Source organism: Chelmon rostratus, chromosome 18 (genome assembly GCF_017976325.1).
Source record: "Chelmon rostratus isolate fCheRos1 chromosome 18, fCheRos1.pri, whole genome shotgun sequence".
NCBI classification, from domain to species: Eukaryota; Metazoa; Chordata; class Actinopteri; order Chaetodontiformes; family Chaetodontidae; genus Chelmon; species Chelmon rostratus.
Window position 1 is genome coordinate 5,212,313 of NC_055675.1, and position 51,096 is coordinate 5,263,408.

The following is a 51,096-nucleotide window of genomic DNA, read 5'->3' on the forward strand; positions in this document are numbered from 1 at the left end:
ATCCATTTCTAATTTGGTTCATTACACTTTTGTAATATTGTTTCAGAGCAGAGTGAATGAACGAGGAACCTGTGGATTCATTCTCCACACACACACACACACACACACACACATCCTAGTACACATAATAACATACGCGTTTCCCCCTCGCAGACATGCATCGAGTCGATACACACACTCACACACTCCCTCCTCTCTTTTCTTCTCCTCTGGCTCTCCTTTCCAAATGGATTTTTCATGCAGAGTTATCATTATCATTAATTTAGGAGACAGGTTCGCTTCAGAGCAATTGAAGACACATTTGTTACAGTGCCAAGCAGCTGCTGGAGGAGAAGAGTCGGGGGACATTCCCATGCTGCGTAGTCCGTAGATGAGTCAGTGTGGACGTGCTGAGAAAACACTGATCGATCTCATTCTGTAAGTTAGTCTCTTTAATTGATCAGAATATACAAACCTGCAGTCGTAACCCGTGTGGTTAGGCTTTAACATCGTTCATTATGGAAAATTATGAAAAAGTGATTCATTGAGAGAAAGCAAACAACACTCAAATACATAGACCTTACCCAAATGAATTATGGAATATGTGATTTGCTATTTTATATATACATTCCTGCATACATGCAAGGTCACATGGTTGCTGCCATGCAGAAGATGCTTGAAGCCATATTTTCAGCTGGGGGACAAACACAGCCGATGGCTTCTGTGCAAGGTCAGGCTGTACTTTTCTTCTGAATAGCAGAGAAAATGTGATGAATGTGCCGGAGCTGATATGCAGGCCTGTACATCCCATCGAAACAGCCCAAACAACAAGCAAAGCATTTAAGGATAAGGCTGGTGATTTTCTTTGTTTTTGTTATTATCAGAAACCCTGTTGAAAAGCCTAACAGCAACAGTGTTTCAGTCTAAAATTAATTTTAAATTCTTCCCTACCCGATAGCTGTCAGCCTCAAACACATTGGTTCCTTCTGAAGATGTAAAAAGCCACATTTGTGAAACCAGTTAATAGTGCACCTGTTGGGGACTATTTCCAGTGGCGGATTAATCCACATGTGGTGTTACAATGAGTATTTACTGCAGCAGGACAATGGTTGTGGGACTGACTCAAAATAAACTACATTGCCCATGTTCATTGTAACAGAGGAACATGACACCCAGTACAACAGGGTCTTATTGATGTGTTGTATTATTGCAAGTTTTTGGACAACAATGGAGCTCTGTGGCTCACAGGAATGTGACCCACACAGTACTTAGTTAGTGGTCTTTTCATGGGGGTTGTTAATAATGAGAAAATCAATAGCATCAAGGTTATATTTTAAAAACCTTGGTAGTGAATCATTTACCCATGGAAGGATCTGCTGTTCACAACAGGCCTTGAAATATTTTTAATATATTTTATCTCACTATAAACCTGAGAATGACAAAACTGTCCTCGAGGTCATGAGGACCTATACAACCACCTCCAATATGCACACTGTCTACATTTCTTTACGTTTTGTGCTTTCTTGAGAAAGCATGAAATCACTAACCAGCTCCATGGTTACCACCGCAGACAGATGGGGGGCCCAGGGCATAAATGAGCTGCTGGACCTCTATTCCTCCCACTCTCTCTGAAGTATGTAGTTTTCTGTGCTGGGCTACTACATGCCTCCAGGTTAGCTGAGTGGTCATTTGATTAAACACATGTTTTATGAATAGGCACCATGTAAGCACTATCAACCGAAACAACAGAGGTCTGAAAACATAGAGACCAGAATCAGGTTTTAAAACAGGACCCGCCACATATACACAGTACATGTTATGTTTTAGTGGTCCATATCCCCATACTCCTAATGAGCACAAATCAGTCGCCACGCAGGAGCTTTACCACAGACGGTGTCATGCCAACCAGTGAAGTCCTGGTCGGATGACCGGTCAGATTGCTTTGCTTTGAAGAAGTTCCCATAACAATCCACAGGAGACCAACTTTGTGAACAGTGACAGCGCAAGGGTAGCTTAACATGGCCGCATTTTATTCTGCTGCCACAATCAATTAACACCTGCTAGGATTCAGAGGCTCAAACAAATACCCTGTGAAAATGTGGGGCGTGAAGTGGTGAGAGTGAGATGTCTCAAACCAGGATGATCCTGCATAAACTAGTGGATCTGTGTATAATCAGTATCTGACATGCCCGTGGTGAGATATAACACATCCAACAGTAGCATTTCAAAACATCTCAAATATTCAGCGGCCATCCGTGCAGCTGCCCGCTATAACAAAGACTTTTTGAAGTCTCTCTCTCTCTCTCCCTCTCTGACAGATATCTATTAAAAGCTGCTGCTGACGTCAAAAGCGTCCGCCATCTTTGAGGAGAGCTGCGCTGCCTTCCCCCCCATTGAAGAAGCAGTGAGGAGGGCTCAGCCGACGCGCAGTGCCTTTGCAGCATCCCAGTCATATACAGAGAGAGGCTGCTATCGGTTAGCTGTTGATATACGCAGACATTTCCTCCCATTCTGACTGCGGGGCACCGACAACAGGCACAGGTAAGACTCGACACATTTCCTGCTTCTTTTTTATATCACGTTCTGGTTCTGAAGCGGACTGCTTTTGGTGCATTGAAGCGGCTGATGTTTGTTATTCGTGAAACGTGAGCGTTGGACCTCTGTTTTCTGAGCGATGTTGATGCAAGCGCGCATTTAGGTTACATAGGTTGCACCTATCGTTTGGGGACGCAGCGGATGGTTTGCAGCATTGTTAGGGGGAAGAGAGGGGTGAAAGATGGGAAGGATGGAGGGAAGAAGGCAGCGCGTGACCTCCCGGGTGATAAATCTCGAGCGCGCAGTGGATTGCTGAGAGGATGGCTGCGGTGCGCTATAATGCGTATAGTCAATGTGGGCGTTTTTTCAGCGTTTCAGCACCTTGGACAGCGGCGGAGAGGGTAAAACACACCGAGGAGGTGACACGAACCTCTCAGCAGGGCGATTTTATGTCCAAACGCCGCGCTGTAAACGAGGTGCGGGGTCGTTCCTGAGCGTTTTGGAGAGGGATTGTTTTCGTCACAAATCAGTGTGATTGAATCAGCCACCGCGAGCCTCGTCTCCCACCTCAAAGCTGATGGAGGCAGCAGGTAGACTGCCGATGTCGCAGCAAGATTGTGAATCATGAATCAGTCTGTCGCACTCATGTCAGCTAAAAGCAAAAACAAAAACAGCACCCCCGCCGGTTTGAGCAGAGCAGTCAGGGTGATTGCGGTGGGTGATGGAGAGAATATGTTGTGTAGTAAACTGCGCCATGGTGAGGGCGATGGGAGGAGGGTAGCAGATATAAACAGGAGGGAGGGGGGAACGATCGAGCTCCATGAATGCGTCGCTTCCTTTTGTTTATTTTATTTTTTTTTTACGCAGTGTCTTTGCCTCACAAGCGACCAGATCTGTACGTGACCGAGGCATAAAGGGAGCTCGGAAATATCCTGGTGGTATAACAGTGGGCGGAGGTGGGGGGGTGGGGGGGTCAGGCGAGAAATCGGGGAGAAGAGCGCCGGGGAGGACCGCGGTGAAACCCGCACTATGACACCCCGCCCCCCTCCCTCCACCCGCCCCCCTCAATCCATCCATCCTTTCAGCCCGCCGTCTCCGAGGCGACGCACACCACTGTCAATGAGCCCCGCACGCGCTGGCGCATGGCGCACAGCGGCCGGGTGCTGACTTGGTGTCCGAGCGCCCCACATGCGCAAGCGTGTGCCCCTCTGGAGTGCTGCACGAATGCTTTCAAAAGCACGCAGGAGCAGGCGAGACCGGTCTCGTCCCCGCGTGCGCGTGTGTGACGATTTTCCAAATTCCAGTTCATAATGCACATTGAAATAACCCGTCTGCTGGGGAGCGTGCTCGCCTTCTGCCGGCGTGGACGTTTTGGTGAGAAGCGGTTGTCTGGGGTTCGTGTGATGAATTGACGCCCCTGTGCCGCCTGTCACGCACAGCGCACAATAGCGTGGCTGCTGCGAGAGGAAGCCTAGCCTCGTGATGCGGGAATAGAGACGTGATTGTTGGTCATCCTGAGGTTTGACGATGCGGCAGATTAGATATTGAAGTCATATTGATCTCTGGCGCACCTGGAATCATTTTGTATCACCACATGGGGCCAGGCGCTGCCTGGCTGATTGCCACTGACAGATGCTGTCACCTGAGGGTTGACTGAATGCTTTTCACATCACTGGAAATGTGAGCACTATGACACGAGGATTACATTTACCAACAGATGCCCTCAAATCACATTCCTTTAAATTCCTCGTAATGACGCTTAAAATAACGGGATTTATTGTGAAGTCAGAATCAAAGGAAGAGCCTGCAGGCTTTGGACACTGACAGCTATGTATTCATGACAATGGCAGATTATAGCCTACAGTATATCGAGAGCACAATAAAGCCCCCAAGGATGCTCCAGTTGCCATGACCGCTATACCATATCGCGTTATGCGGCTTGCACTGTTTGGACTGCAGAGAGGGAGAGAGATTGAAACAGGGAGGGGGTGGTGGTGGTGGTGGGAGGGGGTGTCAGGCCTATACTGCATACACTGCGAACGGGCTGCTCTGTGGACAAATGGTGACTCACAACACCATCACCATCCGCTGATTGTTTCTCAGAAAGACCCTGGCTGTTCATTTCACATGGGTGCTTTGGTAATGTGGCGTTCTGAAAATGCAGCGAAAGCCTCCGTGATTGACGCTGGCGAATACTGAGCTGGCCGGCTGGCTGCGCAATGCGTGTTTTGGTGCAGGTACAGGTCTTAGTTGTTTCCTATGGCTAGCTGCTCCTTTTTGGGGCTGCGTAGCCTCAAGCTGATAGAGGTGAAAAGCAAGCCATAATTATTCAAAAAAAAAAAAAAAGGAAGAGAAATGCAGACCATTTCTCATTTTTTCTAGTTTTTGTGGTTTTAAAGGTCCTTAACAGGCCCAAACCAACAACTCACCTCAAGTCTACCACATCGAAACAACTACATATTAACCTCATACTACAGTCACATTCTGTAAACCCTCTCACATTAGTCTTAAATAAAATAGGACAGTCACATTTGACATTCGTAGTTAAACTCTCTACAAGCAGCCCGAGGGATCATTTCTCTTGGTCTTTCTCTAAAATGGAAAAGGCTTTTTACTAGATAATTATCTATAATCTTTGTAGGTCCTCACATATCAGTCAGCTTCAGCATTGTTTCATCTTTCACGCTAGCAGTGATTTGCAAGAAAAGGTGTTTTATCTCATTTTTGGAGTAAAAGCCATGTTTCACTTTACATGATGGCCGACAACCCAGCAATGCCAGGAGCAGAATCACAAAAAGCAGTTTACATTTAGGTCTCAATCTCACTGGAGATAGAGAAGGACCGTACCTCTTCGAAGTAGAGGAGAGAAGCACCCATAATTCTTTGCTCTAGGGCATTATTGAAGTGCCCTTGAGCAAACAGTTAGACCACTGCCTCACCCCCTCTTTTCTGAAGTGCTCTAGATTGGGAGCGTGAACTAAATGCCTACTGTGGTACTTTCTCGCTGTCACTGTGCAGTTCAGGTTTTAGCTGCATGACAAACAAAATCATCCTCACGGATTCAGCAGAGCTTGTTCTGCTGCCGTCGCATTAGCAGCTCTGTCCCAGATAATACCCCGTGGTGGTCGAGTACGCTGCTCCTTCTCTCTGTTTTCATGAATAGAGATGCCCGTTCTCGGTTCATAGTCCAGAGCCAGAGGAGACGTGAGTGTTCTGTCTGAGCAGGGACTGTGTCTAATTTTTGCACACGTCATTTATTTTTCAGGATATTTTATTGTCTCTGTGCAAAGTCACTATGCCCCAGGAAAAAAAAATAGAATAAAGAACTTGAGAGTCTTTTGCTTTGTTTTTGAATTTTGCCAGGTGGTGAGCACATCACAAGTCTCCCACATGGCTTTAGCCTTGAAAAAAAACATGGCTGTCAGCCTCTGATATTTATAAGCTATAAAGTATTTTACAGAGATCAAGACTTTGAAAGCTTATTTTAAATAGAGTAAAAAACTGTAAAAGAGATAACAGAAACATACACTGATCATATAAATCTACTGACAAAGGTCAGCGTTTCTTAAAGGAATACTTTGACATTTTAGAGAATAAGCTTATTGACTGTCTTGCCTCGAGTTAGATGAGAACGTCGATACCACTCTCATATCTATCTCTTAAATATGAAACTACCACCAGCAGCCGTTAGCTTAGCTTAACATAAAGACTGGAAACAGAGGGAAACTGCTAGCCTGGTTCTGACTGAAGGTCAACAACATCCAAAGTACAAATACTGAAGGCTGCTGGTGATAACTTCATGTTTACAGTACACATGAGAGTGGTGATGATTTCACATCTAACTCTAAGTGAAAGGCATGTTTCCCAAAATGTCAAACTGTTCCTGTCTGTAAAGCAGAAAAGAAGAGCACTGATTTAGAAGAAGATCCAGTCTGAAGTTATCTAAAGGGAAAGGAAAAGAGTGGTTATTTCTTCCACCTGAGTGGGAGATATATAGCAGCGGCTAAGTAGCAGCAAAAATGGCAAGTCAGGATTGAGCTTTTTTGTGCCCGGTCAGCCCTCACGGGACAACTTCTCACTTTCTCAGAGACACAGAACAAAACACAGAAACAAAATGGCTGCTACCGAGGCCTCGAAGCTGTGGCGAAGCACAGAGACTGCTCTCCAAACCACACCATGCAAATGCAAATGTTTGGGATGGTGTTGTCTTTCAAAAGCTGGCGGGCTGATAGGATTGTCTCCTTTCATTATGTAGGGTAGTTAAATGGTTATTAATGGGGACAGGTCACAGACATGAGCTGCATAGTTGTCAAGACTCCTCTCGACGCTCGCACACAAGCATGACTTCTCTAAATTTAGTTGTATTTATCTTACCTCAGTTGTACCCACTCACTGGGGTGATATGACAACTATTATCTCCCAAGTGATGCTCTTGCGTTTGAAGCTTCCTCGGAAGTGAAAATCAAAAACCTCCTCCATCTTTTTACCTTTTAAAGACACATTTATGAGGCGGTTATCTGTGAGGCCGATCCACTGCGCTGTCAGGCACTGTCATCGTTCTGCCATCTGTCCTCTGTCCCGCTCTCACAGGGTGAGATTATTATTCTTTTGATTAATGAGAGGAATTTCGGGAGAGAAATGGAAGCATGCAGAGTATAAATTTGAGCCAGACTAACTAAACTGCAGCGATTGCCAGGTTAAATCATTTAAACAAATACTATGAATGCTTTCTGACTAAATACAGATTGGTGCTCCTGTTATAACGATCCAGAATACTGGAGATAAATTCCAGATGATTGCCAGAAATCAGAGATACCTTTACTAATGTGTGCCCCATCATAAGCCTCAGGTCTCAGATCTTACTACTGCAAGCTGATATTTTGGAGTGCAGCCACTTGTATGTGTGAGTGTGTTGGATATGACGCAGACTGCTTTAGTTTCACATTGATCTGTAGCTTCAAACATATCACTTTCACTGTAGCATTAGCCATGGCTCTCGCAGTATTCTATTGTAAACCATCCATACACAACGTCTATCTCCAGAATAAAAGCATGTATAGACGTCGTGTCCCAGCGTCACCGAGGCATAAAATCACCAATTAATCTGCTCGGGTCAACATGAATACGTCCTCTGCCCTCTACATTACATGGCATTGTGTGCTCAGGTGCAGGGACAATACGACTGTATCAGTCTTCTGCAAACACGGCACTGTGTGGAGTGTGGAGACGGTTTTCGTTTAAGAGTCAGCGGAGTGTCATGTGGTGTTTTTTTGGTGATACTGTTGCTGTAGGTCTGTGCGTTGGGTTGGGTGATTTATGATGCTGCAGTGCAGCTGACCGAGGTTGTTGGTGCAGGTTAGCCTCTGCAATGCTTTTGTATGAACCTTAAACAGCAGGACATGTGTAGGATACACACTGAGGATACACACTGCACATTTGGCTGATTCTTTCATTTGATGTGAGCGTGTTACGTTTAAACTGCTTTATACAGCACACATGCACTATTACTGCGTTACAGTGTGAAGGCTGCATGCATTATAGGGCATAATGCCATGCGTAGTGTCATGTATTATGTATTTTGCATCTGATTTGATCTTGCTACAAATTTGTTTTTAGCTTCATAGTCACCACATAGATATCAAACCAGTCAGTTTTCTCACATTTTGTGTTTTACTGTACAGTTTTTTTGTTCAGCTGCTCAGAATTTATCCCTAATTCATCACATTATGAATTAGCAATAATGCAGATAATGTATTGAAATGGGTAACACAGAGTATGAGTATTATTGATTGCTTTAGACTGAGTTGCCACACTGGAGGTCATCATTGCCCTCTGCATCATTTACTGTGGCCATTCAAATTTCATAGTGTGCTTTTAATTTCTCTTTTCTATCACTGAAGTAATTTTTTAAGCAAAAAATGACAAAAATTCACTGGTTCCAAGTCATCTATGATAGTAAACTGAATATCTTTAAATATGCCTTATTATCATGATTATTATTATTATTATTATCTTTGTTTTTTGGACTAAATTCCAGAGAAGACATCATACTGGACTCAAAGTGTGATGGGCCAAACAACTGATCGATAAGTAAAATGAGCTGTAGTAGATAGTCAACTACATTCCAGGACAACCCTTTGTTCATTTCAGCATTGCTAAATTTTCACATGCAGTGCTGCACACAACATGTTAAGTGAACATATTAGATATTCACATTCTCTTTATTGTACAGTTCTTCAGTGGCTCAGACAGATTTAAGAAATTTGCTATTTTCTGATGAGTGCAATTTGTCAGAAGGTATTTCTCACCCTCTGGATGCACTTAATTGCTTTTTAATGTCTTTGTTTTTATGACTTCTCAAATATTTATCAGGCACTTTCGTGACTCTGGAGTGGCCATCATCATGGATGAAATAGAGACTCGTTCAGCATTGAATGCGTCCTGCTGTTGGACTGAGAATTAAACCTCTGGGGATCACTGATTGGAATTCTTTCATCTTGTTTGATAATCCCCTTCTGTACAAATATGCTCCATTCCAACAAGCTGTGACCAAAGGGCTAATGAAACACATCAATATTGATTAGGACATAACAGTTTGATGGTCTCTTACTGTGGTGTCGCTAAAACATCAGGAATTCTGCCTTTCCACTCTGTGCTGGCCTGATCGTTTCCTGCCTGGGTTTCCATCAAACGTGCAGATATAAAAAGGACATTGCTGTATTTTTCACTCAGAGAGCCTTCGCCTCTCTCCGCCCTGACGTTTATTGCATCGTAAAACACGAGCGCTTGTGCTTCTAATTTAAAACAGGCTGCAGAGGCCTGTACAGAAATTGTTTGTTTGATTGTTGGTCATATGTTCACCACCATCCCCTCAAACCCTCCACCCCGTCTGATCCCAATCCTACTTTTTATCCTTTCAGCTTTACTGCCAACAGCCCATGAGCACCCCTTCCTGTCATGTTTTGCTTGTCAGTGTCAAATCTCCTCGGCCCCCCCAGCCACCAAAACGTCATCTGTAATAAATGTGACTGCGGGTGCTCCAATGGGTGGGCAGATGATGCAGGCAGAACCCCTTTAACCCATGGAGACCACAGAGGTGACTGTTAGCATGGGGCTAAAGGGCATTAGGTGACAGGTGGTCTGCTGTGCATACTGAATTACGGCCTCATTTTATTCTTTTCCATCCTTGTGCATTTGTACTTTCTGTTCTTCTAATCTTCCTACGCTAGCTTAAAATAAACATCTCAGTCTGCACCGCTGAGATGTTCTTGGTTCTTGTCTTGTCTCCTCATATATTGTCCCTTCTGCTGTGCTCTGCACTTGTTTCCGAGGGGCAGGATGCTGGCTGATAAGGAGCCATGCAGCTCAGGACCAGTAAGGAAAGGGCTGAGGGGGCGGTCAGCCTTAAATCACCAGGCCTTGTCTTCACCCTCAGTGTATCTGGTCTCTATTAGCAAAAGCAGCGGCAACGCCGCCCTCAAGAGATAATAAATAGGATGATGACATTGCTTTTACTTCGGTGCTGCATGATAATGGATGAACTGTAAAGCAGTTTTTACATTAGCATACACACGGGTCATCATGTGGCTATCCCTCAGGCTGTTTAGAGTGAGCGGTCACTCTGGAAGAATAGAGTTCATGAGGAAGGTGTGTGACTGGAATACTGAGTGAGTAACTTCCCGTCATTGACGAGTCCTGTAATTTGGCCCTGACACTTCCAGAAAGCAGTAAATTGTAACTTCTGGCATCCGAGAACCACATTCACTTTCCATAATGATGAGAAACTAATCAAGCTATGGACCAATCAGACCTGCAATAGCTTCTTAAACCACAGTGCACAGCACCAACAGTCACTGACTTCCTTCTTCTGCTTTACCCTGTAAATAGCTTAGTAAACTGCCAGGGGCGTGGACAGGATCGGCCTTGTATGATTTACTTACGTGTTGTATAACATGCCTTGCAGGATATTATGAACAGATTATGTTTGAGTGTTTGTATCTCTGCACATAGAGAGCACAGTATGTGGGGTCCTTGCCTAGCCAGTGGTTATAGCGGTCATTACACAGTCGGGAATTTGTCCGTACATGCATTTATTTTCTAAAGCTGTCTCTCAGTTTTATCCCAGGTCAACTGAACAAACTGCTTTATTCTCTCTTCCTATTAACACTAGAGTCCTAAAAGGCCGATCAGCAAAACATCACTAATAAAACATCATATTTCAGGCAAATATTCTCGCTCTATATGCAAACCATCATGACAACATGATGTTATCATGTCATAGCCTGTGGGAGCAATAATCATCAGTCTAATACTGTATGTTTAGCATAATTTCTAGACGGTTTATTTTGAAAATGCACATTGCTCTGACCACATATCACCTATTATTTTTCTCATTTGCGATAATTCAGATATGCAGAGTGATTTTCCGTTTGTATGCAGATTAGTTTTTGATATGTGTGTGTACATATGGTCTTTTTTTGTGGTGATGGGCTTTAGAAGCATTGTTTTTCCAACATACAACTAAAGATCATTATCAGTTCATCTCAGTTATCTCAGTTATTTTCTCAGTTATTTCAATAATCGTTTGGTCCATAAAGTCTGTATAATGTGTATTGCACTTTCGCAAAGCTCAATTTGACATATTCATACTGCTTGTTTTGTCTGACCAACAGTCCAAATCCAAGATATTTAGTTTAATATCGTTAAACATTAAAGCAAAATCTCACATTTGAGAAGCTAGAACCAGTGAATTTTGGGCACTTTTCCTAAAACAAGACAAAGACTCTACTGTCATGCTAGCAGCTCTGTGAGGCTGTACTTAAACACAGTGCTTTGAACTAAAAGCTAGCATTGGCATGTTAACATGCTCACAGCAGCATTTTAGTTTAGCGTGTTAGCATGCAAACATTTGCCAACACTGGGCCGACTGACCAACCACCTAACCGGCACTTCCATGCCCAGAGCCATGTCGCTAGCGTGGCTAAAAATTAAACAATCAATCATCAGTGTACTTTTTAACACATTTTCTGTTGATTGAGTGGTAGACTGATGGTTCCATGCCAGATCCAGATTTGAATGTCTGATGAGCCGCGTAGCTGCTCTCAATGACAGAAAAGTCACGTGCGTCACCTTAACGGTCTCTTTTGAAGTGCTCTCCTCTGTCTGAAGTGTGTAGCCTACACTGTTGTGATCCTCCACCCGCTGCTCTTTAGCCATGTGTTTCTGAGCTGTAAATGGTGGGGCCAGATGAATAAGTGATGGGGTCTTGGACTTCTCAGGTCAATAATGCATGGCATTCTTTGTCGAGCGGGCCACTGGGATGTTGCCGCAGCACTTAGTGCTTGCTCCTCTGCGGAGAGAGAGCTCCAGCTGTAGTGACACTTGGGCTTGTTGTGTAATGTTACATCACTGCTGTTATTATTCAGGCTGGCCGTGGTTCCTGGAAGGGTAGTGTCATCTCATTGTTATGGTTCAAATGTGTTAAAACCTCTGAACAGAAAGGATAGAGGGTTTAGAGTGATTGTTCTTTTGAGCCCCAGAAGGTTTTTTGGCTGGAATGTTTAACAGCATTAGATCACCATTTTGCATCTACTGTCTCATCTTTAGTTAAATGACAATTCAACAACGTTCATTTAAAAAGGAACACCCACTCGATCCATTTCATCAGTGCTTTTGTCACTTCTGTCTTCTGCAAGGAGCGATGACAGCTGTACCAAGTGTAGAGCTGTTGTAACCTTCACATTTCAGGTGTTCTATCTTACAAGATTACCATTTTACAAGGTAAATTCACATCAATCTCATATCTGTTACTGTGCTACAGTAAAGCGTCAAGCTGCCTGGCCTGTAAATAACCTTTAAATCAGGTTATTGTAGGACAATGCAGTGTTAAAGCAGTGTCTGCATCTGTGTGCATCATCTCAAGTTTTTGCAGCAGAGCAGAAAATGAGCCGCTGTTTCATCTCTGTCGGCTTGATAGATATTTTTTAAACCTGTGACAAACTGCATCAGTCACACTCGAGTGACGTCTCACAATTATTTCATGTGCAGTGAAACATTCATCAGACATTTCAGCCCAACAGTTCCGTCAAAGATCTTTCATTCAGAAAGACAGAGAGAGGCGTTTGATGCAGGGACGGAGAGGGAGCGTCCGAAACCGAAACTGGAAAGCGAACAAAATGGCAGCCGGCGCGCACACGCTTAGAGCAAGAGAAGAGAGAGACGCACACATCCAACTTGATGTGTGTGGAACAGTGAAAAACAAAGATCTGTTGTCTGTTGTGCCACAAGCCACATCAAAGCTCCACAGTCTCCTACCGTCATGGTCAGGTTCTGTCACATATGAAGTCTGTCTTACAACCTTCACATATTTCCAGTAAGTATTCAGATAAAAATAGACCATAAAAAGGACTAAAGGCACAACATTTACAAAAGTAGCCTTGATTTTTTCCAACTTATCTATAAGTTGCATTTGCATTTTGTAAACCTGGATGATACATACGACACTACAATATTCAGTAATCCTATTGGGAGGTTGAGTCACTGGTAGATGCAGGTGTTGTCCAGTGTCCTCTTTTTACAAAGAAAAAAGAAAAAAGGAAAGACAGAGCAGAGGAAATGAAGGACAGAGGAAAGGAACGATATTAAAGAAGCGAGGGTGGAGCAGTTGGTCGGGGCTTGTGATCTTCTCCAGGTACAATGTGATTGGACAGCGTATGAAATATGCCCCGGGGTGGAATGTGTAGAGAATGGAAATAAGAGCATCTTCATATCTTGGTTATTGTTCCCATGGTGATTACACTGAGGTGTCAGTCTTATGGTAGTAAACACATGATGGATGGACATAGAGCTGGAGAAATGGACGTTCTATTGCATGTTCAGTGTTATTTCTTGCGACATTGGGTGTTGTACAGCGTATAAATGAAGGTTTTTATCTGTTTTTATTCCTCTTCCAATTATTCCAAATACTGTTGATAGATGTGTGGTGTCTGGTCTTACTCCAGTAGTGGACTTTAAACATGTGATAGCTGCCATGTTTGTCATACATCACATTTTATAGCATCTTTTTTTAGTGCCATAAATTAAATCATTCTGCAAATCAGCCTCTTACTCTGCCACAGTCTTTGGCACCATGTAATTAAGTGTGTATATATGCCTGCTTATACAGTACTTAGATGGGTTTATGTGTTTAGTGCTCCGTGCTATAGTCTAGTTGTGTAATTTTAATAACTGAGAGGTTGATTTTTGGCCGTGAGCGTTCCGGTTCTCCGTCTTTATTGCTTTTGTTTTGACTTGGGGTCAAAGGGTCAAAGTGGTTACTATTTCCTGCCATAAATGTCAGCGTCAGGGCAGTGTGTGATGACATGGATTAACACACAGTGGCAGACACACAAACATGGATTTGTTCGAAATAAACAACATAGCTATTAGCTATGAGTCTTTTTTAGCAATTCCTGAATTGATTGTGTGTATATATATATATATATATATATATATATATATATAATTAACTAGCACTTAGTCTGTTTGCTCGATACTAACACATAATGGAAATTATCATTAACATGCTAATGCAATTAGCATTACAGCCGCAATAATATTATCTTAACAAATAATCCATTTTACTTCATTGCTTCACATAAAACAACATGTGTGCTCATACTTAAAGGCACATATTCGTCTGCTCAGTGGAAGCAAACTATTAGCTGCTGACTTTGCTAAGTCAGTCTGCTAAAACACATCACACTGACCAGCTACAGCAACCTCAAAGGTCATCAGTTTGATCCCTGTAATCTCTCATTGACATTAAACTCTACAGCAAGTTGCTCCGTGTATTAATACGTAGTTACTCATATTGCTGTATGGGACCTGAAATAACAACATTACATGAGTTGGTGTGGACAAAAAAAGCCAGAATTGGTACAATTGCCTCATTTCTTACCTTCTGGGTGTTGATCAGCCTGAAGTGATGAGCTCAGATACAGTCTCGTTTAAAATGACATTGTGTTTAAACTGACCATAGTTTGTGTATGAGAGATTCCTCTGGGCTGTAGGTTTGTGCACAGAGCTCCCTGTGTGGGCATAAAAATGGTTAAATGAACAAATTTACTAGAGGAGAGAACAATTTTTACAGTACCATATGTAAAATGACCAGAAAGTTTATCACATTATTCCAGTGACTTACAAAATAGCTAATGATAAACAAAAGCCAGTTCAGTTACTTAGCTTTTTCCATAGCTTTTGACTATATCCCATAGTCCTCTTCAGCGAATGGAAATTGCTTAGGTGACATCACATGACCTAGGTACGGAACAGGTCACTCACAGAGGAAGTCTTTGGGATTTGGCCGAACGCTCAGAATGAACCTTGAGTCTGAATTTCAAAGTTTAAGATTGAGGAACTGAACACAATCAGCCAAATTTTATTTTCATTCGATACATTTGTGCAATGAATGATTGAATAAGCTTTTCAACAATTCTTTTCTAGTCACCAGTTGTTTCCACCGCTACTCAAACACAAAACGTCTATCCTGAGCCTACATGCACTGGTCGTTTTTTACATTAATTCTTCACTTGAACTGTAATCCACACTAATTCATGCATTGATTATAAATGCATTTTATTACATGATGCCTCCTCCAGCAGTACTTTGCATCTATCCTTGAGAAAGCCTGATGGTGACCTTGTTCCAGGGCTGAATCAGGCAGTGCTGAGGGCGGCTAAGATGCACAATGTGAAGCTTGTAATTAAGACGTAAAATAAAAGGTCAGTGTAGCCCGTTAAAACTTAATTGTCTGAATTTGCTTATGTAACCGGACAGGCAGGCGATGATGCCCTCTCTTCCTTCAGCGAGTCGTTCTGAAGATCTGACTCGATTCAGACATCAAGCACTGCACAGTCCGGTTGGAGGTTTATATAACCTAACATGGCCGCCGCTGCAGTGGAGGGATGCAGGACAGCGCGGAGACGGGGGAGAGAGAGACAAATCTGAGACATCGGAGCAGAGAGAGATGGAAAAAACACGATACATAAACATGACTGTGTCCCATTCAACATGCACATATCGTCTGCAGTGCGAGGATCTTGGTGTGTGTCAGCAGTTTTCTCTCGTTTGGTTATATAAAGTGGCCTCTGAATAAATGCTGTAATAAACAAGAGCCTATAAACAGTGCAGGACTTAATCATTATGATGCAGCTGTTGATCTGAGGACGTATTCGTGACTGAATCCATCCATGGAGATGAATGCAGATGAATCTGTATACCACCCAGGGACGCTTTAATGATTCAGACCATGAGGCGCTGCGACGTTGCCACGGCAGTAAAAAATGGCTTCATATTCCGTGTATGTGGCCGATGTTGTTGTAAACATCTCTGGACACACCAGTGGGTGAGGCACACACAGAGGGTACAGCGGGACCGCCGATGCAGATTATCAACCAGACTGCTCACTCAGTCACCATGATGAGACATGTCCGGGTGGGACGAAGCCATCTGTCCAAGATCATACACACACTCTCGCTCCTGACTTGATTCGTCTACCTTGCATCTTGCTTTGGGCTTAAGGTTTAGACTGTTTTTCGTTGTAATGATCAGTGAAGAGAATTTCACTGTGGTTAACTTATTGTAAGAGGTTTTTCCATGTTAATGCCATTTCGGTCTCAGTTAGGTTTTTGCATTACAAGAAATAGTGGTCTTTTAAAGACATTTGATTACTTTAAAACATTGATTCTATAAAGTAAGTCTGGTGTATTGCCTTTAAATGTCTTGCCAGGGAGGCTGTTTTCAGAGTGGATCTGGATGATTGTAACTTCAGGAGAACGGTTACTGGAGATCATCTGATGTACACCAATGATCTAACCTATAGTTCCTCTCCCGGTTCTCACATTCCCCCCTTCACTCACACAGTTGTCTGTGCATAGAGAGGCCCAAAGACTGGTACCCTTTGATTTATGACCCGGTGTTTAATACTTTCATCCATCCATCCATCCATTGTCTTCATTACTACTTAATACTTGGGTCTTGTAAACTTATTTTTTTTGTCCACTTGGGGGCAGCAGAAACAAACTTTAAACATGAGTTGCATATTATCACCTAATAAAACTTAAATGTTTTAAGAGCTTTTTTATTGAAGACAGCTGCCTGCTGTTGCTGGAAACTACGCTGATGAGAACGATGAGAGTGAAGACAGTAGCCAAACCAAACGGAGCTGAAACATGCCAAAACTCCCCGTACAGCTGAGGAGCTGTCGTGATAGTGATGTGTGTAGTGATAGTTTGAGTGACTGTGTCACTATGAGCGAGACCTTTCACAAACATGTAGTCATGCTACCCATTGTTAATAAGAAAATATTGATTATATATGATTATTGCTGCTTTAAACTATACAAAACTTTGAGCCCAGTGAAAATAGAACCGAAGGTGGAATATATTTTTGTACAGTCTTCATTCCTAATCGCTCAATTTAAAGCTCCACTCAGTAATATTAGACCATTAGAGGGCAGAAAGAAAATCACATTCTCACTCTTGCCCCCCTGTCAAATATAAATCCCGACACTGCCTCCTAAAAATGATAAAATAAAGAATATATAGAAATAAAAAAAACATCTGAGTCTGAGTACACGATCGGCTTGTCTCAACTTTGTTTGAAATTGGTGAGGGAATGAGAGCCGTGACCCTCCAAAATAATGAGCCGAACCATCCGAAACCCTTTGTAGAGCTGCAGTTTGGTGTTGATTCTCTATAGACTTGGCGCTACTATCAAAATATCACTGATCAAAGCTTTTTTTAAAGCCTTTTTGTTTCTCTGAGGATGTGCATGAAAATATATTTCAACCCAACAGCCAGTGATGCATCATTATTCCAGCCTGATCAGTAAAGTCCATTATTGTAGCAGTTTAAGCAAAATAACTATGGACAGGAATTATATTTGATCCTTAATGGGTTTAAACAGCTTGGATGCTAATTTGTAAGAATGTCTTGTAGCCACATCCACTGATAATCACTAACTCATCTGGCACATGACAAGTTGTTTCATGATCATCTTTGGAGTTAGCTCCCAGTAATCCTACATCTGGAGATGCCCAACTGTTTGGCTTGTGATAGCAGCCTCTCATGACCTGCAGAGGGGAGAAGAGGATCACAGCTACAGGGCTAACAGGCTGTTTATGTCTCTCTGTGGCTAATCCTCCAAAATCCCAGGCAGCCCTGCCTGAGACTGGCATTCCTCCGCAAACATCCGCTGCCTGCTCCCGTCCCATTCATTCCCCAGCAAACAAACGCTGCCGCTGCAGCTTCCTAATCCTCCATTGTACAGCCTGCAAGAATAAACAGAGAGTTGGAGGACAGATGCTCCCAATACCTCTTGGTTTGATTTTATTCATTGTATGACTTTTGATCAATTTCATTTGGCCCTTTTGTTGCTGTGCTTTTCATCCTCTGGAGTGTATTTTAGATTTTGTACCTTCAGCTTTTAGCTGCTGCTGTTATCCTGAAGCCAGTAGGTGGAGAGGAGTGTATCACCTTGCTCACCATGATGATGGATGTATGTAAACTGAAAGGACAGGAATTATTGGACAAGCTGTTGTTGAATTAGTCTGAGGTTGCCTTGAATAAGTCATAAGACAATTAGTAAATGTAAGTATGCATTTCTAGAAACATGTTTGTGGTTAATCCTTTAAATTTTCGGTCAACACGTCTGAGCCTGACATTCTTTTGCAAACATCGAGGGCCACTGGTGCATTTCTCTAATCCTCCGTTTACTGGTGCCAGCTGTTCAAAGTAGTCTCATTGCTCAGAGGGGTGCAGAGAGGAGACAATGAATGTGTGATGTTGTGGGTTTGCACAGGTGCATGTCAAGGTCAGGGTTTGATTTCCTTCATAACTCCACCATATTTATGTCTTTTTTTGTTGACTTTCCAAATGCCAAAAGCCAGCTCATTTCTATTTCAATAGTCAAATGTCAAACCATCCAAGCTATTCTTCGTCCAGAGTCTATTTATGCCTCATTGGACTCAGTTGTTTGTACTGCAGCATCAAAGCAACGCGTTCTCTTTTGTCTCTCTTCCAGCCCTCCCCAAATTCCCACCAGGATCTTCTCTTCCCTGTTGGAGACCTTCTCCACCCCCCACATCCAGCAGCCATGGCAGATGACGCGGACATGCGCAATGAGCTGTCAGACATGCAGCAACGCGCCGACCAGCTGGCCGATGAGGTGAGAACAGCGCGCTCGCTGCATCGCCGTGCTTTGAGTTGTGATGGCGCACGGGCACGACGGCACGCATACTTGCTCACGGAGAGTGGGCTTCAGCACATTCACGTGCATACAAATGAGAAGCATGAACATGAGAGACAGGTTGAAATGGAAGATCCTGAACTGATTTAACAAGACAAACGGTAACGTCTGTTTTTAACAGAAATCTTTTCATTGATTTCCTAAATTTGAAAGCTATTTTACTGAAACAAAAGTCTTTAATTTGAACAGCATTCTCATAATTTTATATACCATAACCTTAAACATTGTTAAAATAGATGCAAACGGAGTTTTGTCCTTGTATGCATAATAATAGAAATTATATAGCACCATGTTAGTGTCTGCCTCGGGCTGTGGCTGTTTACATCTGTGTGTGTGTGAGTGCGTGCCTGTGTGTGTATTTGTGTGGTCGCAGGTGATGGGAAAGTATCCCTGCATCTGACTTTATATAACACTGCATGGTAACATCTTGAGTGTGTGTTTGCGTGTGAGACACAACCCGAGTGTGCGCGCTCGTGAGTGTGAATTGACTAAACTGATTGAAAGTGTGCGTCCATGTTCTTGTGTAGGAATTCATCTGTGTGCTTGTGTGTGTGTGTGTGTGTGTGTTTGTGTGTGTTGTATCAGAGCGAGAAAGAAAGAGACAGTCTCAGCCATGGCCCAGAGCAGATAAGCCCACACCCCTCCAGCTTCACATATGACTCACAGTGGCACAGCTGAGCAAAATATTAAACACAGACACACACACACACGAACATAGGGCATGTATAAAATGGCGCCGTCAGAATTACAGTTTTAGCCTCTGTTGCACTGACTTACATGAGCGCTCAGATGCCAGAGAGGAAACAGCTCATATATTGTCCATTTCAGATCAGAGAACATGAGCTCAAGTGCCAAAATGTAAGTGCAAGGGCTTTCTGGTCGCTTGACGGCAGGTGAAAGAGAGATGAAAATAAGAGAAATGGGTAAAAGGGAAAGGTGAAAGAAAAAAAAAATAGACAAAGAGTCAAAAAGGAGGAGGAAGAGAAAGAAGACTGGCTACATCAAAAATGGCCGCTCAAATCAAGGCTGTGCCCCGTTTGATTCCTTCCCCTCCCCCCACCACTCCGGGGGATCAGCCGTGCTCGCAGCGAGCACAGCAAGGCGAAGCTGTGTCACTGTGAGAGGAGCGAGGTATCAAAGAGCGCCCATCCCTGCCGAGGGGCTCCGGCTAGCAAGCTGCGCTCTGCAACCACACGCTTCTTATAGAGGGAACTGGAACGTGCAGCGACATATCTATCACCACACAGGCTAATAATAGACCTCCAACAGTCTGGGAGGAAGTGATAGAGAGGGGGGGGATCAAAGCCTGCTTTTATTACAAGAGTGCAGTTATTTTTATTGGCGAAGCTGCTGTATTCTTGAGCAAATCACTGGTGAGCCCCTGGATGTGCTTAAAAGCAATTTAGCTTTGATCTCAAATCTAAATCACTGTAAGTAATCATTGTAAGTGCAAAAAGAAACATCTCAGGAATCAGCCACTGTTACATCTACACTCAACATTCCCACCATAAGGTCGCGCATATTCAGTACTCAAAGTCCAGACAGTCTGTCACTGTGAGTTCACGTTGAGTTCATGTCGATAAACGTCAGATATTGATCCTTTCTGTGTCCCGCTGATTGTTCAGATTGACTCCACTTTGTTGTGATACAGGCTCGCTTATCCTCAATTCAATGAACGTACATACCACAGACACGTGATTGTGTTGTTTCTGTAGAAACCCAAAGACGGCCACATTTGTTCGTTCTCTGTTTTTGAACTTTGATGTCAAACAGTCCTTTTTCTGTTTTATCTCAAGTGGAAACTAACTGCATCTTCCCTTTGTCCGCAGTCACTGGAGAGCACTCGTCGTATGCTGCAGCTGGTGGAAGAGGTAAGGAAAACCCGTAAAACTTTGAATTTGTTAATAAAATCTGTGGCGAAATATGACGCAGCAGGAACAGCAAATTAACAGTGACACTGGAAGTCGGTCATGTCTCAGACACCAACAACTGCAGTACCATATTAAATTCTGACAGTTTTAGTAGTTTGAATATTGCATTTTATTTTTTTTCCTGTCTTATAATTCTAAAATTTACATTTCAGCTATTTGGGAAGGGAGACGTGACCCTAACTCACCCTAGTGTTAAAACAAATGTTGATACTTTGCCTGTGCATAGTTGATATTTTAAGTCCTGAGAAATAATGACACTTTGATATGATGACAAATTACAGTCAGTTCTTTAGTCGTGGATTAACTGGGATTCTGAGGGAGCTGGGTTTTCAGTTACAGTCTCAGTTTATGCACAACGTCCCCATTATTCTCATTTTCAACAAAGAACACCAGGCTATTCACAACATTTGTCAACTGGGAGCAGAGCAGAGCGCGACACTGTAGCAGCACACATGAAGACAGCAGGATGTCTCACAGGAGTAGAGCTGAATGTGCGCTGGTACAGCAAGGACAGTAAGAGGCTCCTTGTTTTCTCTGGATTCATGGCTGCCTGCCGTCAACTAAGAAGACTTGTGACAATTTGGCAAGAATGACATCTTATTTAGACTGTTAGGTTAAAGTAGAAAGACGAGGAGATATAAATCAAAGTTAGCTGTTTTCTCCATATTTAATGGACAGATATGAGGGTGGTATTGATCTTTTTATTGGTAACACTGTATCTGAAAGGGTGTACATACGACTGACCTGACACCGTCATAACTAAGACACGACGCCTGTTCTGAACATGAATATTTTTATGCATATTTATGACTGTTGTCATTAAGTGTTGTCATTTGATGACATGTTAATGACAAGTCCAAATTGTACCACTGTTTTTAAGGTGTAAAGGTCTCATCACAGTCAATGTCAAAACCGACCACATCTGACAGTTTAATGTGATGTTAACACATAAAGCAACATTTTTTCTTTAAGTTTGATAATTACGCCTGCTATGGCATGTTTAGTGTGATGTTGTCTTGGTTGATATCAAGTTGTCACACGGCAACAAAAACACCTCAAACAATGCCAACTTTGCATTAAAAATGACATAACTGACCAAATGACACTTAATGACGGCAGTCATAAACAGTCATAAAGACTCCTTCATGTCATGGCTATGACAGTATCCTGTCAAATAAAGTGTTACCTTTTTATCTAAGTACAGACAAGAAAGTGGATAAATATATTTCCGTATTGTCGAGCTGTTCTTTGTTATTGTTATTGTTACATTTTTTTATTTTATTATGTAAGACTGACTCCAGGTCTCTGACTAAGAAAATCTTTTGCAAATGACTCTTTGACTGCTGGGCAGAAAGGAATATTTTGGTGAGGTGCTTATTGATTTCTGAAACTACTCAATCCAAATTCAATATTTAGCTCTAACAGACGCAGGACTTTCTGTTCTAAGTGCTTGAGCCCATTAGACGGGTGAGTCAGCCGTGAATGACGTGAATAGTACATTATGCGAAATGAACAAAGAGTGAGAGGACACACACACACACACACACACATATATGTACAGTATCCATAGATTTTTATCTGCTCATGTATAAATAATACTGTCAAAGACAATGAGAAAGAGAGACCGTGGGAGTGACACGGCAGCAAGCAGACAGAAATGGAGGGAATAAAACAGAGGAGGAGGATGCAGGGAGGAAAAAGGATAGACAGCTTGGGGCAGTGGTGTCTGACAAGCTCTGTGTCCAGATCTCAAGGTCATATTGATCATCAGTCGACATATGTCACCACGCAGCTCCATCCTACGACCGTCCTGCAGGCGGGGAGCGACTGAAGGAGAGGCAGACACAGGAGGACTAATGGGGGTTCGTTTACTGCTCCTCCTCCTCCTGTTTAATAGACAGTCAGAAAGATGGAGGGGAGGTGAAAATGAGAGAAGGAAAGGTGAGACGGCTGACTGACTGAGTCTAATACAAGTCTTATACATATATAGAGTTTAAAGGATTCCTCCTGCATCGCTTCATTACTAAATTGTTTTACATTTTTATGTGCCATTATCACACAGTTATCACACACCAGGCTGACGTGCCCTGCTTTGTAGATAACATGATAGCATCACTCAGGATCCATTGTAAACGTCTGAAATGTATAATATCATCGACTGAGGACATGATGGGCTAGGAAATTGCAATGGCAACAATAACGGAAAAAAAAGGGGTTTTGAATTGAAAATAGCTGCTTTTTCAAATCAGTGCACAGCCTTTCTTTTCTACAGCTTTCCCTTGACAAAGGTTACATTGGAAGCACTTAGCAGTAAGCAATCTTTACATTCTGCATGGTCACTTACTGTAAAAACAGTGCTCATGTATCTGAATGGAAATACCGTGGATTAAACGACCATAGGTTGGTAATTCTACAGTTTGTATGTAATATTTATGTATTATATTATTGAAATATAGTACATTTAATACATATATTTTGTCCAGAGGTACATATTTGATAAAAGAGAGACGCCAGTGTGGAAATGAAGCTCTTTTACTAATGTCAGAGGAATCAGATCAAATCAAGTCAGCTTCATTGACATATGTAGCTTAAATCACTAATCTGATGGGAGAAGTTTGCTTTTAAGTAAATAAAAATCCTTTATGTTGCAGCACACCAACTATAATCTCTAATTCATACTTTGACGCAGTTGCAAATTTGCAACCCATCTGCTAAAATGTATGAATCTATCCGCCTGATTTGAAGGAGGAATCCACATTGAACCACCTCCAGTTGCCATTATGGATCTTGGTTGATTATCCCTTTGAGTTTCTCCAGGGATACATTTGGACTACTTTGGGATTTCTCTTGGAAGCAGGCTTGCTGAATTACAGCCTAATTTATACACCAGTTTCCTTATTACTCCCCTCTCGCCTTCAATATGGCTTTCCTCCCAAACTGCTGAGGAGGCAGGGGGGATCTGCGTGTAATCACGTGTGTGTGTCCGTTCGTGCATTCAAGCCTGCGTGCGTGTGCAATGAGACACCATAATCGTATTTCTGCCTATCAGGGCCAACCAGGTGCCACATCTTATTGTGGCGTCGCTGTATTTCTAAGAAGCAGAGAGGAGGAAGAGTTGCATATAAGCAAGTGTCGCCATCCTCCGCCTCCTCGCACTCTTTCTAGCAGCATCAAACCTGTAGCTGTATCAGTGACTAATAGCTTTACTGCTGCTGTCATGCAGCCTCAGCTGTTCAGATGCTTCACAGTCACAGGAAGGAATTAAATCGAAAATCTGAAGGCTTAAAGAGGACCAACAGTTTAAATATGAGGGAAAAGAAAAAGTCTTACTTACAGATTTCAGGCAGTATTAATGTGTCGTCCAAAGGTCGAACAGCTGCTGACTCTGAGACAGAAGGGGTGTTGGGATGCTGGGTTATTAATTGTGACATTTGTGCATGGGAATTGAATGGTGGGGTTCACACTTTAATGAGAACTCTCCTTTGCTGTCAGTGTTATTATTCTTAATCTCCTGGGAGCTATTTCCATGTTTCCTGCTCTAAAGTCTAATCAATACTGGCCTGTATGCTGACGCTGGGGGAGCAAAATATCCTGATTTGTTCCTTTAGGAGTGCAGGAACATTAACCAAATTCATCCCAGGGTATCGGGATGTTACATCAGTCGTTGTTTGGCTTTGCGGACGACATGGTTGACTAACTACCAGCAGTTAATTTTTTTAAACCTGTGGGTTTTCACATTGTAAATTTGTAATTCTCTAGCTCTTTTTCACTGTGGATATTTAATGGAATAGTTCAACATTTTGGGAAGTAATTTTCTTCCTTGCAGAGAGTTAGCTGAGAAAATTGGTATCAATTATGGCTTATTATTATAATATTATCGTTAGAGACAGGCCAGCTGTTTCCCCCTGCTTCCAGTTTTTATACTAATCCAAGCTAACCAGCTGCTAGCTGTAGCTTCATATTTAGCATACAGAGGCAGGAGTGGTAGTGATCTACTCATCCAAGTCTCCACAAGAAAGCAAGTGTATCTCCCAAAATGTCAAACTATTCCCTTGATCATGTCATCATAATCCTTTTCTCAGTTGGTCATTTAAAGGCATTCAGATACAGCCTGTGCTGGATTCATTGTCTTCAGTCATCGTGCTTCAGTGCAGTAGAAGAATCCTCTATCAAAAAATGCTAAATCAGGAGAAAGAGCGGTGAAAAAAATAATACTTTTCCAACTCTGCACGAGAAAAGGAAGGAAAATGTGAAGGGGAAATTGCTTATGGCAGCTCATTATTTTCCAGCAGCCACTGATTCCCTAAGCTGTTGTAACCTCATTACTGACCTCTATTTCATTTTATTTGTCCCCCCCTCCCCCACCCGTCCTTTCTACCTGGCTGTCTTTCGGGAATAGAGCAAAGATGCCGGCATCAGGACTTTGGTTATGCTGGACGAGCAGGGAGGTAAGGCTGCAGGAGGGGAGATGGTGAATTCATATAAGCATCAATAACTGAGCTACTCATTCAACAAAGCTGCTGTAATAATTCTGTATTTAGTAAAAGTAATAAATTATAATTACATTCACATACTAGCAGCACCACAAGGGGCATTAGTGTTTATAGACAATGATGTCGGTGTTAGATTTATGGTATTAAAACACTTGTGAATGGATGAATTGTTTCATATGCTGTTGCTTGTTTTCATTTAAATGCATTTCCAAACTAATTCATTTTTTCCTGATTTTTTTTAGAGTGATATATTCCGATTAGGGTTTGATTTAATGCATGGTTTATCTGATTGATCAAAAGTGCCCGTTTAACTTTGGGGAAATTTCCTTTCTTTCAGCTTCCTTTAACCTTTGTTTGCTTTGACTAACATTTTTTCTTTTTCTTTTGTTTTTGGTTTGCCCAGCTGCATTTGATTTGCCAGCAGCTTTTTCTTATTTTCATTAGCTAACAGAGATAGCGGAAGGAAGTCCTGAAAGTGCCAAAATATTAACAGAAGAGTATGTAATGCCAGCCACTGCAGTGCCAAAACCCTACAGCTCCACATGAAAATAAATAATACACTGTCCAGAATCCAGTTGGGTTAACATGTTTGTCTCTGTGGCAGTCAGTGGCAGGTTGACTTCTGAGCTTCTTGGATCTGTTTGTGCAATAATCTTCTCTAAAACTGCTGAGGAAAACTGTTTGCATGTTAAAATGATTACAGTGCAGTTATGTTGGTGTCACAGGCTTAGTCACCTTGAATTCAAGACCAACAGATTATACATTTTACCACATCAGCTAATGAGTCTTAATGCAAAAGAAGTGACACCAGAATGCGGCCTCTATAAATATGGCTGGTTCTAGTCAAAGGTCGCTTCTTAAGTTACAACAATTTGACTAACCTTTAGCCTATTACTGTAAATACTCCTGGGAGCCTAAATGCCCAAACAGGTCTGAGATCAGCTAAACAGGCCCTGGGAACAGTCCAGAGGTGGATAAGAAAAAACGATCGATTTAGCTGGTAATGACAAAATACTCAGTCACCTCTCTATCAACCCAAATACTGCTTTGTACAATCCCTGGTTAGATGCAGTTTGTTAATGAGCACCACAGCAACCCACATTAAAGAATGTGGTTTACGGTGTGCAACATCAAACAGACAGTGATACTATGAAGAGGTACCTTGTGCTTCAGTTGGCTCTATGGAGGCCGTTAGCTCTCCCATTGGCTGGAAGGCATTTAAACCAATTCATCAATCCTGTAAGAGAGAGCAGTAATTGCACCAACACGGCTGTTCACTCACGGGGATGAAAGCTCTATCCCTCCTCTGACCATCCATTCATCCCATCATCCCTAGTGTCCACAGGGCTATTCTACACCCGCAGGATCACCACCCCAAAACCAATTGCAACGGCAGACTGGACACAGAGGCGGCTATAAGCCTGGCTGACCTCTGACCCCGTGTTATTGATTTGTGCAGGCAGCAGAGCCTGCAGGTCTATGGTCATTGGTATTGGAGACAGTTATGAAAGGGTTTAAGGTTTGCTTTTGGTGAAATAAAACAGAAAACTTCTAGCCACTAGTCACTTTTTTCTTATCACTCTTTAATGAGCAGTATGCTCCATGCCGTTACCCCACTTCATTCTAATAGCACTGACTCAATATGGATCCGTTCTTGGTTGTATATATTTACATAAATGCATGCCAACCAGGGATTTTACAAATGTCAATGAACTGATTTTTGAATCCCCTCCATATTTAACTGTGCCTCACTCTTCACACTCTGCCTGCACTGTACTCCCTTTAATCACAATCAGGTTGAAAAAATTCTTTGTGCTGTGGCACCGTCACCAGCCCACCATCCACCACATCAGCACGGCAAAGGCCCTGACGCTCATAAAGTAGACTCCAATCATACTTGAAATCCTTTCTGTTACCTTGAACGTTGCAAAGCCAGACAAAGCAACACAGACAGTTTTATTCTTTCTATTGTGGCAGAAAGTTTAAGTAGTCTCTGAAAGACTCTCTTAGCTGAAAAAAGGTATGTTCACCACGCTTATGCCTTGATACACAGGCCATATGCTTCAGCGCTATGTGAATAATTCCAGTAGCTGGCTCCTATTGCGGCTGCTCGGATATGGAAAGAATATGTAATATAACACAATGACGTAAGGCTGCTCATTTATGTCATTTCAATATTAGTTAACAGAGACACATTATTTTGCCCGTCTGAACAGCAAAAAGGAGCAGCTGTAGCTCACCGTCCCAGCAGAAAAAATCTTCTCAAGAGGGAAAAAAGACCAGTCAGTGTTGCATGGTGCTGGCACCACATTCAACAGCTCTCAAGTGAGATTTCTTTGCTTTGGTCTGGTGAAATCATTAAACACTTGCTCTGAACACAGTTGCAAGGATTTGAACTGCAAGGTAGCAAGCACTTATCTGACACTTAGCATGTGTTGTAGGGAATAGTGTGACATTTTTGGAAACACATATATTTGCTCTCTTGCATATAGTTAGATGAGAAGATCAATACCACTAGTTAAATATGAAGCTATAGCTGGGAGATGGTTAACTTAGCTTTGCATACAGACTGAAACCAGGAGAGAACAGCTAACCTAACTCTCTTTAAAGTTAGCTAAATTTTCCTTCAAATGCATTATACGTATCTTGTTTTTTTTAATCCGAACAAAAACCAAAGTGTCTCTTTTCCCCTGCTTCCAATCTAAGCTAATTTGGTTTGGACAGAGCCAGGCTAGCTGTTTCCCACTGTTTCCAGTTTTTATGCTAAGCTAAGCTAATCAGCAGCCGGCTTTTGCTTCATATTTAGCGTACAGACATGAGAGGGGTATGAATCTTCTAATTTAACTCTAAGCTAGAGAGCGAAGCGTATGTCCCGAAATGTCGAACTGTTCCTTTAACATCACTGTTGAAAGATTTCAACTTTTAAACAGAATTCACAAGAACACAGAGAAATAGTATTCACTGTCGTTATTTGATTTTTTTCTGCTTTTTATACCATTCTGTGGCCCAAATTCCATAAGTGCACATAATTGTATTTTATCTCACCAAATTGATGCGCTCAGTAGAGTTCAGTCTTACACATGCACATACATAACAGAGTACACACACGACTCACTGACTGCTCATCATAACTCATATTTCTGTCAACCAGTCAATGAAATTCATTCCACTACTGTCATCCCTTTGTCCTGACCAGAGCAACTCGATCGTGTTGAAGATGGCATGAACCATATCAACCAAGACATGAAGGAAGCCGAGAAAAATTTAAAAGATTTAGGGAAATGCTGTGGGCTTTTCATATGTCCATGTAACAAGTAGGTACTGACAACGTGCCCCAAAGGTTCTTTACATATGTGGTGGCGTCCAGTTTTTTCCTCTTTTTTTTTCTTTTTTGTTTTACTTTATTTCGTCACAGTGAGTGTCTGAAGTTGTTGTCTTCTCTCCTTTGTCCTCTCTTTATCTTTCTCTTTCTCTCCTCTCCCTCCCTCTCTCTCTTCTCGTGCTTCATTCTGTGGGGGATAAATGACTTGTGTTTAATCAGAGCAACTGGAGCGCATCGAGGAGGGAATGGACCAAATCAATAAGGACATGAAGGATGCAGAAAAGAATTTGAACGATCTAGGGAAATTCTGTGGTCTTTGCTCCTGTCCATGTAACAAGTAGGTGCTGCTTGCCTGCCTGCCTGCCTGCCATTCAGAAATAAGAATAAATATCTAAGAAGTCAAAATATAATCGAGGTAGAAGTGACATCACGATGGCCATCAGCCAATAGTCCGCTCTGCTCCAGCCCCAAATAACCTCTGACCACGCCCCTTTCACATCCATACGAGGTGGGCACAGGAGGCCATGATGTGCTTTTAACTACTTCCTCTCTCACACACATAAACATATACAGTACACTTAAAGTCGAACTGAAATTGGAATTCTCCTCACTTTTTGTGAAGAGAAAAAAGACTATTGTGCATGATTTTCCATTTTTCAATAGATAAATCTTTTTTTTTTGCCTGAAATCAGACAGAACTGTCAACTCGTTACACGGTTTCCATCTTCGGCCTGACATTGCTTCCACTCTAACCGACTTTCATATGGCGGGGGATTCGATTTTCCCTAACCAATCACTGGAAACCAAGGCGTCCCCCTGAATCTAACGTCATTTTACATCGACACTAATGCGTAGCCATGCCGACATGTTGTTTTACCTGGGTTTTAAGAGTGCAGGGTTAGGGTTAGGCTTTTTCTGCCAAGAAACCGTTGTTTCGTGCCAGACCAATCGTCAACTCGGTGGAGTTGGATCCTGGCAAAAACTTTTTTAGACATATAAGTGGAAACACTTCTCCAAGCCTCTGGGAGGAATTTCCTATGGCAGCATTTGACTGACATTTGAGGGATGACACACTGTTCTTCCAACTTCTGTGGTGCACTACTGACTGGAGAAAGTCATAGCTCTGTATAGCCTATAGACATTCACTCAAGATATATATTTTTCCCTCTCAACAAGCCCAAAAAGCTTGGTTTATGTACAGCAATTTAAGACGTCCCTTGGGTGGACCCATCATGCTGTTAAGTTTATATTTGACTTGAAGAGTGAGAGCTAGCAAGCTACCTCTGTCTCTGTAAGTGGAAGCCAGTTAGCCTAGCTTGCTAATGTTAGGCCTGATTCCAACTAGACATTAGTTTTTGTTCACCTGCTGAGTCAGCTCCCATACTCTCAGTGATGTGTTTATCTAACATTAACGGGCTCTCTTTTATGGGTCCAAATCTAAGACCTGCTATTCTTTGTAGTAGTTACAGTTTTTACAAGACAAGAACAAGAAGCACAAGGATATAGACACATAGACTGATGATTTCTGAGCAATACTGAATTTTAATTTCAGTTCGACTTTGATGGAAATTCAATGTACAGAAATATACTGTCACTGTCACTAATTGCGGGCACATGCAGTAGCCTTGGGTTCTTATTGCGTCTACGTCTGCTGACAAACACCGTCCCAGAATTCATAGTCCTGCAGTCTGAGCCATCGCTACATGATTCGCATCAGATAAGTAGCACTGATACAGTACTTCAAAATAACAAACATCATGCACCATGTTACCACGTAAACACCCTACCCAAGCATACTTACCACTTCGCTGCTGCAAATAGCCTTGCGAGACCCAATTCCTATAAAGCCAACCTCAAAAAGTCTAGTCCTCCACGTAAGCTCTTCTCCACTCAGCCAAGGCCATGGTTCATCAATAAGTGCCTCTCTTAACACCCTTCTACCAAGTGCCCTTCTCCAGGTGGCCTATCCTCCAAGCTCCCACTTCTCCAAACATATTTATAATGGGAGTCATCCACATGCAGGTGTAGCCATTGTAGAAAGTCCAACTCTTAACATTTGTACCAATTCCATCAGAAGAGTTTGTTTTAATGCAAAGAGATGGGAAGAGGGGACTTCTACAATGATACCCCTGTAGATGTTGGCCCTTCCAACTGTAAAATCGCTAAAATTCAACCAAAAGAGCAGGGCTGGGGCTCCCAAAGCATCTTGGCACTCAGATCATTTTATGTGTTGACTCTGGCTGGAAACTCAGTGATCTTGGTCCCAAAATGCCTTCGGTCAGCCTGGTCCAGGACTGTTTGACACTTCTCCTCATCTGCATGATCTCAACCACCACCACCACCACACCGCTCTAACATCCAGTAGATCCTCACCTCTTTGCAGGCAACAAGATCTTTTTGTTTCCCCCTGAGCACCCCCTCCCCCTCTACCATTTTTGAACCACTAAGCGCCAATTACATGGAATGACTGGCGAGCATGACCCTTTGAATGCTCATGCATGCATGACAATGCAACTCATAACAGCAATGCTACACATGATGGTGCTGATATTAACAATGAAGGTGATGTTGATGATGTTGATGGTGATGATGAACTTTTTTGTATGTTCAACTTTCCACAACCAGTAGAAAGCTTGTCCTGGTTTTCTGGTAACCAACACATAGACAGAAAATATTTTGAAAATGTCAAAATATCTGGGAAGAAAAACAGAAGATTCAGCTTAAAAGAGATACATTTCCAAAGGGCAAAAATAATGCAAACCTCAATTTTGTATTTGTACACAGCAGTATTGTTACTGTATAAAACTGTGCCAAAATATTCAAGAACCACTTTAATATAATTTGCAGTTGTGAGCACCAAGAAATAGTTGTGTATGCCACTTTCAGGATGATTGCAGCCATAATTATGTGATTTTGTTGATTGGACCAAATCCAAAAAAAAGAAAAGGGACAAAAGAAGTTAATTGAAGCCCTTCTTGCATGAGAAAAGAAGGAAAACAAGAAAGAATGACAAAATTGCCAAATGCTAGAAGGAAGGCAGTGAACACATCACAAGAAGACAAAATGACAGTGTGACATGTTCAAAGGCAGAGGAGAAAAAACAGGAGTGATCTGTGTTGTTCCTGGGAGCTGAAAACTAGGTTAAGCCACAGGCACAGTGAGATGTTTTCAGGGACGTAGTCATGCTTGTTCTGTAAAATGGGTACATCATGCTACTATGTATGTACTGCATGGTACCCTTGTCTTTACATGGCTCCGCGTGGCGAGCCAGCCCACTGCCGCCTTGTTTTCCCCTCTGGTTCTGCTGCAGTTTCTCTGCAGTTCCACCACTCCTGCAGAGCGCTGTGCCAAATTAGCTTTTATCTAGCACTGGCTGTTCGACATTACTATTCACTAAGCTCCCTCTCCTGCAGGGAACTCGCTCACATGTAGGTCAGCCATATCAGATAGTGTCATGATAGCCTGCTGGGAAGTTGACTCAGAGAGAATGCACATGTAGATGGATGGCAGAAAGACAAAAGACACATATTTTTCTTAGATTTTTTTCACCGCTCAGTGAGTGAGACTTAACTCCATCATACATGCTGGGATATTTTTTTAATCCCCTCAGCGTGCTGGCTGTCTATCAGAATTACAGTAGCTGACTCCTGGTTTTCTGGTACTTAATGCATTTGGATTCTGGCTGTGTGCATGCCACTGTGGGGATTTTGATTTGCCGATAGCTCAACTTTCGGGTCACTCAGGGAATGAATTAGATAGAATGAGTTCAGTTTTACCACGGGATCCGCAATACTCATATGATCTAATCAGATCATCTCAGTTCAAACAAGCAAAGCTGATTAGAGAAGTGCATTATATCCATTCTGAGACTGCAGCGAAGCAAGTCGCAAAGGAGAAGAAACTGGATATCGTATGAAAGGAAGGTGACATGAGAGAAGAGGAGAGGGAAAATGTGTACAATATTAGAGAAAGGAGAGAAAAAAAAAGGACCAAAAAGAAAGGACTCAGACAAGGGTAGCGTGTGTGTTTACCACACTGGTGTGTCAGCAGGGACAGGGAGCTAAGCGAAGCCTTGCCTCAGTCCATTTCTATTAATAAAAGCAGTGTAGGAGGCTGAGCCATCACCATCCCTGATGCAGCTAGAATACATCCACACAGCACTCCAAGGTTATACGAAACTCAGCAACTGATGCTACAACACAAGCGACGAAACACCAGAATATTGTTGAATGGATGGAGAAAAAAATAAGAATTGGATATGAAGTGCATTTCACAGGAATATCACTTGTAAAGTTCTTGAGAGGTGAGAAGCTTTCGGCTGTCCTGCCATCAAAAGTGCCTTAAACATACAATAACACAGTAACTAATGGAAGTAAACATGAGCCTCTGTCTGTTGCCTTCCCCTCTATCCCCGACTCTTTTGTGCCAAATCAGATGCTGAATCTGACGGTGTAAAGTCTGACAGGCGGAGTGAGGTGACATTTACAAAGCCATGCAGCCGAGCTGTGATTGCATATGGTGTTAGCACAGCTGTATTTGTCATACGCAGCAGATGGAGATGAATCTGAGGGATGTGTTAGTGTCAAAATCCTTATCGTGCTCTGCTCTCCTCTGCCTCACCGCGACCCGACATCCCAGCTTGTCCACTCTGAACCTGAAAGAAAAGCGATGACATTTAATAAACACGAAGCGAGGGTGGGGGTAGAGGTGTGGGTGTTACAGTGGGTCTGGGAGTAGTTGACTATGGTGTTTTTCTCTGTTGACTCCCTCCAGTTTCTTGTTTTGTTTTGTTTCCTTTTGTCGTTTGGCAGTTTGTTCTGCACGTTAATCGTCGTCCCTCCTAACGATGTGACAGTCCTGTACACTCTGTGTTGTGTGTCTGCCAAAAGCTCGTCTCTTCTCTGTTTTCTGTCACACTGGGACATTTAACTGTGGGTGTGGGGTGGGGTTTTATCATTGCAACAACACAGAAGTGCCAGGAGGATGGTTTGAAGGGAGAAAAAAGGGGAATGGGAAGGGATTTTGTCACAAACTGAGTCGTCTCACATGTTGAAGCTGTTTAAATGCATGCCTAGATTATACAAAAACAGATAGATGTGACTTGTGCCTGGGTCTGAACAGTATGTTATATACCTACAAGATATAACATCATACACATTACTATTGTCTAACAACAGAATGAGCCTGTACCTACCAAACCCAACAGTCCATGCCTGCTATGCTTTGCTTGACTTAGTGTAGTCCCCACCATATATTTATGTGCTGGATGCATGAAACCAAATAACACCTTTTTGTCAGCTGATCACGCTACATACTGATACGTTACATATATATACATATACATATATATGTATATATATGCTGCAATACCTCAAATCCAAGGCTGTCTTTGTAGATTTGACTAATGGGGAGCCAGCCTGGTTGAGGTAAACGATGTGTCGGTCAAACTGTTGAGTAACTGTCCCTCCTCGTCCTCCCCCTTCGCTGTCGGCGGCCAGGATGAAGAGCGGAGCCAGCAAGGCTTGGGGGAACAACCAGGATGGGGTGGTGGCTAGCCAGCCCGCCCGCGTGGTGGACGAGCGCGAACAGATGGCCATCAGTGGAGGCTTCATCCGCAGGTAAGAGAGGAGCTTGAGGTTCACGCATCGAAGCAGGAAAACAAATGGAGATGATGCAAGGGAATGTAAAAGTCTGCATAGGTGGACAGACAGAGGTGTGTGTATGCATATCAGAGGAATATGAGCGTCCATGTGGCGGTTTTGCAAACATTTTGGGCTGCATGAGAACCATGAATGGGTCCACATGAAGTACAGAGAGTGACAGCTGAGGTTTGACATTTTGAAAAATGTGCTTTTGTTTTCTTTCTTAAGGGGTTATTAAGATCCCACTCATATCTGTACATTAAACATGAAGCTCCAGCCAGGAGATGGTTAGCTTATCTTAGCATAAAGACTGGAAACAGGAGGAAACAATCTGTATTCTTACAAAGTGGAAATTGTGTCTTTGTCTCCACATCAGTATTCTGCCTCAGAGTAATAGAGGTGGACGGCCTGACTCGGTCCTGACACACTCAGACTAGTGAACGCTTAGTGAACATTTCCAACAAGCTACCATACAAAATTAGATGCTTGCAAGTCAGAAAACCAATTTGATGGTGATGTTAAGTATCCTGACACTTGGTATTCATCGTTGCTATGGAGAGTAAACATTCAGTCCAGCTAACCACCATTTGACTTGTGTAGGGGTAAATGTGATAAGCTGCTGGGCCTTTTTTTTTTATCTTGACCCTCCCCAGAACAACAACTGTTTTTCCTTGAACCTGGGGGCTAATATTCACACCAGATGTAGGTTGTGTTAGAGCCAAAGAAGCGAGCAAACAGCATGGATGGATTGAGACTTATCACCAAAACAGGCAGCTAATTTTTCATTAAATGCAAATCCTCCTTACAAATCTCATCATCACACAAGCTGTGTGTGCAGCTAAGCAGAATGTGGATGCGTGACAGCCACTCCTCTTACCACACAAAACCATACAAAACCACACACACACACACACACATCACAGCGTGCAAACAGCCAGCATCAGCAACATGTGCATATTAATGACTGTTCTCCCAAATAAAGCGTAACATGCACAACAGTGGCAGCAGCGGCCAGAATAATATCAGTAACTTGGCATGGCGGCCATTATTAGATTTTTTTTTAAAGTGACACAGTTCATTGGCCACAGTTGTTATTTTGCTTGCATCTTCAAACTACCATCAAAATTCAAGAGTAGCGTCACAGCCATGATCTGTATTCAGTCTGTGTGTGGAAATAAGTTACATTTAAACTTATCCGTGTTATCCTTGACATGTTTAACAAATATGTATTTGATGCAGTGCAGACATGTAAAATAAACCAAATCAATACTAGGACCCATGAACAGAAAGAGCCTTTTAAATTACTTATCTAAGGCCTTCAATGCTGTTGATAATCAAATGCTTTTGAAACACCTGGATTCTATTGGATTTAATGAAAAGTGTTGTTACTGGTTTATAAACCAGTTGATGTCAGTGGTGTGCTGATGCCGATCAGTTCAGCTTTAGGAGTGTTAACACAGGTGTGCCACAGGGCTCTACTCTAGGACCACTTTCATTCACTATTTTTATAAAAGATTTAGCTGAGTAGGTAAGAAACAGCACAATTAGTCTGTGCGTGGACATCGCCATTGTGTATACAACAGCGCCCTCTGTTGCTCAGGCAGTTCAAAACTTCAATCATTTTGATTTCCGTATTTAAATTACTGTTAAATGCAGATAAAATAAAATGCATGTTGGTCTGTATAGTTGGCTCACCCAGAACTGCAGAAAGTTGTCCTGTTGTGCTGTTTGTATTGAGCAAACTCTCAATGGCCCGTCCCTGATTTAGATGTAAATAAAGGATACAGAGCTGAAATATGGATGAGAGCATCTTCAGTGCCTGGTCAATGAGGTGTGTGTGTCCTGGTGTCACAGTACTAAAATCTCCCGCTGCATGTGTGTGTATTTAGGGTAACAGACGATGCCAGGGAAAATGAGATGGACGAGAACCTGGAGCAAGTGGGTGGCATCATCGGTAACCTGCGCCACATGGCCCTGGACATGGGCAACGAGATCGACACCCAGAACCGCCAGATCGACAGGATCATGGAGAAGGTATGAGTCACGGCAAGATCTAGATCTCATAGCATTTTATCCTCTTTAGATGTATTTATTTTATATTATACATACAGTGTAGGTTTTTTTAAACCATCCTTGGCTTTGTATGGGATTTTAAATGTATTATCTGCAACAATAAAAGTCATGTACCTCAATATAACCCTTGAAACTTGCTTGCAATGACTTTGTTCATTTCAAAAGACAAAGGATGTTTTGCACATCATAAGCAGTAGAGACCTTCAGAGATGATCGTAGAATTGCAGGATTTTAGTTCATCAGTTCAACAATAATCCCTGGTAGGAGCCAGAGTGCACCCTGCACAGAGAGGCCAGACATTTTTTCACCATTCTTTTCTGCAGCCATGCATTTTGACTTTTTATTCTTTCATCTACTGCTTTTGTTTATATTTGACTTTATGGTGGGTCTATAACTAAAGTTTCTTTTGAAAGCAGGATTTTAGAAATACCAAGGTCCCTCTCAGTTTGACCAGACACCAACAAACACAGCCTCAAATCTAGTTTTTGAACACGTTATCTCTTCAGTTATATCATCTATAAATTTTATTTCCCAGCATGAAGGTCTAAATGCTGTTTCAAAGCTGTCTCAACATGCTCTTATAGAGAAATAATGAAAACATGAATCATTTATTAACTTATCGGCCTTAAAGCTGTCAAATTTAAATACAGTGAGTAAAAGTATATGCGTATATATCATCTACCGTACAGTGACCTCTGTGTCCTCGATGGTAGCTACAGCCCTGCACAATCTTACAAGGGCTACATGGTTGGAGGTGGAAATGAGTTATCTGTTAGGAATCATTGTGGTTTCTCTGAGTCAGAGTAAGCCATCCACCGCCACAGAGTGCTGAATACAATCTGGCTAAAAAGAACGATACACGCAAACTGATTTCCTCTTCCTTCTGTCTCCCCTTTTCCTTCCCCAAGGCTGATTCCAACAAGACCAGGATTGACGAGGCCAACCAGCGCGCCACAAAGATGCTGGGCAGTGGCTAAACGCCCTGAGCCCAGAGCGTGGGCGTCCCGCCCCACACGTCGACAGGCGCTGACATGCTTTCATCATGGTATTGACCTTCTAGGTTTGCACACATGCACATATCACCTCCCCTCCCCATTGTAAATGTTGTTCTGTGTGTCGTCTGTCGAGCTTTTTCAAGATGATTGTCCTCGTAAAAAGATGATTTCTTATACTCCGTATATCATTCTTTCCAAAGGTTGTATATAGTGCTGAATGGATGGCTCTCTAGCTCACCTGTGAAGTTTTTATTCTCTTTATCAAAACAAAAATATATATATCATATATTATTATATATCGTATATATATATATATATATATATATATATATATATATATATATATATATATATATATATATATATAGTACACTGCTCTGGATGACAAGTATATAATAGGAATGCTAAACAAGCTGTTTGTTTTTATTCTTTTTTTCCTTTTCAGTATCTCAGTATCGTCTTAGTAAAACTGTGTCATTCCATTGAAGCTACTGTCATGCTCCTTATTTTGGTGTTTTCTCGACAAAAGGGAGTAAAGATTTACTGAGCGACGGTACAGATGAATGGGATAGCAAAGAGCACTTACAATCAAAAGGCAGTTGTTGGTACATTTTCCTTCATCGCAATCATACTGAGTTACTGTTTAGACAATGTGCAACTAGACTCTCTGTAGCTGTATTAGACATTGCATTCCAAGTGATGTGAATTGTGCGTTCTCTGCATGACAAATGGTAGATTTTAGTCTTATAAATAAAACCTGTCTGAAAAATATATATAAAAAATGATAACATGGCAGTAGCAAATTGACAAAACGCATGCTCAGTATTAGGACACAGTTGATCGTTCCATACTCCTGCAAGTTTGCAATAGTGCCACTCTTTTTGTCTCAATATATTTACCAACGGTGACCATCTCGTTGTAAAATAATGCAAAAGGGATCAAAAAAGTGAGATGAAGATGAAAAAAATATGAGGACTTGGGGTTGTATTGCAAAAAATGACCTGTTTTCTAAATGATTATGCAGTTCAATGATGAAGATGTTGATTATGTACTGAAAGATGAGGACTGGTTGTGTACTGTAACATAGGTTTTGGATGCTCTGAAAAAAAAAAATAAATGTTTGCAATGTAAAGCAAAGACGCATATTTCTGAGAGACCTTACTTTTATAAGAAGACTGTACCTGTAAGTTTATTCTCCCCGTGTGGTTTGTTATTGGTAAAAATAATGACAATATTGAATAACAATAACTATACTCTGAAACAAAAAAATACATACAAAAGGGTTTTTTTGTTGCTTCTGTACTTTAGAGCTATGCACACCAAATCGCCAAAATGTCGAGTAGTTAGAGTAAGGTGATTAAATACCTAAACCTGAATGACACAATAGGTAAAACCGTGAGATTGATGTCCTCAACGCATGTAATATTAAAGACTCCCTCTCTGTATCCTGTCAGTGTGTGAAGTGGTGGACATTTTGTAGCTAGCTGAATTGATTAAAAGTAATAAACCCTATTCGCACCGTGTCTGTCTTTATTACTCCTGTGAGTTGAGAGGTTTTTGTCTCTCTAAGGTCCAGGGTGATATTTACAGAGAAACACCACTCAGATTTTCTACACATAGACTATCACTGATGAGGCAGGCGGTCCACCCGAGCATCTTCAGGCTAAATACACTGACAGTCAGCGAGATGTAAGAGTTTGATATTTATATAAACTATGTAGCTAGAGTATTATTCTCTGAAATGTAGAGGATCGAAATGTGAGGATATTCTGACAACCTACATGATGCTTAAAGCCCCTGAAAGCTTGGTTTCAAATCTATCAATCGATCAGGAAAACAACACCCATCAGTAAGTCAGCATTCAGGACTGTGTGGGTGTGGTTTGACCACAGAAGCGCCATGTCTAAAGCTTATTAAAAAAAAAACAAGCCAACGCAAATGCTGAAATCTCTCTTGTGAAATAACGTTAAGTAAGAAGCTGGTTGAGGTTTAGGTTTTCAGGGCCTTTCAGAAATACCACATTGGGTGTTATTCGTGCGCAGTTTCTCATTTTGACTGAAAAAATGTGAACTTACTGCTAAATCCCTCCTGCTATTGAGCGTGCACATTCCTTTTCACATGGTACGTAAGACTGACTCACAAGAATTTATCCAATATATCAATCTTAAAGACATTACATCCCGATTTTTAACATCAACGAATTTCTCAAACTGTCAAACAAAAGACAAAGTTTTGCCTCATTGACAATATCCTCACAACCTTCTGACCTCAGTTTAATGCTAGCACTTACTGTAGCAGAGCTAGTCAACACTGTACAACGTAGATGTCGCAATAATGCCACAATTTGGCCTGATGGTGGTCTTGTGGAGGGGTCATTAAGCCTCTAAAATCGATCTTTTATTCCTCTTGGGTGCATGAACGTGCAGAACAAATATTGTACACTAATATTGCTAACAGAAAGTCAATGACTTCTTTCTCTTGGGAGCATAAATGTGTGCATTAAATTCCAGTTAGTGTATTTCGAGATATGTTGGTCACGGACACACAAACACTACAAAACACAGACGGACGTGGACGGATGGACAGAAGGACTGAAGAACAGGAGGATGGATGGAGGTGATCACATAACCTCTGGTCACTGCTGAAGGTAAAAATAGCTTTTTCAGTAAAGATGAAATCAACCTTCTCCTGTTGTTTGGTGTCTATGTCGTTGCTTTCTTTATTTAGCAGTCGAGCGTAAAGAGCGTGGAGCGGAAATCATTCCAATAGAGACACATTTTACCCACAGAAATCCTGCACGACGCTAAACCTTGACAACGTCCACACATGTAAAGGTCTGTTTAGTCACCTATGTGTGTGCACACAACGTAGTTCTTCATGCGCATTATTTGGTTATTCATTCATTAGCTTGTATTTAAATGCCTGCAAACAAATTAACATTAGCATGTAATTGCGTTTTGATAAAAATGAAACGTTTTGAAGGGGCTGGCTCGGTGAGGAAGTTACAGGAAAAACCATTTCACCCACTTGATGTAATTAGTTGAATTTGGTGAGTCATTAGGATCAATCAGGCTGTTTAGATGAAGACTGGTTGAATGACACTTGGGTTGGGTGTTATGGACTTTCATTAATCAGGTTCAGGATGAACAGTGGCAGTGTGCCTTACAGTCTGATGGCACTGCGTGAAAGTGCTTTGAAAAGAGGGCTGTTTTACCTTCATCACTCTGCAGACCTGAGATGTTACAAAGATGAGAAAAGATTTCCAACAACACGTCTCATAAAGAACAGTTAGGGTGCAGCATAATGCACCATTTCATCAGTGAATCCCAACAGCAGTGAGGCAGGGCAGGGTGACAGGAGGAGGAATGAGGTGGCAGATCCGTGAGCTGCTTGGTACCGTGCTGTGGTGGCGGCGGTCTTCCTGGCACCGAGGCTGCTGGTGCTGTGTGTCGGGGTGAATCATCTCAGGCCTGACCGATGAGCGTCGCAGGCTGCGCCAAAGCTTGTTCGTCAGTCCAAATCTGTCTGGCTGGTGACCATTTGAAGAACTCATCAAGACTGCATGTACGTAGTGCTTGCATGATGGCTGGTCTGAGGTTGTCTGTTGTTTTGAATGATGTACTGTCCCATTCAGATGCTCAGTCCACTCCCGCTTGTTGATGTAATGCAACGTGACACAAAGATAATCTATTTTCTGGTCATCATCCGTCCACATATCCAAAGCAACCTCCTCGTTGCTATCAGTCAGCTGCATCCTCGGCTCCGGAATGATGTTTCGTCCAACATCCTCTGCATACTCTGTCGGCCTACACTTGTTGGATCAGGCAGAAGCTGGCGAGCAGCCACGTGGCCAGCTCGGGCACAGGTGCCAATCAAGATCCGAGCCGCTTCACTGACTCCATCGCCACACAGTTTCAAACGATCTGATCTGAAGTATCTGTCACTGGGTGCAGCACCTGTGCTCCGGCAGCTGTTGATGTGTCTCCTCAGTGACAATGTGTCTTGCTTGCAGGTATCCAAAGCTAATACTTTCTGACAATTCATACAAGCAGCAAAGCCACTGACAACATATTCTCACAGTCTCTGATCACACCAAATTTCTCCCAAACATACGAAATGACCTTTGATGCTTTGTCCACGATTTGGTCTCCACCACTGGCTGTTTTTGCCATTCTGTCATCCATTTCAATGTACGAGCTAGCAGCTAGCCAACATCCGGTCTGCCACACACTTTCTCTCCCCCGCGGTTGATGATGCCGCTGCTTCACAGGATTCACCCGCAGTGACTGTCTGTCGTAGTTGTAGCACCAGAGTGCCCGGGTGCCAGGTGGTTCCCTGATGTGATCCGGATGAGTGGCACACCCATGACTGATCCTGGATCTGCCCCCAGCGCCCCCCCAGCGAGCAAGGGGCACCATCTCCTCTCGTCCCATCTATGGTTTGGCATTTAAAAGGAAGCTCAGCAGTTTGGGCTTCTCGGCCACTGTGGTCTCCATGATCCCAAGCGAATGTGCCCCCATCTACCTCCAGGATGTTTGCAGACTAGTGTGAGGGCAAGACCCTCAATCCGCACTGACCCTCAACCCACGGACTTGCCTCCATGATGTGCAGGGGTTATTTGACGGGGGCGCACTACATCTACCTTGGTGGTGTTTGCAGTGGCAAGTGCTCTGCTCAGACTTAGACCCCCATCTGTTGCCTTGTTCCTCATTTGGAAATCCAGACGGTTCTGGGTGGCTTCCTGACCCACTATTTGAACCCATGGGAGCTCTGCTGTTGGCTCAACAGTTGGCACAATGCAATGTAATTCATGAGAGCAATGATGCCACTGTAGTCACAACTCAGGGATATCCCGAATCCCTGATGCAGTTTTAGTGGAGGCACCTTATGAGCTAGGGTCAGTTATAGTTGTGGGACCCGTATATTAAGGGCACATAGAAAACGGAAGTAGTAAACCACACCTCACTGGTGGTTACTGCACAATGAGCCATAACATCTCTGTTCTCTTTATAAAGGCAGCTGACTGTCGGTAAGTACAACAGAATTCATCAGATCAGTTGGCTACTGTTCAGACACACAGGTCTCTAAAGACTGTCATGATTACACTGGGGCTCACCACAAAATTCAAGAGTCATGCTAATGATTTTGTGTCATGTTCTATTTACTCACGGTCTTCTTTCTGGTGTGAGTGTGATACTCATGTGGTGGACATTGATGTCACTACAGATGCAGAAGAGATCTGCAAATCTCCAGCGATGATTGCAAATTTCAGGCCCTTCAGCAGCAAAAATGACCAGCCAGTGGGTGTTGACCAGTGAAATAATCTCATCTAATAATCTGAGAAAGCCTCCTCCTAGATCTGAGAATTCTAACACAAGTGGAAAGCCCAGTCCAACAATGTTGTCACATCAGTTTGGTGACGGCCTCTAACTTTTTCTTCTTGACAAATCAGCGACCATATTTTGGAAAAATTAAAGTACGTAAAATCTTTCACTTTTATTACTTGTAAAAATGAGATTAACGTTGGAATTGTTATGATGTACAGAAGGTCTTTCAGAGAACTCAGATGACTGCAGTGCAGAAACACAGGTGAGCAAACACCTGCTGAGATGTGTTTGTACAAACTATCACTGGTCAAGTTAACTGAAGCAATATGTATCATTCGAACAGGGTAGTTTAAGTCTATTGTTTGCATTGATCTCAACATCTGATACGATGTTTGCACCACTTTTTGAGGGCATTAATCAGAGGTGCAAACAACAAGAATACAACTGATACTGATTTTGTTTGCAATCACTTTCCACGTATCTTTATTTTCTGCATTTGTTGTTGTTGTGATACTAAGTTCTCCTGATATTACTACATTATTTTTCCTATACTTTTTATTATTTCATCCCTATTAAGTATTGAAAATACATTTGATTGTTGGATCAATTGTTGGACAATCTCATGTCTAAAAAATAAATAAAAATAGCACAAAGACAAAATCTCAAATGTTGAAACTGAGAAATTTCATTGCTTTTTGAAAATCACATTCTCATTTAGAACTAGATGCCAGCAACATGTTTCAAAAACAGTTGAGATGGTGGCAGCAAAAGGCTGGAAAAGTGGCGAAAAGCTAAAAGAAAACAGCTGGTGGATCATCTCACAGTTAATTAGATTAACTGGCAACAGGTGAGTGACTGATTGGGTATAAAAAGAGCCTCAGAGAGGCTGAGTGTGTCTGAAGTTAAGATGGGAAGGGGTTCACTACTCTGTGACACACTGCTCTGGCAAATAGTGCAACAACTGAATAGTGTTTCTCAACGTAAAACTGCAGAATGTGTTGATTTCATTGTCTGCAGAACGTAATGTCATTAAAAGAGAAATCTCTGTAATAAAGTGACAAGGCTGAAAAAACACTGGCTGGCTGTGATCAGATGATGCTGCATTGAAAACAGACAGGACTCTGTAGTGGACATCACTGCATGAGCTCAGGAACACATTTCATCGCTGCAGCCACAAATATAAGCTGAAACTCCACCAAGCGAAGAGGAAACCGTATACAAACCAGATCCAGAGTGACAGCAGTCTGTCTCCTCAGTTCCCAAACGCCTACATGCAGCAGAGTGATGAACATGAGCCTGACCCAACCTTTGGAAACGTGTTGCTGCCATCAAATTCTATTTGAGGATATGATTTTCAAAAACAATGAAATTTCAGGTCAGTTATTGTATCACTGTGCAGATGTATCTCACGGCTGTCATAAGAGCCTAAAAAGGGAGACCATACTTCATGAAAGTTCTTCACAGAGCCTTTAAGGTGTGTTATGTCTTCCAGGTTGATGTGAAAAATGTCTTTCACCCATCTGCTCTGTGTGTGTGTGTGTTGGGTGTGTCTTGCCAACAGGGTTGTACATGCAACAACAGTATGGCTACTTTAACTACAGCACAACACAAGAGATGGCCATCGAATCATCACTTCAACAGCACACTCTCTGTGTTTAACCTCGGCTCAGCATCACAGTAACTGATGCAGCACCGTGTCTGTTAATGTTTCCCCACAACCTGAACCTGAGGAGACTATGAATTATGCAGCAGGTCAACATCAAACTGCATTCCTGAGGAGAATAAAGAAGTTCCTCCTTCAGCAGAACCAAACATCAGTATGTCAGCTGAGATAATACATGCCATAAATCTACTCTATAGTCTGTGTTTTAATTACATTCCATATCTGCGGTTTATTGGTGGAATAGTTAGCTCTGGATGGAGGAGTACTTCCTGTCTGATAGTCAAGTGCCTGAAAAGGTGTAATATTAAAGCTGCTCTAAATATTTTGAACAATGCATCAAATGACTGCATGTAATGTGAAAGCTGCCGCTCGTAGGGACGAACTCACAGTGAATCCACAGTTCAGCTGGGCTCTGTGGAGCTTTAAAGCATTTTTCAGCTCATTGTTTCGGTTCTACAGCCTCAGCTTCACTGTTTTTGTCAGGCCGGGACTCAGAACAGGACTCAGATGCAGAGATTTTGAACACACAGATCTTTATTGAATAATCAACTCAAGATCCACTTCGATGAGTGTCAAAGAAATGGGCTGTATAATTACTCTAGGCCTATGGCTATTACTATGGCTATTAATGAAAAAACAGAAAACGCTCACTATGAGGATAAACTAGAAAACACAAGTAATGAATTTCACTAGAAACAAAAACGCTCCAAAAGGGAGGAAAACACTAAAGACTATGGCTACACGGAAGACGAGACTAGATAAAGAAAACTATGAATATACAATTCAATCCTAAATATCTAACAACAGAAAACTCTAAGCTAAAAATGAACAGAACAGAAAATCGCTCAAACTAGAGGAAATAACTTCGGCTGAAAAACTACAACTTAAATCAGAAAGCTAAGGTATCAAAATTACAAAACAAAAAACACTCACGAGGAGGAAACAAGAGCTTACGGATTCAAAGACTGTGGCTGTGGAAAGGACGAACGGGATAGACAGGCTCGGGTGAATCGCCGACGGACAAAGACACACTGGCACAAGACAAGGGAGACGCAGACTATTTAACACATGGAGGGTAATCAGGAACAGGTGGAAACAATGGGTAATCAGGGCGGACGCACAGGACACACGAGGGAGGGCAGGTGCTCTGAAACGAGAGGAGAGTTAGACCTTCAAAATAAAACAGGAAAAGACGAGACCAAAACCCAATGACAAGACAGACCTCACCGCTGTGTGACATTACCCCCCCCTCTAGGACCGGCTACCAGACGGTCCAGGTTGTCCGGAGGCTTCGAAGTCTCTGATGAGGGTCTTATCGATGATGAAGCGTGACGGAACCCACTGCCTCTCTTCTGGGCCGTAACCCACCCAGTCCACCAGGTACTGCTTGCCCCTACCCCTGGTGCGCACGGCCAGGAGACGCTTGACCTTGTAGACTGGTCCTCCGTCTACCATCTCCGGAGGAGGAGGGGGTGGGGGGGCTGGGACCATGGAGCTTTCTTTAACAGGTTTGACTTGGCTGACATGAAAGGTGGGGTGGACCCGAAGAGAGCGGGGGAGGCGAAGACGGACAGCAGCAGGACCGATGATCTTGGTGACCGGGAACGGCCCCACGAATCTCGGTGCCAGTTTCTGGGAGGGCACCCGGAGACGAAGATTCGCGGCCGAAAGCCAGACCTTCTGGCCCGGTTGGTAGGTAGGTGCCGGTCTGCGCTTGCGGTCTGCTGCTTTTTTGACCCGATCCCCTTGGCGAATGAGGACTTGTCGGGCTGCTGCCCAGATGCGTCGGCATCTGCGGATCATGGCGTGGACGGAGGGGACTGAGACTTCTGGTTCCTGATTGGAGAATACTGGGGGGTCATAACCATAAGCACATTTAAAGGGTGAGAAACCGGTAGCAGAAGTGGGAAGTGAATTGTGTGCATACTCAACCCAGACCAGGTGTTTGCTCCATGTAGAGGGATTCTGGGACACCAGGCACCGGAGGCCGGTTTCCAGCTGCTGGTTGAGCCGCTCAGTCTGGCCGTTCGCCTCCGGGTGATAACCTGACGTCAGGCTGCTCTTAGCCCCTATGAGTCGACAGAACTCCCTCCAGAACCGAGAGACAAATTGGGGCCCCCGGTCTGAGACAATATCCTTGGGAAATCCGTGGATTTTAAATACATGGTTTATCATGATTTCAGCAGTTTCTTTAGCAGAGGGAAGCTTAGGTAAAGCAATAAATCGAGTCATTTTAGAAAATCGGTCTACCACGGTGAGAACTGTGGTGTTACCTTGAGAGACCGGGAGCCCCGTGACGAAGTCCATAGAAATGTCGGACCAAGGTCTGGAGGGAATGGGCAGAGGTTGCAACAACCCCATGCGTGACCCGGAGGATGGCTTGTTTCTGGCGCAGACTGAGCAGGCTCCTACGTACTCCCGGACCTCCGACTCCATGGATGGCCACCAGAACCTCCGGGAGATGGCGAACATCGTTCGCTTCACTCCCGGATGACAGGATAACAGCGAGGAGTGAGCCCAGTGGATCACCTGTGGGCGCAGATTAACCGGGACAAACAAACGATTCTCAGGGCACCCACTAGGTGGCAGGGTCACTCCATTGGCTCGCTTAACCTCATTTTCTATCTGCCAAGTGACCGCTCCAACCACGTGGCAGGATGGGTTCTGGTTCCTTGGCTACAGGCTCGGGGTCGTAGAGTCGAGACAAAGCGTCCGGCTTTCCGTTCTTGGACCCCGGCCTGTAAGAAAGAGAGAAAGAGAAACGATTAAGAAACAGCGCCCACCTGGCCTGGCGTGAGTTTAATCTTTTGGCATTACGTATGTATTCAAGATTTTTATGATCAGTCCAAACTATGAAAGGGTGCTCAGCCCCCTCCAACCAGTGCCTCCATTCCTCTAACGCCACCTTGACCGCCAGTAGTTCCCGGTTTCCCACATCGTAGTTGCGCTCAGCTTTAGACAGGCGTCGGGACAGGAAGGCGCATGGATGCAGCTTACCATCATGCTCAGCGTACTGGGACAGAACAGCTCCAATGCCTTCGTTGGAAGCGTCCACTTCCACGATGAATTGTCGTTGTGGATCAGGCATGATGAGGATGGGTGCCGTGGTGAAGCTGGTTTTGAGTTTCTGGAAAGCTTTCTCTGCTTCGGGTGTCCAGGCAAACCGGACCTTGGAGGAAGTGAGAGCATGTAAGGGGGCGGCTGTAGCGCTGAACCCTCTGATAAACCGCCTATAAAAGTTAGCAAACCCCAGGAATTGCTGAACCTTTCTGCGGCTATCGGGAGTGGGCCAGTCGGTCACCGCGCTTACTTTAGCCGGGTCCATCTGCACTCTTCCAGGGGCTACAATGAAGCCCAGGAAGGAGGTGGTTTCGGCATGGAACTCACTCTTTTCTGCTTTGACATATAGTTTATTGTCTAGGAGACGGCGCAGCACAGCCGCTACGTGTCTCTGGTGAGTTTCGAGGTCAGGTGAATAAATCAGGATATCATCCAAATAAACATAAACAAAGTGGTCAAGAAAGTCTCTTAGCACGTCATTGATTAACGCTTGGAACACGGCAGGTGCGTTCGTAAGACCAAATGGCATGACCAGATATTCATAGTGACCATTCGGGGTGTTAAACCCTGTCTTCCACTCATCCCCCTCTCTGATTCTGACCAGGTGGTAAGCGTTACGGAGGTCCAGCTTAGTGAAGATCTTGGCTTGTTGAATCTGATCAAATACGGAGGACATGAGGGGGAGAGGATAACGGTTTTTGACTGTAATGTCATTTAAGGGGCTGTAGTCAATGCAGGGACGAAGCGTCCCGTCTTTCTTACCCACAAAGAAGAAACCTGCTCCGGCCGGAGAGGAGGAGGGGCGAATCAGACCTGCCTTGAGCGAGGTTTGGATGTAGTCGGTCATCGCCGCTCGCTCCGGTCCGGATACGGAGTATAATCGGCCCTTCGGTATGGTGGAGCCGGGGAGCAGGTTTATGGCGCAGTCATAGGGTCTGTGAGGGGGGAGAGACAGGGCTTTGGTCTTGCTAAAGACCTCTTTGAGGTGATGGTAACAGGCTGGTACGGAGGTCAGGTCGGTGTCTGTGGTGACATGGAGAGAAACATGGTTAATCGAGGATTCACTCTTGGCTGGGTTCGGCTGGCTCGTACAGTGGTTATCACAGTTAACACCCCATCCCATAATAGACCCTGTTGTCCAGTCTATGTGAGGGTTGTGTTCACGTAGCCAGGGGTAACCCAGGACCAAAGTCTGTGAAGACGAGTGGAACAGGTAAAAGTTCATAATTTCCTTGTGCCCCTGGATGTGTGTTTCCAGAGGCTCTGTCGCGTGCGTAATGGTAAACAACTCTTTACCATCCAGAGCGCGAGCTCGGACGGGGGTGTTCAGAGGCTTGGGCTTGAGCCCTAGCTTAGCAGCCAAGTCCCATGCCATCAAGCTCTCATCAGCCCCCGAGTCTATGAGTGCTTTCAGGTGAGTGGTGGTGGTGTTGTGCTTTACCTGGACTGGCGTGAGGGTGCGAGAAGCAACTGCCACCAAGGAGGGTGGACTCACCGGCTTAGTTTTCCGGGACGGGCAGGCAGCGATGAGGTGACCCATCTCGCCACAGTAAAAGCACCGACCCTCTGTTAGTCGGCGTCGGCGCTCCTCGGGTGTTAACCGAGTGCGACCCAGTTGCATGGGTTCGCTCCCGCCTTCGGCTCCTGGGTTTTGGAACGGGTCCAGAGTCGAGCGACGGTAATCCTGTCGCGTGTAGTTAGGACCGCGAATGCCGCTTTCTTCCGGGAGTCGGCTGCCTCGGCGTTGCTTGAGTTCCTGGATCCGGTTGTCCGTTCGGATAGCCAGGGCTATCAACGAGTCCAGGTCCGACGGGAGATCCAGGGGAACCAGCATCTCCTGGATGTGTGTGGAAAGGCCCTTCAGAAACACGTCGTACAAGGCGGTGGTGTTCCATCCACTCTCCGCTGCCAGCGTGCGGAAGTGGATAGCGTAGTCGCTGACGGAACTGTGACCTTGTTTCAAGCTACTCAGCTCACGAGCCTTTTCCCTGCTGGTTGTCACAGGGTCGAAGGTTCTGGTCAGCGCCTCCCTGAACTCCTTTAGAGAGGAGCAGAGTGGCGACTCTCGCTCCCACTCGGCAGTAGCCCAAGCCCTCGCTCGCCCGGCCAGGTGCGAGATCATGAAAGCAATCTTAGATCGTTCTGTAGGAAACGCATAGGGAGAGTGTTCAAAATGAATGGCACAGTCAATCAAGAAGGCTTTGCACTGACCGGGATCTCCTGAATAGCGTTCCGGTGGAGCGAGCTTGGGTCCAACTCCGCCGACAGGGAGACTCGGTGCTGGAGCTGCGGCGGGCTGTGGTGCTGTGGAGTCTCGAGCGGACTGACGAAGGTGAGTGATCAGATCCTGAACCTGTGAAGACAGCTGGCCCAGCTGTGACGCCATGACGGCCTGGAACTCTTCCTGACGGGCAAGACGAGATTCCTGGGCCTGAACCGTGGCTGTGAGCGGTCCGGTCTCTGCTGAGTCCATGCTGGCCAGTGTGTACTGTCAGGCCGGGACTCAGAACAGGACTCAGATGCAGAGATTTTGAACACACAGATCTTTATTGAATAATCAACTCAAGATCCACTTCGATGAGTGTCAAAGAAATGGGCTGTATAATTACTCTAGGCCTATGGCTATTACTATGGCTATCAATGAAAAAACAGAAAACGCTCACTATGAGGATAAACTAGAAAACACAAGTAATGAATTTCACTAGAAACAAAAACGCTCCAAAAGGGAGGAAAACACTAAAGACTATGGCTACACGGAAGACGAGACTAGATAAAGAAAACTATGAATATACAATTCAATCCTAAATATCTAACAACAGAAAACTCTAAGCTAAAAATGAACAGAACAGAAAATCGCTCAAACTAGAGGAAATAACTTCGGCTGAAAAACTACAACTTAAATCAGAAAGCTAAGGTATCAAAATTACAAAACAAAAAACACTCACGAGGAGGAAACAAGAGCTTACGGATTCAAAGACTGTGGCTGTGGAAAGGACGAACGGGATAGACAGGCTCGGGTGAATCGCCGACGGACAAAGACACACTGGCACAAGACAAGGGAGACGCAGACTATTTAACACATGGAGGGTAATCAGGAACAGGTGGAAACAATGGGTAATCAGGGCGGACGCACAGGACACACGAGGGAGGGCAGGTGCTCTGAAACGAGAGGAGAGTTAGACCTTCAAAATAAAACAGGAAAAGACGAGACCAAAACCCAATGACAAGACAGACCTCACCGCTGTGTGACAGTTTTTGGTTCAGTTTGACCGCTCAACCACCAGCAGGCTGCTGCCTGCCAAGAACCAAACTGCACACAGACAAACGCAGCAGCCACTTTGTGAACGTAGAGTATTTAGCAGCTGAAGAGCCAGATATTTCCTCAGGACTCGGTGGAGACCAAAACTGAGCAAAAAAGCAGAGTAAATAATGCAGTTACATTCATCAGGTTAGCAGAAGTACAACTCCAAAAGAAAGACAGTGTTGCTGTGGAACTGCTAAATGCATCTGCTGGATAGCATGGTAGCCCTCAAAAGGTGTGACTACGTCAACATTGTGTTTACAGATTGTTGCGCTGCCCCCCAGTGGCCAAAAAATCTTTTATGTGAGGTTTTATAAAATGGAATAATTGGGAAAAATCATTCACAAAATATTAGATGGTAACATTTGGCATTTTACTGCCACAGGCTACATTTTCTTTTTCTCTTTCTTTTTTTTTTTTTTTTTGGTGTTTATCTACTGCAAGTTAATGTGAAAGGAAGCTCTTTTACATTTAACACCTATTTTGAT

General features: G+C 43.4%; 1 protein-coding gene across 1 annotated transcript; it reads left to right on the forward strand.

Annotated features, from left to right (window-relative positions):
* The first annotated feature begins 2,387 nt into the window (after nt 1–2,387).
* On the forward strand, nt 2,388–37,519 carry snap25a (synaptosome associated protein 25a). Its single transcript, XM_041958630.1, has 8 exons — nt 2,388–2,520; nt 18,577–18,720; nt 20,631–20,672; nt 25,132–25,180; nt 28,767–28,884; nt 34,046–34,165; nt 36,079–36,223; nt 37,171–37,519. The coding sequence occupies exons 2-8, from the start codon at nt 18,649–18,651 to the stop codon at nt 37,237–37,239; spliced, it is 615 nt and encodes a 204-aa protein (XP_041814564.1). The 5' UTR covers nt 2,388–2,520; nt 18,577–18,648; the 3' UTR covers nt 37,240–37,519.
* The last annotated feature ends 13,577 nt before the right edge of the window (nt 37,520–51,096 follow it).

Coding starts and splice junctions, on each gene's coding strand:
- snap25a (XM_041958630.1), top strand. CDS start 18,649: ATGGCAGATGACGCGGACATGCGCAATGAGCTGTCAGACATGCAGCAA. Junction 28,885..34,045: donor TGCTCCTGTCCATGTAACAA/GTAGGTGCTGCT, acceptor GTCGGCGGCCAG/GATGAAGAGCGGAGCCAGCA. Junction 34,166..36,078: donor AGTGGAGGCTTCATCCGCAG/GTAAGAGAGGAG, acceptor GTGTGTATTTAG/GGTAACAGACGATGCCAGGG.